The sequence below is a fragment of the Benincasa hispida genome, chromosome 7 (genome assembly GCF_027475165.1).
Source record: "Benincasa hispida cultivar pf3 chromosome 7, pf3_genome.v1.1, whole genome shotgun sequence".
NCBI lineage: Eukaryota > Viridiplantae > Streptophyta > Magnoliopsida > Cucurbitales > Cucurbitaceae > Benincasa > Benincasa hispida.
Window position 1 is genome coordinate 60274994 of NC_143484.1, and position 70244 is coordinate 60345237.

The 70244-nt window shown below is 34.9% G+C and overlaps 7 protein-coding genes and 1 pseudogene across 32 annotated transcripts in view; 5 read left to right on the forward strand and 3 right to left on the reverse strand.

Moving 5' to 3' along the window:
- The first annotated feature begins 12379 nt into the window (after positions 1-12379).
- On the forward strand, positions 12380-15194 carry LOC120080900 (pentatricopeptide repeat-containing protein At3g04130, mitochondrial). The gene is made up of 2 exons (XM_039035571.2): positions 12380-12586; positions 12710-15194. The coding sequence occupies exon 2, from the start codon at positions 12938-12940 to the stop codon at positions 14495-14497; it is 1560 nt and encodes a 519-aa protein (XP_038891499.1). The 5' UTR covers positions 12380-12586; positions 12710-12937; the 3' UTR covers positions 14498-15194.
- A 2224-nt stretch (positions 15195-17418) lies between these two features.
- LOC120081833 (Transmembrane amino acid transporter family protein) lies at positions 17419-21091 on the forward strand. Its single transcript, XM_039037007.2, has 6 exons — positions 17419-17738; positions 18270-19047; positions 19459-19564; positions 19661-19752; positions 19850-19918; positions 20679-21091. The coding sequence occupies exons 1-6, from the start codon at positions 17557-17559 to the stop codon at positions 20775-20777; spliced, it is 1326 nt and encodes a 441-aa protein (XP_038892935.1). The 5' UTR covers positions 17419-17556; the 3' UTR covers positions 20778-21091.
- Positions 21092-23078: 1987 nt separating this feature from the next.
- Positions 23079-24287, reverse strand: LOC120081814 (TLC domain-containing protein At5g14285 pseudogene; annotated as a pseudogene). Its single transcript, XR_016530557.1, has one exon. The product of XR_016530557.1 is annotated as a TLC domain-containing protein At5g14285 pseudogene (transcript).
- A 4794-nt stretch (positions 24288-29081) lies between these two features.
- On the forward strand, positions 29082-40918 carry LOC120082014 (DEAD/DEAH box RNA helicase family protein). 6 transcript variants are annotated; one of them, XR_016530418.1, is made up of 21 exons: positions 29083-30315; positions 30427-30480; positions 30693-30805; positions 30948-31160; positions 31270-31348; positions 31788-31841; positions 31928-32002; positions 32108-32161; positions 32652-32696; positions 32797-32891; positions 32976-33105; positions 36960-37058; positions 37338-37393; positions 37492-37594; positions 38129-38257; positions 38842-39014; positions 39262-39286; positions 39375-39490; positions 39981-40126; positions 40417-40592; positions 40688-40918. XR_016530418.1 is itself a non-coding variant. In XM_039037221.2 (19 exons), the coding sequence occupies exons 1-19, from the start codon at positions 29164-29166 to the stop codon at positions 40069-40071; spliced, it is 2856 nt and encodes a 951-aa protein (XP_038893149.1). In that variant the 5' UTR covers positions 29083-29163; the 3' UTR covers positions 40072-40918. The 6 variants fall into 6 exon arrangements, 2 of the variants coding, with proteins under 2 accessions (XP_038893150.1, XP_038893149.1); XR_016530419.1 differs by having other exon boundaries at positions 40417-40575; XR_005483021.2 differs by having other exon boundaries at positions 40417-40501.
- Positions 40919-43821: 2903 nt separating this feature from the next.
- On the forward strand, positions 43822-46739 carry LOC120080779 (Acid phosphatase/vanadium-dependent haloperoxidase-related protein). 2 transcript variants are annotated; one of them, XM_039035406.2, is made up of 5 exons: positions 43822-44288; positions 44957-45113; positions 45213-45263; positions 45440-45557; positions 46296-46739. In XM_039035406.2, exons 1-5 carry the CDS (start codon positions 44134-44136, stop codon positions 46385-46387), a joined length of 573 nt encoding a protein of 190 aa, XP_038891334.1. In that variant the 5' UTR covers positions 43822-44133; the 3' UTR covers positions 46388-46739. The 2 variants fall into 2 exon arrangements, with proteins under 2 accessions (XP_038891334.1, XP_038891333.1); XM_039035405.2 differs by having other exon boundaries at positions 45440-45532.
- A 4545-nt stretch (positions 46740-51284) lies between these two features.
- Positions 51285-57596, forward strand: LOC120081671 (cyclin-dependent kinase G-2-like). Of its 12 annotated transcripts, none has more exons than XR_016530630.1 (10): positions 51315-53573; positions 53767-53902; positions 54000-54088; positions 54270-54381; positions 54457-54563; positions 54657-54833; positions 54954-55032; positions 55214-55291; positions 56392-56470; positions 57328-57596. XR_016530630.1 is itself a non-coding variant. In XM_090315464.1 (6 exons), exons 1-6 carry the CDS (start codon positions 51847-51849, stop codon positions 54754-54756), a joined length of 2271 nt encoding a protein of 756 aa, XP_090171590.1. In that variant the 5' UTR covers positions 51285-51846; the 3' UTR covers positions 54757-55168. The 12 variants fall into 12 exon arrangements, 1 of the variants encoding a protein (XP_090171590.1); XR_016530629.1 differs by having other exon boundaries at positions 51321-53573; positions 54964-55032; XR_016530631.1 differs by lacking the exon at positions 57328-57596 and adding an exon at positions 56555-56669 and having other exon boundaries at positions 51321-53573; positions 54964-55032.
- Positions 57597-58789: 1193 nt separating this feature from the next.
- On the reverse strand, positions 58790-63716 carry LOX6 (PLAT/LH2 domain-containing lipoxygenase family protein). The gene is made up of 9 exons (XM_039036616.2): positions 63173-63716; positions 61964-62241; positions 61614-61851; positions 61153-61485; positions 60924-61009; positions 60724-60834; positions 60245-60546; positions 59840-60106; positions 58790-59689 (listed from the first exon to the last, which is right to left on the reverse strand). Exons 1-9 carry the CDS (start codon positions 63579-63581, stop codon positions 58930-58932), a joined length of 2784 nt encoding a protein of 927 aa, XP_038892544.1. The 5' UTR covers positions 63582-63716; the 3' UTR covers positions 58790-58929.
- Positions 63717-67185: 3469 nt separating this feature from the next.
- The window catches only part of URE (urease), a 9635-nt gene continuing 6576 nt past the window's right edge, over positions 67186-70244 (reverse strand). For 2 of the 8 annotated variants that reach the window (XR_016530707.1, XR_016530710.1), the window contains exons 16-19: positions 69740-69895; positions 68334-68626; positions 67974-68045; positions 67186-67895 (exon numbers count right to left, since the gene is read on the reverse strand). Coding sequence is in view for 1 of the 8 variants with exons in the window: in XM_039036137.2 (XP_038892065.1) it covers positions 67674-67895; positions 67974-68045; positions 68492-68626; positions 69740-69895 (585 nt within the window). In the remaining 7 variants the exon portion in view is untranslated. Of the gene's footprint in view, positions 67896-67973; positions 68046-68333; positions 68635-69739; positions 69896-70244 lie in introns of all 8 variants that reach the window. The other 6 variants (XR_005482796.2, XM_039036137.2, XR_016530709.1 and 3 more) reach the window with 5 other exon arrangements.

Consider the following 70244-nt stretch of genomic DNA (forward strand, 5'->3'; position numbering starts at 1 on the left):
ATATTCCCTTAATAGAAGCTTTGGAGCAAATGCCGAGCTATATGAAATTGCTCAAGGATATACTTGCTAACAAAAGGAAGATCGGGGAAAATGAAACAGTTGCATTAACATATGAGTGCAGTGCGCTGTTTCAATACAACATCCCCACCAAAATGAAAGATCCTGGGAGTTTCACATTGCCCTGCTCAATAGGGGGAAAGAATGTCAGAAATGCGCTATGTGATTTGGGGGCGAGTATAAACCTAATTCCCTTGTCGATCTTCAAGAAGTTAAATATCGACAATGCAAGACCAACCACAATTACATACAGTTAGTCGATATATCAATAACGCATCCCGAGGGCAAAATAGAGGATGTAGTCGTGCAAGTACATAAGTTTATCTTCCCTGCTGACTTTATCATATTAGATTATGAAGCTGACAAAGAGGTGTTTATCATCTTAGGTCGCCCATTTCTTGCAACAGGGCGGGCACCGATCGATGTACAGAAAAGAGAACTTACCATCAGGGTTGACGATCAGCAAGTGAAGTTCAACGTTCTCAATGCGTTGAAATACCCAAGTGATATGGAAAATTGTCAATATGTTGAGGAATTTCAGGAAGAACGTTGACACGAGCCCTTAGAAGAGTTGGAGGAAGAAGATTTTGGAATCGGCATAATATGGGAGGAGAATTACGCCACAATTCAAATTGAGTCAGATTTTGAGACGATCAAGATATCTGAATGAACAACGCAACACACTAAGCCATCCTTAGAAGAACCACCCATGTTAAAGTTGAAGTCGTTTCCTGTGCACCTCAAATATGCTTACTTAGGAGGCAACAGCACGTTACCGGTTATTATATATGCCTCGCTGAGTAAAGAGAAGAAGGATGCACTTATCTAAATCCTGAAAAATAACGCAAAAGCCTTGGGATGGACCTTGGCGGATATTCGGGGGATCAGTCATTCGTATTGTATGCACAAGATTCGTCTTCAAGAAGGAAAAACGGGATCTATAGAAAGAAAACGTCGTTTGAACCCTGCCATGAGGGAGGTTGTGAAGAAAGAAATAGTGAAGTGGTTGGATGCAGACGTCATTTACCCTATATCAGACAGCAACTGGGTGAGCCCAGTGCAATGCGTTCCAAAGAAAGAGGGAATGACAATCATCACCAACGACAAGAATGAATTAATTCCCACGAGGACAACTAGGCGTGGAGAATCTGTATGGATTACCGCACATTGAATTTGGCCACTAAAAAGGACAACTTTCCACTCCCGTTTATTGATCAGATGTTAGACCGACTTGCTGGGAATGAATTCTTTTGTTTTCTTGAAGGCTACTTAGGGTACAACCAAATTGCGATTACGTTGGAAGATCAAGATAAGACGACCTTCACGTGCCCATTTGGCACGTTTGCATTCCATCGCATGCCGTTTGGACTCTGTAATGCACTAGGTACTTTCCAACAATGTATGATGGCAATATTCTCAGGTTTCTTGGAGGAGTCAGTTGAGGTATTTATGGATGATTTTTCAGTTTTCAGCAATACTTATGACTCTTGTTTGTCTAATCTTGAGAAAGTCTTGAAGAGATGTGTGGAAACTAATCTTGTTCTAAACTGGGAGAAATGCCATTTTATGGTTGAAGAAGGAATTGTACTAGGTCACAAAATATCGAAGGCAGGATTGGAAGTTAATCAAGCAAAAATCGATGCAATTTCCAAGCTACCACCACCAGTAAATGTGAAAACGCTTAAGAGTTTTTTGGGACATGCGGGGTTTTTTGAGGATTTATCCGCAACTTTTCTAAGATCGTAAGACCCTTAACTGCGCTCCTTGAGGCTGACCGTGAATATGATTTTGATGATGCGTGCATTGAAGTATTCCACACACTGAAGAATGTGCTCATCACCGCACCCATTCTAATTACGCCGGATTGGACGAAACCATTTGCGTTGATGTGTGACGCTAGTGGATATGCAGTGGGCACAGTCTTGAGTCAATGCAAGGACAAGGTATTGTATCCTATCTATTATGCTAGCAAAACGTTGAATGATGCACAAGAGAATTATATAACCACGGAAAAAGAAATGCTCGCAGTAGTGTTCGCGTTGGAGAAATTTCGATAGTACTTAATTGGAACAAACGTTGTGGTGTATACTGATCATTCGGCGATCAAATATCTTATGACAAAGAAGGATGTGAAACCGAGACTGATACGGTGGGTGTTACTCCTGCAAGAATTTGACCTAGAAATTAAGGATCAGAAAGGCACCGAAAACCAAGTCGCTGATCATCTGGCAAGGTTAGAAAATTGCGAGGTTCAGGAGAAAGAAAAAGATATTGAAGAAAGGTTCCCTGATGAGTTGCTGATGTCGGTATGCATTAATGTTCTCTGGTATGCGGACATTGTAAACTTCATCGTTTGCAGACAAATACCAGAAGACTACACGTACCAATAGAAGAAAAAGCTGAGATATGACGTCAAGTTTTATTTCTGGGATGACCCCTTCTTGTATCGACTTGGACCTAATCATATTTTACGTCGATGAGTTCCTGAGCATGAAGTCAAGCACATTTTGGATCTTTTTCACGAGTCCCCTTATGGAGGACATTTTGGGGGGCAACAGACTGCCGCAAAAGTCCTACGGAGTGGCTATTTCTGGCCAACACTATTCAAGGACGCCCATGCCCATGCTGTGTAGTGCGATAGATGCCAGAGAACGGGGAACATGTCTAGAAGAAATGAAATGCCTTTGACGTCAATCTTGGAGATTGAATTATTTGATGTATAGGGAATTGACTTTATGGGCCCATTTCCGTCGTCAGAAGGTCATCAGTACATCCTGGTCGCAGTTGATTACGTATCGAAGTGGGTTGAGGCCATCGCATATGCTAAGAATGATGCAGCCACGGTGGCGAAGTTTCTCAAAAAGAATATCTTTGCCCAATATGGAACGCCTCGGGCTTTAATCAGCGATGAAGGCTCACATTTCATCAACCGCATAATCACCAACCTATTGACTAAATTTAACTTCAGCCATAGAGTTACAACTGCTTATCACCCACAAACTAATGGGCAGGCAGAGATTTCTAACAGAGAGATCAAAACTATCTTGGAGAAGGTAGTCAGTACCTCCAGGAATGATTGGTCACCGAAGCTCGACGAAGCACTGTGGTATATAGGACTGCCTTTAAAACTCCAATCAACATGTCCCCATATGCTCTGGTCTTCGGAAAAGATTGTCATCTGCCTCTCCAGTTGGAACACAAGGCAATATGGGCATGCAAGAAGCTGAACTTTGATCTAGCAAGTGCGAGAAAAGTTTGGAAGTTGCAATTGAACCAGCTGATCGAGTGGCGAATGAACGCCTACGAAAATGCCAAGCTTTATAAGGAGAAAACCAAAAAATGGTATGATGACCGCATAAACAATCAAAATTTTGTCGAAGGTCAACAGGTATTACTGTTTAACGGGCGTTTGCGATTGCTTCCAGGGAAGTTGAAGTCCCATTGGTCTGGACCATTTCACATCAAGACCATCTTTCCCCATGGCACAGTGGAACTAACAACTGAAGACGGGAGCAACGCATTTAAAGTCAATGGTCAACGAATTAAGCCCTACCTTGGGGGTGATGTGGATCGATGCATGGAGACCATCGACTTAGGCAAGAAGGACTAATCGCTTACGGGGGATGCTATTGTGGTAACTATGAAAAACTTCTTTCAATCAGCATCCCTATATCTATGTTTAATTGCTTTCTTTACAGCTTTCATTTACTGCTTTCTAAATTGCATTATTTACTGCTTAGTAGAATTAGCCTTTATGCTTTATGTATTTCCATGTCATGTTTAATTTCATTAATTTGTATGCATTAGTAGCGTTGTTCTTAAAATTTTTGTGAATGACTGAATAAAACAATGAACATCGTAAAGTCTTTTCGACTTGCGTTAGTGATGAATTAAAATAAATAAATAAAATTTGGTATGCAATGCGATGATGGGTGCATTTTGTGATAACAAGATACACTTTGTGTCCATTCCACCCAAATGCATTGCGTTGAGGGGTGTGTTGCACTCATATGTATTGTTAGCCCGTCCTTAGCGAAAATGCACTAGTTGAGGTAGTGTTGCGCTGGTAGAAGTACCGTGTGCCCATCCTCCAGAAATGCGTTGAGTTAAGTGGTGTGTTGCGATGATACATGTGTTGTTGCCCGTCCTCTACAAATATGCATTTGTGTTAATGGAAATGTGGTGTTAATTTTTAATCGTGCACTCGTCTGAATCAAATACAAAAGAAAACTTCATTCATTATTTTTCTTTGTAGAGAAGCTAATTCTTTGATTCTTTGTACATACAAAAAGAAAAAGAAAAAAAATTGTATTGCGTTATTTTTATTTCTTTGTATACTTAGTTAATTTTTAATACAACTGAGTATCAATTCTTTCCCTATGCCTTAGCCTCTTCTTTATCATCCTTTGTCATTATTTGCGATATTTTTTATCTTTTATTTTGCGTTATTCATTGCGCTGCCATGATGTATAATATGCATACACTTAGTAACATTTCCCACACTTTGTATTTTCTGGCTAATACTTAGTTAATTCGTGGCTATAGCACTATTTTACCTTTTATCCTTCCAAATTCTGCTCAAACCTTCTTTTCAAAATTTTGTCTAGTGTTTGTCTATTCTGTCCAAACAATGTAATGAGGACCTTGCGCATTTCTAAATTTGGGGGTGGGGAAGGTCTGAGCAGATGTGATCAAGTAGATACGGTCATTAAGAAAAATGTGTTCATTATCATTAAAAAAAATTAAAAAAAATAAAAAAAAAATTCATACAAGACTCCAATGTCAGTGCAAGGGAAATCCCAAAACAATCCCAACCTGATAAGAGTTAGTCGTGAAAGGAACCTGCTCGTAGTTGGATGTTCACATGACACCCGTGGGAGCAAGCTAAAACGAAGGTGGGTTTCCAAAAACGACGCAATATGAAAAGAGAAAAAAAATGAGAAGAAGAAAAATAGAAGAATATAAGAGACAACTCCTCTGATCAGCAAAAGTTATACTTAGCTGAAATTCAAGAGTTAAAGTTGAGATTGGCACACAACCGTAGTTGGATGTTCGCATGACACCCATAGGAACAAGTCAAAACGAAGAGTGTAACCATGATCAACAGTCTCTAATAAATGACGCAAATCTAACCACCGCATCCAGACACATCAAGTTGTTTTTGCAAGAAGAGATAAATATTCTTTTTAAAACTAGAAAAGCATTTTTTAGTAGAAATTTGTTGTATAGAAGAATAAAGTAAGGCTTTGTTATGAATTATCGAGGATAGAAGAAAATTGCGCTATTAAGTAATGTTGCCTAGGTGGAGCATTCGGAGCAACCAATCGATGCAAAATTTTAGGATAAGAATTAAACAATATTGCCTTAGTAGAATATATGCTTGAGGACAAGCATATATCTAAATTTGGGGGTGTGATAACTTGTAGAAATACAAATTATTTATACTGTTTTATTTAGATATTGCGGCTAAAAGAAAGAGAAGTTGCATCGATAGTATGGAAATTGGCTAAGAAATGCGAGAATTATAAATTATCGTCAATACACCCACTGACACCATTGCGATGATAGAAAAGAATGTTTCAAGTCTATTTTGCAGGAAATCAAGTCACCGCATGCATTCATGGCTTAAAGATAAACTGAACAACGCATCTACGTCGCATTGCACCCGTCAATCAATAATGAAGAGACGATCAACGCAATGATGGTGCATGCGATAATTGATCAAGAGCTTTGAGATCGACGCAATTCTAACCACATGCGATAATAAAAAACAACACCGCATACAGGCAAACAATCGAAGATGTAAAGAGCAACGCAATTGCGGAGGATTCGGACGCGTGTACAGCTTTCAATTGTGCATTTCTGACGGGATTGATTACGTAACAGAAGGAATATTCACTCCACCATTTCAGGAATTGCCTTAACAATAAAGTAGGGACCACACTGCAAAGAGTCAAAGCTTCGCCTATAAATAGCTTCTGCAATTCCATTGAAAGGGATACTGGATACGAGAGAATTGATACTTGTATATACTCGATACAAGGAGACGTGTATATACTGATCTGAGAGAGAGACTAGTTGAGCGACTAATCAAAGTAGATCCGGGATAATCAAGAGACAAGGCCGAGAGATGAGTCTCCGAGCAAAGAATCCTTTCAATCCCTGTCGTCGAAGCTCGATACGAAGGTCACTTCTACCAGACGAGCAAGCCTGAGAGGGAAGCTCTTCTCTTCATCTATTCCACACGCCGGCAAGCAAAACCTCCATCCAGATCTGTGTCAAAACGTTGATACTCCTCTGTATTTGTTTCTATCTCGTTTTCATCACTTGTACTCATCTTCTTTACTCTATCATTCACACCATGTATCAGATGCTTAATCTTAGTATTAATTGTTATGATCATTTCCATCATCATCTCTCTATCTATTTCCGTTCATCCATTATTCACTTTCTCCATGATGTTTTCTTCATTCCCTGTGTAATTAATAAGAATTAAGCAAGTAAATTAATTTGTGTTAAGGAAATAACTTTGTTTAGCTAAAGCATGCTAGATGGCATCTTCACCTGTGAGAGCAGAAGTGAAGATGTCATTCCGCCTATCGAGAGAGGGTTGGAAGAATGCGTTAACTAAAGCGAGAAGTACTTCCAGAGATGGAAGCAACCTTACGTTCATCACGTTCATCCCTGTTTCATCATAGAGATATGGGAACGCGGCCAATCACCGAGAGATGTACGACAAGGGAAAGCGGAACCTTAGTTACAGCTTTAACACAGTTAACAAACTTGCGATGTTTTTACTAATTATTCTTTCTATTTCTGATTCATACATAAAGACTTGCCATCGCATACCACGATCCTTTGTATAACTTCACAGTCAGTCTCTAACTCAGTATCATGTATCATGAATCTTGTATCTTGTATCATAATAGATTAGGACTTTACTTTTATCGTACTTTTATTTTATCAACGCAATTTAAATTCATATACAAACCAAATCTTTTATTAATTTTAAAACCGATCGCATATATCACGAAAGTAACACACGAAAACAAACCCTATGTTCGACCTCGGATTACTCTGAGAAACTTGCGTTGGAATTATACTTGGTTTCAGTGCAAGGAAACTTGTGACAACGTATTACTCCATAGCATACTACAAGCATATAGTTGACAACGCATATATTTAGAAGTAGTAATGCATAACACAGCATCCACATTCCATTTCCATCTTTACGTCATCAAGATTATGGCGACATGAGCTTGTTGTTCATTCATCCACATTAATATTTTTTCGCATGCTGTAAGTAAAAAAAACACGTTCCAGCGTTTACAGCTACTCCTACTCCTAACTAACAAATTACGCAGTGGAAGTATGACTGTGAGAGATAGAGACACGGCAACTGTTAACTCGTAGTAAGATGCATGGGAAAATAGATAAAATGGCGGGGATAACTTCACCGCATTAATAAGCTTGATCGCAAGGGTAACCCCAACCAACGCAACCTATGCGATTATGCTACACATACTTGACAAAGACGCATGCGATATATATACGATAGTGTCGAGAGGCCTTATGTCTAAGTCTCTATTCTTGCTCACGTGCTCTCACACATAAACAAGATGACTGCATACCATCATGTCCTACTTCTAGATGCATGCAATGTGATCACATACTTTCATATCCTATCTATAGGGTGCATACGCTGTGTAATAGCAAATAGAGTTTATCTCTAAGCCTCTATTCTTGCCTATGCGATCTAATCTGACTCTCTCAAGCCTAGATTTGGTTTTTAGACTACTCTCTCAAGTACGCCTAAATGATGAATGATGCGCTCATAAGACAAGGTAATTCATAAACATGACTGACATAAGATTATTCCTATCTCTAGGAACACTGCTTATTTTGCTTAATGCATTCCACCACTTACCCTCACGGGCAGTTAGCTACCGTTGATCAGCTCATAGACAAGCATTGCTACAACATCACATTAAGCAAATAGGATTTTCTCACAACACTCACGCGACGCACACCTATCGGTGGTTTGCTACATGCGTCATATGTCTATGTCGCATGGTTAAGTATGCGATACTCTAGAAATCTTACTTAGTCTTTGCAATGAAAGTAAAGGATGATAAGAAAATGAAGATGCAATCGAAGGAAGTAGAGAAATGCATTAATCAAAAAATGTATTAATCTCTTAAGCCACAATGTAATACAATATAGAGGTATAAGAGATATGGAGGGCCAGATGGGCAATGTCTTGCGTACATCAGATGTGTGTCAAGGCTGCCGGTGGGCCATGGATGGGTCGTGGAGTAGTCTCTCTCAAGATCTATCTCCGGTAAGGCTCCGGTCATCACTCGGAATGGTAAGAGGAATGAAGAACTCTCAAGAATATCTCCCCATGCTTTCATCTGGATCACAAGGATCAACCTTAAGGTAGAAAACCTTGGATGATCTGAAGTTGTGCTTCAAGGCTTCTATTTATAGAGTTTGATCGCCGACAGCATTAATGGTTCTTCTCTGAAATTTTGCAGCTAACAGCGTGATGGACCTACTCTGAATCTCTGCTGCTAATGGTGCGGTAGGTGAAATGTCAACATCGCCTTTTTTATACTCTCGAGGTATGCGTTCATGCTTAGGTTCCAGAGTATCATCGCATTCCACCACCCTTGTGGTCATCCCTATATTATGGTTATACTTTGTAGCTGCAACCTCTATGCGATGGACGCATGCGATTAATGGTCGTAACATCCATGCGTCGAACGTATGTGATTGCATAAGCGACGCCTCTGTGATGGAGAGATTCACCGCATTCGATTGATTCCTACGTTAGCTACAAAAATAGACAATTGGACACAAAGTAACGCATAATAGTAGGTTAGCCGAGATTCTTAATGTCGATCGACGCAAGCTCGTTTTCTCATGAATTCTTAGTACAATCACGTATATTTTACTTAACAACCCTCATAATTCTAAATAAAAGGCCTATAATGACGTACATTTTTGCCAGTCATCAGAACTCCTGCCTTTGAGGGCGATCCTTTGATTAGTATGGGTGAGAGTGGCTAGATTGCCAACTCAACATGCCTACCTTTTCGGGGACTTGTCTGATCTGGGAGCTGAGAACTCAATCCATAAGATGGAATTCACTCCTTTCCCGAAGTAGGGATAAGTAGAGAGATTGCTCCCTTAAGGGCTGATTCTAGGGCTTGAACATAGTGGCCACAACTTCTCTTTGGAAGAGAAGGCTCGGTCATAGTAGGACTATGACTTATATTCATTAGAGGGATCAGGGGTACTTAAGGAGACAGATGTAACTACAGGGACATAACGATTATTGGTCTAGCTGTACTTACGAGCGATCTGTGAAGGGTTGTCGCACTGCTGATTGGTTAAGATGGACACATAATATATCTGTGGTAAGGAGAGTTCAGTTGTTGATCTTTAGTGGAGTACCTGACAGTTAACGGATGGTGGATCCTTGACTAAAGAGTTTAGTCAGTTATTCACGTACCGTTGGAGCTTCGAGCTACAGGTCCATAAGGTCCCCTTGGTAGCTCAATGGATTCAGTTGAGGATCAGTTCTTGGTGTTGATTTGAAATGTTCAAATTAACAAGAGGTATTTTGATTATATATGATATAATCGGTTTGATGTATAAGATACATCTAGTGGAGGATTGATGTAAATGAGATTTACGTTAATTACCATGGAATAGAAAAAGAACTACGGTTTATATGTTTCATGAGATGAAATATTAAAACTATAGGTTATAAATACAGTACGATAAGTTGGTTATCATTTATATTTATAATAATATTAATTATTGGATAATTAATTCTTTTTCTTTAATAACCAAGTGAGTGGGTGGTTATTGGAATCATGGTAATCGTGAGTTTAAAAGGAAAATGGTTTTCATATTTTAAATAGAAGTTTTTACAAAAGATTGAAAAAGTTTTGAGTTTTCTCTCCACGCAAAAGAAACTCACGGGGTCGTCAAGTAAATACAGATTTACTAAACGATCGTGTAGTGGCAAGCTAAACGATCAAACAGTATTTACTAAATGATCGCATAGTTTTGCTAGACGATCGTTTGCCCTAAGTAAACGATCATGTAGAGTCCGTAGGTGATAGACTGAGCTAAACGATCGCTTAGCTTTATCTAAACGATTGGGCATCGACCTATACGATAGGTCTTCGCCATCTCCCACTTGCCAGTCGTGTACGTGATCGGTGTTTCCTCCTTCGTCTACCTCATACCAAGACCGAACAGAGCCCACCCTCTGGATTCTTACATCGAGAATACCAAGGTAGCCTTGTTGGTGGTGTCAGACTTAACTCGACATCGTCGAGGTTTACTGGAGACCGTTCGTGGTGTTGGAGTTCATGACCGAGGTGATCGTTGAGGACGAGTGCGAAGTGTTCGTGCTGCATTACGGTCATGTAGATCGAGCATTCGAGGTTACTGATTGTTCGAGCGATCGCGCAACGGAGCATGGAGACGCATCTTCATATGTGCTAGAGTTTGCTTTATGTGCATTGTAGTTTTTCATGTGGTACTCTCTCTGTATGAATTGTATAACCGCTTGTTTGAAGTCGACTGTAAATATATGTTCATTCATGATTGTGATTTGGAATTATATTTCTTCCGCTGCTCATGAAAATCTCATATCCGATTTCCTTCATGGGGAAGGAGTGAACTCCATCTTGTGAAGCTAAGTTCCCAGCTCCCAAATCAAACGAATCCCCAAAATGGTAGGTTTGAGTCAGCGTTCTGGCCACTCGTACCCATGCAAATCAAAGGACCACCCTCAATGGCAGTAGTTCCCAACTCACTTAGGATTGAGATCATGTTACCTATGGTCATCCTAGTGAAGTGAAGTCTCAGTCATGAACGGTGTTATATGACAAGACATTAACACTTCGAGGTCAAGTCTTATACAAACTCTTTGTATAGGATGCCCTTGTTCGCGTGTCCATTACACGAATGATCAGGATCAGACCATCTGTGACAAGTCACAACACTTGTGACCATTCCACAAAGCGGCATGCATCCGTAGCATTACCAGGATAAGGTTTCCCTCCTATATCCATATACTACAAACTATTTTGGTTGTCACTTAAGACATGATTCACTTGTATGTCACTACATACATGCTTAAGTTACATAAAAACAACCAGAGATATTAAGTTTATTGGTTTGTGGTAAAAACATCTAAATGTGCAAAGTCAAGTAGTGAAGTAAATATCATTTATATTATACATCACAAGTATTCGTACAAAGTTGTTTACAAACTACAGGACACGAGACTTTAGGGCACAAACCCCAATACTTATAACCCCTTTTAGATGGTATAGATATAGCAAAATGTCACGGTCTATCAATATCTATCAATGATAGACAGTAACATTTTGCTATATTTAAATTCTAGCACTTTTGTCATTTAAAACAATTACCTTTAATTTATCGAATAAATTTTAACAAGGTTGCATATTAAGTCGAGAGAGAGAGAGTTGAATTCAATGTTTTTTTTTCCTTTGATATACATGACGAGCTAGTTTACGCGCATCCTGACTCATTTTACCAGACAACTCGTTTGACCCTATAACATTTGGGTATCAAGGAAACCCTTAGGATATTAAATTCTAGGCAGGTGGCTACTATGGATCCCATGACCTCTTAGCTATTTATCAAGGTCATGTCCCTTATTTACCTCTAGGTCAACCCATAATGGTTAAGCTAAATTTAATGTTAGTTCAAAGTGAGTGAAGTACCGAGTTTTAATATTTCTTGAATGATATCTTTTTAAGTCAAAGGTATAATATCAACCATTTAACTATGGTCGTAAATGTTTAAATACTGGCGATGCTATGTTTGCTATGGAAGGTCATTTTCCTACAAAAAGGCCATTACCATGTTTGGAAGAATTTTCAGAGCTTTTGAAGCTAATATTTTTCCTCTTTGGTAGATTTCCTAATCATTTGAACCTCTTGGTTGGAGAAATTAATGTAGAAATGATGTTCAGACTTTCGTTGATCTTCGTAGTTCTATTTAAGATATCCTTTTGATAACTTGTAAGAGTAATCATGTAGCTTATGACTTAGCTTTCTATACTTGAAGATTTGGATATTCGTCAATCTAGCTTGAAGATCACCCCTTATGGGTGGAATCTACTCTTCTATTAACTTATTTTTTCTTTAAATTTTTCTCATGTTTCTTTCTTGTGGTATTTTTTTTAAGAAAAAAAAGTTCAAATAAAATAGGAAAATAAAAAAGTGAAAGGATGTTTGTCGTTGGGCTAGATTCGTACTTCGTGTGTCAAACGACATGTCGATTGAAAATAAGAAATAATAGACGCTTCGATCTTCATATCATTATTCCGGTGGTTTTTCATCATGATCGGAGTCGGTGCACAAAATTCTCTGAAAACCTACTTTGAACTCTCCTCCCTTGCCGTCGCCGACAACTCGCTTCGAAGACTCGAAGTTGTTTCTCTCGATTGGAAAAACCCTAGATTCTGAATTAGGTATTTTGAAATTCATTCTGATTGGCGAAAAGCTCGCACTTCTCCTCACTGGTACACTTGTTTTCTTTCTCTGTGGATTCGTAATTCGCTCTTTCATCGTTTCGATTTGACGAATAATTGCAGAAGAAGGGGAAGGAAGATAGATACCTGCATTACATTCATTGAAAGTTCGCCGATTTTGTTGTATCAATTGTGGCTATTGCTGATTTCAGACCCTAGGGCTTTTCTCTATTCAATCAGTCAAGAAGAAGATAAACATTTCCATTGTCAAGTTTTCTGTGTTGTATTAGTTGCGAAAGAATAAGAAGCCCAAAAAATTCTATTTTCGCTTTTCTTCAGTTAGTGTGCGTCATGTCCTTGCATATTCAGAAGAGTCTTAAGAGCATTTGCGGTGTTCTTGATCGTTGTAAATCATTTGCCTATTTTCATGTATCCTCTCAAAGCTCCTCACATGCCCTCTCCTCTGCAATTTCTTCGTCTCCGCTGGAACCTGCTATCTTTGTAGGAGCTAGAGATTTGCAGCAAAGAATTCCATCTGAATTTCAGACAAAGCCTTCTGATATTAACTCGATCATTGCTAGAGTTCAGGTGGGTAGCACCGAGGATGAGGTTTTGCAGTGTCTTTTGCACGATCCAGTGTGTAACAGCATACCGTTCTCCCATGAACTTGTTTACAAGTTGCTCCAACAATTCAAAGATGATTGGAAGTCTGCTTTGGGTGTTTTTAGATGGGCAAAATCACTCTCTGGATTTAAGCACACCCCAGACTTATGTGACATTATAATAGATACATTGGGGAAATCAAAGCAAATGGTTAAGATGAAACGCATGCTAGAAGAATTGAAGGAAGCTCGCCTTGTGACTCTTGATACTGTAGCTAAGGCTATGCGAAGGTTTGCTGGTGCTGGTGAATGGGAAGATGCGGTTAGGATATTTGATGATTTGGGAACTTTTGGGTTGGAGAAGAACACTGAATCTATGAATGTGTTGCTTGATACTCTGTGCAAAGAGGAGAAGGTTGAGCGAGCTCGACAGATATATTTGGAACTTAAATCGCATATTCCCCCGAATGCAAACACGTTTAACATGTTCATTCATGGTTGGTGTAAAGTTGATAGGGTTGAAGAGGCACATTGGACGTTAGAAGAGATGAAAGGCCATGGTTTTCGTCCTTGTGTTATTAGTTATTCAACGATTATTCGATTTTATTGTCGTCATTACAACTTTAGTAAGGTTTATGAGTTGCTTGATGAAATGGATGCTCAAGGATGCCCAGCAAATGTCATCACTTACACCACTATCATGGACTCACTAACAAAGTCGGAAGAATTCGAGGAAGCCTTGCAGATTGCTGAGAGAATGAAATCTGCTGGATGCGAACTTGATACACTTTTTTATAACTGTTTGATCCATACATTAGGGAGAGCAGGTAAAGTACGGGAAGTTATTCATGTATTCGAAGTAGAAATGCCAAGCAAGAGTGTTTTACCAAATACATCAACCTACAATTCTATTATTTCGATATACTGTCATCATGCGCAAGAACAAAAGGCTATGAAACTGCTTGAGGAGATGGAGAAATCGGGGCTTTGTAAACCTGATGTCCGCACATATCACCCGTTGCTTAAGTCCTGCTTTAGAACTGGAAAGATAGATTATGTTCTGAGCAAGTTATTGGAAGAGATGATATATAAACATCATCTAAGTCTTGATATATCAACCTATTCCCTTTTAATTCATGGCCTTTGTAGAGCAAATAGGTGTGAGTGGGCTTACCAGTTATTTGAGAAGATGATTGATCAAGATATAAAGCCAAGATACCTCACATGTCAACTTCTTTTGGATGAAGTTAAGCAGAAGAATATGAATGAAGTTGCTGATAGGATTAAAGATATCATGAAGAACTTGTGAGCTTCTGAATAACAAACCTTTGTGGTGTGAAAAAGCATGTCTACAGTTCTGGATTTGCGTACACGATCGTCGTGCTAAGTTGATTGTACGTGATGTGGTTGACTGTTGTCTTAATTTCAATTTGGTTGCTTGAGATGCCTCTCTTCGCACTTTATTCAGATCTGGAAGCACAATAAGTGTTGGTTTTGAGAGGATTGAATCTGAGTTACAAAATTGATTGACAAATGAAGTATGGAATAAGGATACCAATTGTTTGATAAGGAGGTTGCAAGTTTTCAGGTCTTTTCACTTGTAAAGTTGGACTAGTCTGTGCTTTGTAGTAACTGACATTTTCAGGAGTAAAAATGGTAGAATTCCTCACCTTTCAGATGCCAAATATTAACACTGTGGACACCCATGAGATGTGATATGTCAAAGAAACAGTGTGCAACAAGGTGAATTTTGAAGTTACATATCATCTCAGCAGTGCAGCTTCATTTGAAATTCCCATTGAGCAAGTCCCTTCCTTCTGAGAAATTTTTTAGGGGAAATTGCAAAGGTGAAAATCGAGCCCTCAAACTTATAAAGTATTAAAATTAGACCTTTAAACTTACTTAAGTGTAGAAATTGTAACAATTATATAAATTTAAAGGTTCAATATTTATCATTTGGGGATCCAATTTGGAAAAAAAATAATAGAGACATTAATTGCCAATAAGTCTGGAATGACTTGTCTGAAGAAAATTGTACTTGATGTTTCATATGATAGAAAAATGAACCACAAAAATATTTTTAATATTTGAATAATTTTCATTTGTAAAATGCACAAACCACCGACATAGTGATAATCCATCCAAACGTAAGTCAATGGATAAGTCACTTTCTACTTTAAAGGTCAATAGTATAATCTCCCCTCTACAAGGTCATAATGGTCATCAAAATTAATGTAAATCTTCATCTTTATTCTACACCATGATGTGACATCTCACACATATTATCGCAATGATCAGGTATTTTAATTTCATCGTTATCTATTTAAATTCGAGGAAAAATATCTTTTTTATCTCTAAGTTTTGAGTATTTGGTTCTAGAGTTTTAAAGTATTATACATTTGGTTTTTAAGTTATGAGTTTTTTTTTTCAATTTAGTTTCTAAATTTTAAAATGTTATAATTTTAATCTTGAGATTTGAATTTTGTTTCAATTTGATTCCTAGGTTTCAAGATTTTACATTTTTTACCTTAATTTTTCATCAATACTCACTTTCAATCATTGAAAATTTCTATTAATTAATTAAAATTAATTATGAAGCAAAATTGTAAATTTAGTTTTAAAAGTGATAAAAATAGTGAACCTTAATTAATTATAATTCCTTAAATGGTTTTTAATTTATTAACATAAATTAACATTAAAGATAGAGAATAAGTATTTAGCAAATAATCGAGGTCAAAAGTGTAAATCTTGCAATATAGAGACCAAATTGAAGCAAAATTCAAATGTCAAGAGTAAAATTATAACATTTTGAAATTCAAAGACTAAATTGAAACCAATCTCAAAACTTAAAGACCAAATGTGAAACATTTTGAAACCTTGATATTATTAGATGGAAACTAGACCCAAAACTTAGAGACCAAAAATATATTTTTTTTCCTAAATTCAAATACAAAGAATTGTGATCGTTACCACTTGAAGCATTCATTAGTAGATGATAGATAAAGTAAATTAACTTCTAATCTTGTTTGAATGCCACAAAAGAGGATTAATTCCATCAATAAAAGAGTTAGGCTTCTAAACCTATCATGTGACTAGAATATTTTTTCAAACTAACCCATAATTCTGAAACATACCATGTCAAAGCTTTTTTGGTCTATGTAATGTTTTCCCCTTCTTTTGAACCAAGGTTTGTGTAATGTTTTATGACATTGAACATAGCTTAAAAAAGAAGTAACTTATAGTTGGAATATAATTTGATCCAATAACCATCACAACAAAACTCTTAGGCGCTTTTTGGAACGCTTTATTGATTATTATAGTCTATATTTTGGTGCATACTATTTTAGTTTAAGTTACAAATGATGCGAGTAGATAGTTACAAAATATTAAATAATGTAGACATCAAGGATTTTCAAATAGTTTTATTGTAGTTAAATATGAGTTATAATAATAGGTAATTACAATGAGTAGCATTTTTAGAGTTAAAAAATTAACTGTATAGCAACCGTTTTAAAGACTTGCAAATAGAGCAAAATCTCTCCGTGATAAATACTATCGTTGATAGACTTCTACTAGCAATATAACCTACCATTAATAAACCTATAAGTTGGATCTAAATTTTGCTATATTTGCAACAAAAAAAAACTACATTATGCTACATCTACCATTAGTTTAGGTGTGATTGCTATATTTGCAACTATTCCTATAATAATTGCTCTGATTATTATAATGGGATGTCAAAATATGGAGTAGACTATAATAGTTCGCTCCTTTTAATACAAGTTGGAAATCCAAACACGTTTATACTATCATGACATAAGTATAACTCAACGAATATAAATTTGTACTGTCAATTTGAAGGTCTAAGATTCGTATGGAAGGGGAAAAAAAAACTCTTCGACTCTCCCACAACCATGGAAGGGAGTAATTGAGTGTTTTTGGTAAATCAAACAAAAATGAAGGACAGGGGGGCTGAATAGGGACCAAACATTGAGCGGTAAAGAGGGCAAAGAAGGTAAAAATGTGGTGAGCCATAGGTGTGCTGACAAAGACCACCTCAGAAATCGGATACTCCTAGATTAAAAATAAAAAATGGTAACATGAAAAACAAGGTAACAAAGTTACGACATACCATATACCCCTCATAAATAGGATGTTGACCATACAATTAACAACTCTCTAATTATAGATTGTGTGTCAAGATCCTTTAAATATGGGCATTTTCAAGTGAGGAAAAATAAAAGCTCATCATCGTTTTGTTGTGTGTTAGAACTACCTGTGTAAAGTCACATCAAATCCTAAACTAAATTGCTTTTCTTCTCGGTTTGGTTGTCGTTTTTTGTGTAAATTAAAATCAAGAAGATTCTTATGACTAAGCAAGATATGGCAGAGAACGGTGGTGCAGCTGCAAATCAAAAAGCCATTGATGATTGGCTTCCCATTACTTCTTCAAGAAATGCCAAATGGTGGTATTCTGCTTTTCATAATGTCACTGCCATGGTCGGTGCCGGCGTTCTTAGCCTTCCTTATGCCATGTCCGAGCTTGGATGGTATTTCTTTTTCCATCTCTCCAACTTTTTCATTATTTCATCTTTCATAAATCTTTCAAAATTACCTATACACTAGAGTTTTATTTGAATTTTGAAGGAAAGTCGGGACTTGAAATCTTGTGATGGTGAACCTATAACGAGTGGAAATTTAACTATAATGGGTGAAAATTTAAATTTTCATTCTAAGTCACTATCATATTATTTCAGATCTCAGTTAATTTCTGTTCCAAATTTTAATGGATTTCATTTTGAAATGCTTATGAAAAGTGAAAGGGTGATATTACAAGAATAAAGGGGTATTTTTTTAAACAAAAGAAAAAAACAAAGTTCAAGGACAATTTCTTATAAATTTGATTTAATCTATGCAGTGTTGTACTTGTGTTTTTATCACATGACAAACTTTTCTTTATATAGATTGTGTAATCTAGAATGAACTCATTCTAAGTTTTTTGAGTTTTTAGTGGTGACTTAGTTTGATATCATTTGTTGGGTGTCAAGTATTGATATAATTAAATTTATGGTAAACGACAGGGGACCTGGTTCGGTGATAATGATTCTATCATGGATCATTACGTTGTACACACTATGGCAAATGGTGGAGATGCACGAAATGGTGCCTGGAAAGAGGTTTGATAGGTACCATGAGCTAGGGCAACACGCCTTCGGCGAGAAGCTCGGCCTTTGGATCGTGGTTCCTCAACAACTAACCGTGGAAATTGGTGTCAACATTGTGTATATGGTCACAGGTGGCAAGTCGTTAAAGAAGTTCCACGAGACGGTGTGCCCCAACTGCTCTCAAATCAAAACCTCTTACTTCATTGTCATTTTCGCTTCCATCCATTTCGTCCTGTCTCACCTCCCCAACTTCAATTCCATCTCCGGCGTCTCTCTCGCGGCGGCCGTCATGTCTCTCAGCTACTCCACCATTGCTTGGGTTGCTTCCTTGGAGAAAGGGGTGCAGCCAAATGTGGACTATAGCTACAAGGCAACTAGCACATCAGATGGTATTTTCCACTTCTTGAGTGGATTGGGAGAAGTGGCATTTGCTTTTGCTGGTCATAATGTTGTTTTAGAGATCCAAGCTACCATTCCTTCCACTCCTGAAAAGCCTTCCAAAGGCCCTATGTGGAAAGGTGTCGTTTTGGCTTACTTGGTTGTGGCTTTATGTTACTTCCCTGTTGCAATGATTGGCTATTGGGTCTTTGGTAACACGGTTGAAGACAACATCCTAATTTCTCTCGAGAAACCTGCTTGGCTCATTGCTACTGCCAACATGTTCGTCGTCATCCATGTCATTGGCAGCTACCAGGTACTTTTCAAAAAATTATTCAATGAGACTATCACAACCTAATTACCTCTTAATAACACAATGGAAGAGTAGTACTTTTGCAATTTCCTTCTCCTATATTTAATCGCCATTGAGTTAATTTTTAGAGCAAATTACAAAAAACGACTCCTAAAATATGGTGGCGGTTGCAATTATACTCTCAAACTTTCAATTATAAAAATTGAGCACTCAAACTTATACAAGTGTTAAATTTGAACTCCCAAACTTATGTAATTGTATAAAACTTGATGGCTCATTTTTTATCCATCAGGGTCCAATTTCTACTATTACTATAAGTTTAGGGGTGTATGGTGTAATTGTAACTACCACCATATTTTAAAACCAAATTTTACATTTTTTCTTGAATGCTATTTCTTTTTTGTGTGTAAACAGATCTATGCTATGCCCGTGTTTGACATGATCGAGACTGTATTGGTGAAAAGGTTGAACTTCACTCCTTGTTTCCGACTTCGATTTATCACTCGAACTTTATATGTCGGTGAGTTGAAACGATTATTAAGATGTAACTATGTTAATTAAATGATATTTTCTGCTCATAATTTTGTATTGTGGTCTAATTCCTTTTGTGTTGCAGCCTTTACAATGCTTGTGGGAATAGCTGTGCCTTTCTTCGGTGGCCTTCTTGGGTTCTTTGGAGGCCTTGCTTTTGCTCCCACTACTTACTTCGTAAGCAATTATTATTGCTTTAATTAAATAAATCCACTCTCAAAATTATAACCTTAAACCAAATTAACTATTAAATTTTGATCTCTTTAATTTGCAGCTACCTTGCACCATGTGGTTGGCCATTTACAAGCCCAAAAGATTCGGCTTATCTTGGATCGCAAATTGGGTATTAATTTAATTTACATCTTATTACAAATTTCATCCATATAATTCGAAAAAAAAATTAGAATTTAATCTCTATAACTTGAAAAGTTAAGACTTAATATCTATGATTTGATATGAAAAAAAAAATGTTTGGCACGGTTGTAAATATAGTAATCATCCAAAATATTTGTAGATATTGAACAATACAAAAAAAATTCAAATATAACAAAATTTAGATTTAACTCTCATGGTCTATCTGTGATAGATTATATTGCTAATACAAGTCTATCAGGGACAAAGTCTATTACTAATAGGAATCTAGCACCGATCAATTTTGCTATATTTGCAAAATTCTTTTTAAAATGTTGCTATACATTTTATTATTAATCCCAAAATTACTACTCATTGCAATTACTAAAAAAAAATAGACTTCATAAATCGATTAAATTCTAACTTTCTTCAAATTATAGGGACGAAATATATACAGAACTTTAGCAAATCTATTATTGTTTTTATAATTCTTTTTAAGGCACTTTTCAAATATAGGAAAATGAACCAAAATATTTACAAATAATAGCAAAATATCATAGTCTATCTGTGATAGATTGCGATAGGCTACTATTTGTGTCTATCATGATACAAATAGATACAAATAGTAGTCTATCGCAACTAATCATAGAAAGACTATGATATTTTACTATTATGTATAAATATTTTAGCAGTTTTGTCATTTAAAATATTTTTTTTTCCATAATTTGAAGTGATTTGGTAATTTGTTTCAGATATGCATTGTGTTTGGGGTTCTGCTGATGGTACTGTCGCCAATCGGAGGGCTGAGAACGCTCATCCTTTCAGCCAATAATTACAAATTCTTCTCATAAGACAAACTGCAAGAAGTTGCAATATTTATCAAATTGCAACATATTTATATCACAGAAATTCCGTAGCCAAATTAAATAATGTGCTATTTTTTTTAGCCCAACAACTCTATTTTTATTTAATTTGATTTACTTTTATAAGGTGCCAAGAAAAGTAAGGACACTAGAAGGGGAAAAAAAAATTGTATTTTCTACCTGCACTTATTGGAAGCTTTTTATTTCAGTAGGTTGGAAAATACTATTAGGGTTATATTATGTCGGTTATTTGGTATTTAATTGTAACAAAATTATGTGCAATTTAATTCCTCTTTATTCAATAGTTTTCTCTAATGTTGGTTACATTTATTCTTTTGCTTCTTATATTATAAACTTATTTTATTTAGTTTCTAAATATTAGCTCTGCAAAGTTATTATTTTGCTATTAGAATTTAATTCAAGAATTAATGAAAAAGAAAATGAAGTCGGAAAAAACGTTTATGTATACCGCAAAATTTTGAGGTTTTATCGAATAAAATCTTTAACAATGAATTATATTATTTTTCAACTTAACATTTATGTAAGTGTATTAATTTACACACTCTTTCAACTTTTGTTTTAAAAAAATAATACTTAGGTAAGAATGGAAAACAATGAACAATCTTTTTAAATTTGTAAAATTAGCTATGGTTTTTTAAAATTTGCAAATATAGTAAAAAAAATTTAAGTTTATTTTTTTATTATTCCAATATGACATGGTATATTTGATACACTCCATTCACCCATGTCAAAATTTTAAAAATATAACATATTCATTAATATATTTTATAATTAGTACAATAGTTGACACAGGTAATGCAACTAAGGTATAATGTAAAAATTAGTTTTAAAAAAATATAACACTACTAGTGCTAAAACGTACATTAAAACATTCCAATCAAATTACGAAAAAAGGAAACAAAAATAATATTCAGCATAAATGATTTACTAGATATTTGGCAGTTATAATTGGCATACTCTTTGGTATTGGAAAAAAAGATTTTGCAAAATATTGAAGAGAAAATATTTGAGAAAATGTTTTGAAGAGACTTATTGCACAATAATTTGAAAACAAAGGACTTCATGAAAATATTTTGGAAAGAGCTTTCCCAAAAATATGTGGAGAGAAAAAAAAATAGAAAATATTTTTTGAAAGCTTTCAGAAGTAAAAATCAAAAGAATATTTGAAAATGAGTTTTTGAAAAGGAAAAAAAAAATTGAGAGGAAAAAATTTTGGATGTGAATTCAAGGAAAGAATAAAAAAAAACATTATGGATACATCATAGAAGTTAAAAGGAGAGAAAAGTTGAGAAGATATTTTGGAATGATTTGACACCAAAGAAAATAATATACCAAATTAAAAAAAAAAAAAAAAAAAAAAAAAAAAAAAAACCAAATGCATGAGAAAATTTGAACCGTCTCTAGTGGGATTGAAATAATAATAGAACACAACAAAATAAAACTAAAAGAAATAATGTCCCACAAGAATGACTGCACAATAGAAAAATAGGGTGAAAAAAAAAATCAAAAATAAAAAAAAAAGGAAAATCATGTATAGTAAAATTTTAATTTTCTTTGATAGAAGTCTATCGATGTTTTTTAATATGTTTTTTTATTATTTTTATAAATAATTTGATATTTTTATCTGTAGAAATTTTCTATAAAAATTAATTTGATAAATCATATTGTAAATCGAACCATACCAAAAGAAAATAAACTCCTCATTTAGTCCTCAAATATATGAATCTACTTTAAAAAAATATCAAATAATCATGTTGGAATTGTCATTGTACTAAACAACATAATAGGAAAGAACTAATTGTTATATTGGTTCGTATTTTCAAAATCAAACTATACCATAAACAATTCAAACCACTTATTATTATCCATATCCCAAGATCTCCTATTGCATCTAAAATATATTAACACGACATCACACTCATTTCAATGCATCTCTTCTATATCAAAGATTAAAAAATAATAATTTATTCGAAAAGTTTGACACATGTCAACTTGAGATTAACCACTTTGATGGTATATATAAATATGAGCATGAAATGCACCTAACATACTTTTTATGAAGAAACCAAAGAACCTAATGATTTTTAACTCAATAATCTTTTTGAAAATTTCGACATGTAAAAACTTATGATTGATCATTTGGATGAAATATATAAAGATGAGTCCAATATCCATTGAAATATTTTTATATTCAAGCGATTTTTTCATACTTTCTATGAAGAAACCAAAGAACCCAATGATTTCGAACCCAATAATCTTTTCAAGAAGTTCGACATAAAATAACTTGAGATTGATCATTTGGATGAAATATATAAAGATGAGCCCGACGTACACCTAAATATTTATGTATTCAAAGAGTTTTTCCATACTTCCTACACCGAAACCAAAAAACCCAATGATTTCCAATCCACGACATACTACCAAAAATAGCCATTCCAATTACACCCATCCATGAGATCCAAGCCCATTTAGGAATCAAATTTTCCCCCAAACTCCAAACATAAAATTCTCCCATCTTATACACAAACATCGGCGCTAGTCCCACTCTTAAAACGCTATAAAAGCTGAAGAAATACGGAGCCATAAGGTCTTGAAACTTAGCGGCCCTTTTATAACCCGCAAGAGTCCAAACATTCTGGCACCCACTGCTCAATTCCGCAAGCACTAAAAGCCCTAAAATCGGCACAGCGCCACAATGAACCAAGTAATTACATGTAACGAACACGTAAAGTACAGCCAAATGATGAAATATGAAGACGAAATCATCTGGAGAAAACAATATACAATGAAGAAGATCCAGCAAGAAATACGCTATGCTGTATTCGAGAACTAGGGCTTGGAATTTGGTATTGGGAGCGGCGAAATCGGCCATGTTTGGGGCTTGGAGAATTGCGATTACGGCCATTATGACGACGGGACTGCCGTGGGCGAGTGATATGAAGCAACTTGAAGCTTCTAGCCTCTGCTTCGGCCCCCAATTTCGAAGCAGAACCAAGTAAGCGAATGCATATACGAAGAGAAACATGAAGAAGAACAGAGGCAATGATGGGCTGATTTGGAGAAATTGAAACTCCATTAATGAGATAGTTCAATTGTTTGAAGAGGAAAGGAATTGGTATTGGGTTCTAATAGTTGGGTTTATGGTATTTCTTCGGATTAAAGTAATCTCTACATTGGGGTTTGGCAGGGGAGTAGTTTTATTAGGTGCAAATTTGTTGTTATTACCGAGTAATGTTTGGATTAGGGTTTGTATTATCAAGTCATATGGGGATTGGGATTAGGGTTTTTTTAGTATCGTGCACGATTAATTGTCTTAATTATGTGTATATGTGTTTGATTTGAATTTTTAAATTGGGTTTGATTGGTGGAGATTAGATAAGGAATAGAGATGTCTTTGGTGTGAAAATGTTATACTCAAATCTTTGGATGCCTAATATAATATGAAACTGAATAAGGGAAATTTTTTTTCCTTCCTTTTTTTTATATTATTCTTGTATTTTGACTTTAATTTATATATATATATTGAAACAAAATATCTCGTTTTATTACGCCACAGGAGCTATGGTAAAAGCATATATGATTTACATAAATTGGTTAACCACTCAAGGAAAGGAGAGAACCAATAAGAATTGTGCATCTCAAACCTAGCCATTTTGGTCAATTTATCGGTTAATCTATTACAACCACGAGGGCAAAAATTGAAAATACAAGACTCAATTGTTTTGGTAATTCGCTCTTTAACCCAACAACTTTCTCCACTGATAATATCAACATCTTCAAGAAGGATTTTAATCGCTTAGAAAAGAAGAAGGTCCATTTTTCAACGTAGTTCGTCGGTCAAACCAATGAGATTCTCCTCTCAAAGTAATAGAGAGATATTTTTCTAATTAGACTTTTTCTTCCGATTTTTTGTCTTGTCAGATAGAAAGGAAATGAGACCCTAAAGAGTCATTCTTTACCACCAACTATCAAATGTTTAATCTGGATCGAGGAAGTAAAACGAACACCTTCGAGGATGGCTCTCAGTTCCGGAAGATAATCGCCAAAAATTACTTTGATAGAGTTTGTTGCAACAACGATAAGGTGATCGTTTAAATCCCTTAATACAGTACCTATTCTAGTTATCTGGGAGTTTGAATTCCATGAAACATCGTATTTAATTTGATAAAATTTGTAGGAAGACAACTCCAACATTTTTTATGCAACTGCTTCGGGTTTGTCTGGTGCGCTTTCCGATCATTTCCTTTCCTTACAAAATCTTCAAAATATTGCTTATTCCACCGGCTCCACAAGGTAATATTCAAAACCGAAATTTCAAATTTAATGTTATTTTTGTCATTCTATATAGATCAGGACGTAATTGTTATAATACTTAATTCCTTCTCATAACAATTAAAACTTAAAGCCACCCATCTGTCCTTGAAACTATTGTTGAAATCTTATGTAACAAGAGGATTGTTCGAAATTAATGCTCATATTTCATGAGTTCTGTGACACCTAAATAGCAAATGATTTGTAGTCTCTAACGTCTCTTTACACAAGGGCATAATGGGTTTAGATTAACAACTCTTTTTCATGGATCGTGGTAAGAGGGAATTATATCATTTAGAGTTCTCCCATAGAAGAACTTTATCTTCCTTGGGACTTTAAGATCCCACAGTTTCTTCCACACTTGTTCCATGATATTAGTACTTGGAGAAGCTAAACTAATTTTGGAATTCATGTAAAGATTATCCTAACTCTTCCAAGGTAATCTTTTCTTTTCTACGGTTGAGCCCCACCAAAATCTGGCAAAGCCTATGACCGAGTTGAATGGCCGTTTCTTGAGACCACGGTGATTCGTCTGTTGGATTTTATGTCCTAAAACTCGTAGTTTGTAATATCATATTCTTGTTCAATAAAGCTGTTATTGAAAATCTTTAGTAAATTTAAATTCTATATTCATAAATCCAATAAACTAAGGTTTCGAGGCTATTAAGTTTAAGTTTGAACTTTATGTAGTGACATAAATGTGGATCAAGTTCAAATATATAGCCAAAATGGTCTATAGTATATGAATGAGGTTGGGCGCCTTATTCTGGGGACACTATGGATGCGGCCCATTTTATAGTTAGTACAAACGATGTGATCTTAAACCATTTATGTGGAGACATGAAAACGGGGGTATCCTATGTAAAGAGTTTACATAAGATTGAACCATGAAATAGTCACTTTTTACATTCTAAATGTCGTTTATGTATAAAACTGACTATTTCGTTAATTGATAACCTGGGTAATTTAATCTTGATCCTGAGCTGACTATGAACTCCTGTTCACTCGGAATTATCCTTAGATCTGCATAGGTGAGGGCAACTCATTATCACTGGCCCAATAAGCCTCCCATTTCAGGAGTAAGATCCGGTGGATAGCTGAGAACATAGGGTGCAAGACAGAATTCACTCCTACCCATTATAGGGATAATAGATAGGTTGTTTCCTTTAGTACTGAATCCAGGTCTTGAACAAGGGGCCCCACCCTCTCATTGGCCCAAGAGGACCTTAAACCAATTGTTCATTAGAGCATCAATGGAACTTAAGGAATAAGATGTAGTCTCGGGGTTAAAACGATTTTTATGACCCAGCTGAGATTACGAACAACCTGTGAAATATTAACTTACTAATCATGGTTATATCATATGGACACAAATATATCTATAGTGAGGGGAGTGCAACTATGGGACTATAGTGGAATGACCCGTGAGTTAACGAATGTTGATTAGCTCCATCTAAAGAGTTTAGCCAACTAATCTCGGATTGTTGGAACCCATGATCTATAGGTCCATTAGGTTCCCCTACTAGCTCATATGGAATAAACTTAGAACAGTATGATAGAATAATTCGAATTGTTCGAATTAGGTGAAGAGAGAGAAACCGACAAGTATATGTGATATAGTGGTCGATTTTTCAGTTTAGAGATATAGCTTTAATATTTAAATGTGATTTAAATGTCAAGAATATGAATACGTTCATATTCGGAAGCTCGGAAATAATGGAAATGGTCAAATATATAAAAAGTCAAAGAGTTGACTTTTGACTTTGAAAAAACAGACTTTGACCGATCTTATATTCAAATATGATTTGAATTTCGAGAAAATGAATGCGGATTCATGCTCGGGAGGTCAAAATTAGTCAACACGAAAAAAATCATAAAAAGTCAAGATGTTGACTTGTTGGTCAAAGTTTGACTTTGACCAAATGACTATTTTGCCCTTTGACTAAAGTTAGTGAGAAAATCCAAACTTTGGTTGGATAATTCCACTAACAAAATAGTGGGCTAGGTGTTGGCTTATAGTGGAGACATTAAGCCCACTTAGATAGTGGATTTTAGGTGTTGGATTTTTATGAAGTTGTTTCATGCAATTTTGCATTACCATTTTCTATAAATATGGACTTTTGAATTTAGATTAAAAACTTTTTGATATTTTGCAAAAATTAGTTTTTAAAAATTGGGCTGAAAGAAAAAACCAAAACCTAACCCAAATTTCATTCTTCTATTTCCATCGTTTTCTCTCTCTCGGGTTCTTCATCCACCAGGTCCCACAACCCGGTTCTGAGTCCAAAGGATAGTAAGTCAATTCTAGTAGTTGTCCGGTTCGTATTCAAGCGGAGATAGGAGAGTTTTGGGAGCTTCAAAGGTAATATTTCAAAATTACCCTAATTAATTTATTTAGGGTTGCATGTTTAATTTGTGCAATTAGAGTAAAATCGATTCTCATTTCCGCTGCGCATGCCTATTTTTTCATCATCGTCTTGGTTTTAATGTTAAATGCATTGACCAAGATATAAATATATATGCACACAATAAACATTTTTATGCTTTAAGTTTTGGGTTTAGTTTCTATATAGTTCATAAGATTGTTTGACCCACCAACTTATTGTAAACAACTCAATTTCAATAGTACATGCTATTGAATTTAAACATTTATCTAGTAACTCATCTTTGTATTCTTTTTATACTTTTCATATTTACTAAAAAATTTCACCTTTCACTCCATATGAGAAAATTTCTAATACGATGGTAGTATGAACAATTTTATTCATTTTTGCTATAAAGTAGCATGTAAGAATTATGGTGGGATTCATGAAATAAATGAATAAATTATTTAGTGACGTATGCCAAGTAATTCCACATTACTTTCTTAATCTACTTTTCACAATTATCAAGTAACTTAATTTTACAATTCTACACCATAAACACAAACTTACTAACTCTAACATATTAATCCCAGACTTATTCAATCCACTTAGTGTCCTAAATGCCCCCTAAGCTTTAAAACATTTCACATAAAGTTTTGGGCTTGATTTCAATTTAGTGTCTATATTTCATAATATTGAAATATTTTATTTGAATTTGATCTTTAGGTTTCAAGATTTACACTTGTAACCTAGATTTTTCACTAATTATTATTATTATTATTATTATTATCGTCTTTACTATTAATGTTTATTAATTAATTTGAAATAATTATAATTTATTAAGTTTTTCCATTTTTCATTACTATTTTAATTAAGTTGAAATAATTATAATTTATTAAGTCTTTCCATTTTTCCATCACTATTAAAATTAGAATTAAAAATTCACATCATAGTTTATTTTAAATTAACCAATAGCAATGACTCGAAATAAGTATTTGCTGAAAAATTAAGGTTAAAGGTGTAAATCAATATAGAGATCAAATTGAAACAAAATTCAAACCTCAAGAATAAAATTGAATGAAGATCAAAGATATTATTTTTAAGAAAATAGCGTTATTTTTTAATAGAAGACAAATGTAATGAGTTTTTTTTATACATATGATTTAGTGTAATTTGAATAGTAGTAAATTGGATGGGGTGATTTTATATAAGCGAGAGTGGAGAAAAAATGAAATTGCAATAGATATCATTCTTAGGCTTAATTAAATGTATAAAAACATACAACATAGTTTGTATGTGATTGTTATATTTGCAACCTATTTTTTATAGAAAAAAAAACAACAATATACTTAAAAGTTCCTAAGTTCATGCTCTCCCTTCCCTTACACATATAAAAAAATAAAATTTTAAAATCTAATTATCACCTAAGCTTTTAATTGGGTGAGGTGGGTTGCACCCAAGTTTTTTCTCTTTTTTTCCTTTTTTTTTTTTTTTGTTTGAAATCCCGACTATTGGGCTCCAAAGTAGAACCACGAAAAGGCGGCCCGGCCCAATGGAGAAGCGAATGGCATTTGGCGGGAAAACTGATACCGGCAAAATAGAAAACTTTCTTCACTTGTTCTGTTCTTCAGCTGCTGCTCTGAGCTCTCCCTCCAATTCTCCGACGCCACTACACAATAATGGATTCCGATTCAGACTCAGATTCAGATGCTTCTCACGTCTCCGCCACTCCTCCCAGAGCTTCAAACCCGCCGTCGTCTTCATTTACTCCCTTCACTTCATCCTCTAAACCTAATCGTAACTTCACCAAAGCCTCTTCACTCCCACGTACGGCCAGTTCGAAACCCCTAAAATCCTCCTCCAGAGTTGCTAAACCACCTCCATCACCTGATGCGAAGCCTTCCGAGAAAGAATCGTCTCCCGATTGGACTCCCCTTCCGACTCTGCCGTTTCAAATCCGACGGGCGTCTGATCAGAGTCGCGCAATTTCGTCCTCCGAATCATTGGAGATGCTTCCAGCTGGCTTCTTCTCAAAATCTCCTTCCTTCATGAAATTCCGTCGATCCAGTCTTAATTTTGAGACTTTCGAGGATAATCGGACTTTGTCGGAGCCGATTCAGCCGAACAATGCTGAAACTGAAATCGCTGGTTGTTCAACTGCTGGTTGGGGGATAAAAGATGAATTTATAAGTCCCCGGAATCCAGTGAAACCTGTTAGGAAACATCCTAACTTGATTGGAGCCCAAGTTTCTGTTCCGCCGATCAAAGTGCGCAAATGTGGAGGTGAAGGCAACTTTGTGAAACTTAACATGAATGGTAGGAAACGGAAATTTGTTAAGAAATTCACCCGGAGAAAGTATGGCGAGCGGAATAGTTACCGGCCCCATCGAAAGACTAAGACGAACCTAAAAACTGAAGATTGTGACGAGGCGGCTAGTTTCTGCGATGAGGATGGTTTGGTTACGGAAACAACGCAACATCCTCAGAAGCAGGGCAATGGAGGTGCGAAATTTGATCCGATTACCATTGAAGAGACTATATCCAATGTGCGAAATGATCCATCTGAGGATAACTTGGTGCAGTTGTTGAAGTTAGCTTATGGATACAATTCTTTCCAAGATGGGCAGTTAGAGGCGATCAAAATGGTGCTGGCCGGGAAATCAACGATGGTCGTTTTGCCCACCGGTGCTGGTAAATCAATTTGTTATCAAATACCGGCAATGATTCTACCTGGGATAACCGTTGTTGTTAGTCCTTTGGTGGCATTAATGATAGATCAGATAAAACAATTGCCACCTGTAATTCAGGGTGGCTTCTTATGCAGCAGTCAGGTAGTCCTTGCTCTATTTCTCTATCAACTTTTTAAACATTCTTTGCACTTGTATGATCACCAAGTGTTGAAGAACGAGCAACTTTACATGATCATTCTTTTGTATTTTTAGAGACCTGAAGAAGTAGCTGAAACAGTGAGGCTGCTCATCCAAGGGACGATGAAGGTACATGAATGGAAATACTCCTATCCTTTGCTCTCTCTGTTGCAGAGTGTTATCGTGATTTTTTCTTGCAACTCTTTTTGATCAATGTATTGAGTGACTATCTTGCAGTTAAATGTTACAAGTATTGTTCGGTTGCAAACAACTGCGACTTGATAATTTATAGTTGCATGACATCAGTCATCACATGGTTAAGTTCGTATATATATTTTCAGGTGCTCTTTGTTTCACCTGAAAGGTTTCAGAACACAGATTTTCTGTCAATATTCTCTAGCAGCTTAGTGGTATCGCTTCTTGTGGTGGATGAAGCTCACTGCATATCTGAATGGCAAGTCGATTCCCCATTTCACGTTTGTACTGAGACGAGCATCATTTTCTTAATCAGACACTTCACTCATGAGGACTCTGGCTTTCAGCATATGCATTGGCATAAATGAACTAATCTAACTTATTCAATTTGATATTACTAGGTCTCACAACTTTCGACCTTCATATATGAGGCTTAGAGCATCTTTACTTCGAGCTGAACTCAATGTTAACTGCATTCTTGCAATGACTGCAACGGCAACTACTTCAACTATGCAAGCAATTATGACTGCATTAGAAATTCCTCCAGACAATCTCATTCTAAGAACTACAGTAAGGACAAATCTACAATTGTCAGTATCAATGAGTACAAACAGGCAAGTGTAAAATTATAAGAATTGATTCATCTCCTTCACGATGCCGTTTCTCTTTATTGTATGGGTCCTTTTAATTAACTCTTTCAACTTTTCAATTTGATATATTAAGAGTAAAAGATCTACTGAGGCTAATCAAGTCTTCTCCCATAACTGAAGTTCAGAGCATTATTATCTACTGCAAGTTTCAGGTTTGTGCGTGTACTCAGTGTCTAAATGCTGAAATTTCTCTGTCAATTATATATTAATATGAGTACATAGAAGTTTGAATGCGACATAAGCTCACCTTCTTGCCTTTTTCTGTCAATAATATAATAATATATTAATATGAGTACATCTGTCTTTTGAGTGAGTGTGGAATGAAATGATCAAATCAAAATTCTTGTGGCTTTTTTTCCTGTTTATTTCATTTCCTGAATGAGCCAGTCTTTTTCAATCACTTTGAACTGTTTCATTGTGTGGTAGTGTCGAAAGTCCTCTTCCTACATAATTAAGTGTTTTTGAAGAGGAAAATGTAGTTTGTTCATCATTTTGCACAGTAACCCAACAGTGTTCTTCAATTTTAATTAATTCTGGATTGATTTTAAAGTTTTAGCTTGCCATGATTGCTTCTCTGCTTTAATGTTGCAGGCAGAAACTGATTTGGTAAGCAGATACTTGTGTGATAATGGCATCTCCGCAAAGGTCACTTCTGCAACTTAGCTAATTATGAATAGCAACTATTACGGGTATTTTAAAAGTAAATCTGATTAGTTGTTTACTATTGCCAGAGTTATCACAGTGGTCTTCTTGCTAAAGATCGCAAACGCATACAAGAGAATTTTTGTTCAAACAAGATTAGAGTGGTGAGATACCTTATTCTTCTATTATTTATGTGTGGACTGTATGTGTATATGAATGTTATGAATAATTGTTCTCTCTCAATACTTTGACTGCCACTTTTTCTAAAGGTTGTTGCAACTGTGGCTTTTGGCATGGGACTTGACAAGAGGGACGTTGGCGCTGTAAGGATTTAGAGAGCACTTTCTAATTGTTTTACTCCTTGTTATAATTGCATACAGTGTGAGGATATTCCAGATATATTGAAGTGGTTGACTAGCATTAAAATAGTAGTATGAACTTCTTGATGTATTCCATCCACTAATCTCTCTAAAGATGTTTCATGTCAGTGAATGTCAGAAATTAAAAAAAAAAAAAAAACGCAAGCTTCTCTTTTTTTTTAAAAAAAAAAAAATTAATATCGGTACTAAAAAGGAGTGAGTAAACTGATTTTGGAATCATCTGTATACATCAATTCCACAACTTTGTGCATGCAATGTAATAAACAATTAGCTGTGGAGGATTATAATAACTTGAAATCACATAGATGGACCCCATTGTACTCATGAGATAAATTTTCCAGACATCAAATTAGCTTTTATTGCTATTTGGAATATTTACACTGTATGAACAATCATATTTGAACAGTAAGAAAGTGTAAGTTAAATGTTTCAGGTAATCCACTATAGCATGCCGGAAAGCTTGGAAGAGTATGTTCAAGTAGGTAGTTTCTTCCAAGTAATTATTTATTTTCCAATATGACATGTATGTTATGAACATGGTATATGACATGTATGAAGTAATAGTACACTTCTTGCAGGAGATAGGGCGTGCTGGCCGGGATGGTAGATTATCCTACTGTCATCTATTTCTTGACAATGATACATATTTCAAGCTTCGAAGTCTTATGCACAGGTCATGTGATATAAATTGTTTCATTTGGTTAGTTATACAAGGACTAAATGACTTTGGAACTGATTTGAAATATTGCATGAACAGTGATGGAGTCGATGAATACAACATAAACAAATTCCTCAGTGAAGTATTCTCTAATAACAACAGTTCGTGTGAAAAAGTATATTCGATAGTCAAAGAACCTGCATCACGAAAATTTGATATGAAAGATGAGGTCGCTTCTTTTAACTATTTTGTAACTTTCTAATGTATTTACTAGCACTTTGAGGTGACAAACCTAACTATCATTAACACTATGGAATCTAGTCACAATTTTAAATGAATATGCATTGGCTGCACGTGTTAATTATTGAAATAAAGAAAGGAAGAGGAACAAGAATGCACGGTTTACGTGGAAAACACTAGACTAGGAAGTAAAAACCACGATAGAAGAAATATTATTGTTTCACACACTACAAAGCACCACAGACACAAATAAAATAAACCGAGGCAAACCCTATTACAGTTGAGAATTATAAAAAGACTAAAACGCCCTTAGGGCAAATACAACATTTTCAACACTCCCCCTCAAGTTGAGGCGTAGATGTCAATAAGACCCAACTTGCTAACACAAGTATCAAAGCTTTGTCTTGGTAATCCTTTGGTGAGAATGTTAGCACTTACCCCTAAACAAAAAGGTTTTTCATAAAGGTAGCTTGTCTATGCCTTTTGAAAACCTTACTCTTACTACTAATAATAATGAAGGGGCTTGACTGGAAGGAATGTAGGGAATAGAAATATTTCCACTATCCAGTTTTTCTTTAATGAAGTGTCTGTCAATCTCCACATGTTTAGTTCTATCATGTTGCACAGGGTTGTTGGCTATACTTATAGTTGCCTTGTTATCACAATAGAGTTTTATAGGAGCATCACTGTCTTGGTGAAGATCAGACAAAACTTTCTTCAACCATATCTCTTTGCATATTCCCAGACTCATAGTCCTATATTCCGCTTCCGCACTGCTTCTAGCAACTACACCTTGTTTCTTACTCCACCAAGTAACAAAATTACTCCATACAAAGGTACAATACCCTGAAGTTGACTTTCTATCTGTAACAGATCCTGCCCAATCTGAGTCAGTGTAAGCCTCAATGCATCTCCTGTCATGTTTCTTAAACATTAGGCCTTTTCCTGGAGTTGATCTCAAATACCTCAGAATTCAAGTAACAGCCTCCATATGTTTCTCGTAAGGAGCCTGCATAAACTGACTAACCATACTAACAACATAGGATATATTCGGTCTAGTATGAGATAAGTAAATCAGTTTTCCTACTAGACGCTGATACCTTTCTTAATTAACAAGAACTCCATCGATAGAATCTCCCAGCTTAGCATTGACTTCAACAAGGGTATCAACGGGTTTATATCCAGTCATTCCTGTCTCCCTTAACAAATCCAGAGTATATTTCCGTTGAGAAACAGATATTCCTTCTCTCGATCTCGCCACCTCCATTCCAAGAAAATATCTCAAACTCATCTGCCATTTTTCATTTTAGTTTGACAATCTCAGTAGCATCGTCTCCTAACAAAACAATATCATCAACATACACAATTAGAACAATCGTCTTTCTTGATGCAGAATTCTTTGTGAACAAGGTATGATCAGAGTACCTCTGAATGAAACCTTGGGACTTAACGAAGGTAGTGAACCTGTCAAACCAAGCTCTCGGAGACTGCTTTAAACCATATAGGGATTTTCTGAGTTTACAAACTCGACGATCAAATTGAGCTTCAAATCCAGGAGGAGAACTCATATAGACCTCTTCTTTTAATTCACCATTCAAGAATGCATTCTTCATATCAAGTTGATGGATGGGCCAATCTTTGTTAACGGTTACTGAGAGAAGAACTCGAATCGCATTCTTCACATCAGTTTTGCCACTGGAGTAAAGAGTCTTCTCCCTTCCAAACTCGCTCTTGAGGATCCCCAGGTTTTGGTTTTGGTATCTCACCAGTTAAATATCCAAACTTATGCCGCCCCTCGAGGACCATTTTAATAGACTGGAACTAGGAGAAATAGTTATGGCCATTCAGCTTCTCTCCTGTGATTATCCCTATAGAATTGCCCACAGATCTAGATAAAATATTCGTAGTAGGTAAATTAGGGAAAGCTATTACTGGATTTTCCGAATACAATGGTAAATTGGAAGAAAAGTCTGAGTTAACAGGATTTTTCTGAAGGTTTGTTGTGGTCCTAAGAATAGCCCCAAGAGCCGTAATCTGTTGTTGAAGACTTGTTAATTGTTGTTGGACTCCAAACGGAGATTGACCCATCAAGCCCGACCCACCATGACCAGTTGACCCATGTTGAGGAGGAATACACACGGTTGATGGAGAAGGTTTCTGCCCACAGGAAAAAGAAGAGGAAGCTTCACCCATATGGTTGACGGCTGAAGGTTGGAACATCGACTGGAATGGCGGCTGAAACGACAGTTAGAGCGGCGACTGGAATGGCTACAACTGAGGTTATGGCTGGGGCGCCGGCTGGTGGGAGATCGTGACCTGCTCGAATCGCAGCTGGGGCTTCGATCGACCTCGGAGATGACCCGGTTCAAGCAGCACCAGACGTGACTCGAAAACCCCAGCGACGATTGCGAAAGCCGCTGTTCTAAGTTCGATCGACTGCTGAACTCCTTGTGGCGTGGCTGGATCGGTCTCGATCGGCTGATGGACTCCCAGCGCCGGCTGTGCACTCCCCGAATTGAGAATTACTGTCGACAACTGCCTGAATAGCAACGGTGCTGATCGTTTCTTCTGTAGTTCCATCATCAACTAGGGTTGGTGACTGATTTTCTTCTATAGCGACTAGGGTTTCGTCACCATTCTTTGATACTATATTGAAATAAAGAAAGGAAGAGGAAGAAGAACGCACGGTTTACGTGGAAAACCCTAGACTAGGGAGAAAAAACCACGATAGAAGAGATTATTATTTCACACACTACAAAGCACCACAGACACAAATATAAATAGACCAAGGCAAATCTTAATACAGTAGAGAATTATAAAAAGATTAAAATGCCCTCAGGGCAAATACAACATTTTCAACATTAATAAATGAAAGATTAAGAAAGTTTAGCATCATTAAAATCTTTTGTAAGTGAGAAACTCCAAGGTCATGGGTTGAATCCATGGTGGCTACCTACCTAAGATTTAATATCCTACAAATTTCTTTGATACCCAGATGTTATAGAGTTAGACATGTTGTCTTATGAGATTAGTCAAGGTGCACGTAAGCTGGCTTGAATACTCACAAATTAATTTTTTTATTTTTATTTATTTATTTATTTTTTATTTTTTTAAAAAAAACTCCAATAATCTCTAAGGAAGGATTGACATCACTAAGACCTTTAGGCTGTGCTCTCCTCCTTTATTTTAATATATTTCGTCTTGTTTCTCATTAGAAAAAAAAAAATGTAACAGCACTAGTTACAATTTGGAGAAATATGCACTGGGAGAGAGAACACACACACGCATCAAGAAAGGGAGTAGAACCACATCCATTCTTTTGCGTGAAGGATTCAAACTCTCTAATCAATTCAGGGAACCAAAGCATATTGGAGAATGCCGGAAAGCAGCTACGTTCTAGAAGTAGATTCTTATATGTGACTGTGTGATTTAAGTCAAAGTTTTAGTTGGTGAGGAGAACATATGAACTTTTTAAAAGTCAGAAGCCGTCTCAACTTAAATCACTCTACTGTTCTCCCATTACCATGTATTTTTTTTTTTTCTAACTGTATTTACTTCTTGAAGTTCATAACTCCCAAACACTGTTCTTAGTAAATGAAAATGGAGACAGGTTGTTTAAATTAAGACCTTATGCAACTTTTTCATCCCTGCATAACCTTCCAGGCTTCCACATGTTCGTAGCCTTAGAAATCTATCAAGTAATATGATCATGGTGTAAAAATAAAAGCCAAGGAGATCCTTTTTCTGCTAGAAGTTTTTGACTGAATGGAACCTCCTTGCAAATTTATCCGAAATTATTTTTCTAGGCAAAGTTGCTTTCTCACTTGTTTTTATCTCTGACAGGTGATGATTACTATTCTAACATACTTGGAACTGGGGGAAACGCCATATTTGCGCCTACTTTCTCAGTTAAATGTGACGTGCACTTTGAATTTTCATAAGGTTGGTCTTCAATGATTTCTTTTAACTCTCACTTTCTGACTATGAAAATTCAATCGATATTTTGATTGCTTCGTGGAGATGGGCTACTATAGTTCTTACTGCTTTTAACTAAATTAATGGTGCACTCCAGAAATATGTTCAATATTTATGTAATCAGCATAATTGATCCATCTACTTGTACCATGCATTTGAAAAATGTATAATCCATGATATGTTGCAGTCAATATTTGGAAAAAGGGTCAGTGCTTAATCATTTTGCATATTCTGTGTTTGGTGCAGACTTCACCAGCGATGCTTGCTGACAAAGATATCATTGTGGCAGAAATTTTGAAGAAGTGAGTACCTAGTTTTGATCTTGACCAATCTAATACCATGCACCTTGGGAGAAAAAAAAATCTTTTCTGGATCAGGCTATTAAATTTGGGAACTTTAGGTCTGAAACTAAGCAAGGGCAGCATGTTTTTGACATGCTCACGGTGGTCAATAGTATTGGGATTTCAGCTACCAGTCTCTCAAATCATTTGCAAAATCTCAAGGTTCGGATGGTTATAAATGGAAAGCTCATCATTTCTTTAAATTTATTTTCTTGCCATTTTTACAAAATTTGGCCAGCGCACTGGAGTTGTATGTATCTTCAAACAGTTATTGCTTAGCTTTATTCCAATATGACGTTAACCTTGCATTTTAAAAATTAAATTACTCTGAACTACTCAATATACCGGTGTTTATCAATTGTGACCAATACATAAATATTCATTTTGAAGTATTGAAGATGAGTGGATGCATATTAAATAGGCCTGGTTTATTGTTTTCTTTTCTTCAATTTTATTAATATAGTTGCATGCATGATCATAATTTGGAAAGGTGTTGGACTAATTGTTCATTGATAGTCAATGGACGCAATATGTAGCATTGGTCTCTGTTATCCTTTAACTATGGAGATATGTCATGTGATTTAAAAATTTGTTGAAAGTTATGGCACGTGTTATAGTTTTTTGCGTTACAGTTTTGTCTTTATTGTCCTCCACTTCTTTTATGTAATAATTAGTTTCTTTTTTGTACTCTTTTAGTTGAAGGGAGAAGTAACATACGAGATGAAGGATCTGGCCTACTGTTATACAATTTTGAAAAACCCTGAAGATTTTTGTTCTCTGTCAGCGCATCTTAGAAAATGGTTGTCTGAGATCCAGACTAGTAAGGTGGTTGATTCTGACTTCATTATGCATTTGTTAATCTATTCATGTGTGACTATTCCAGAGGTCAAAAGCTGGCATCTGAAATCATGTTGTTCATGTTTCCATAGTCAGTATAGGAAGCACGAAGCAGAAAGCATGTACATAATACCATATTAGGTGGCCGTGATACCCCAACAAAAACTTGTATTTGTGTAGCCTTATCTTTTTCATTTATACTTATCCAAAAAAGTTCAAGTCACTTGCACCTATCTTTTATTCAAGTAACATATATAATACAACTATATAATGATTACGCTACAAAGTTTATATTAAAAGTCCAAAATGTTTGACGCATTTCATTGCATCTGTTGATCTGTATTTCTTCACTCAAAGCACCAAAATTTTTGTTAAGATGCATTGTTGTTACTTTCCATTCTCAACAACTTAGGGCCATAAAACTGCTGTTTAGGCTACGTAACATGCAACCAAGCCTATCTACTCTGTGAGTGTCCACTCATAGATTGACATTCTTGCCATCTGGGTTGATGTTATATACTTTCTTTAAATCAAGCCGGCATGGCGACGTGTGTCACGGGTGAGGTTTTCAGGTTAGGAAACTGGATGCCATGTTTGATGCGGTGACTTCTGCTATGAATTTGTGTGGAAAGAAGACTCAAGGCTGCTGTAACTTCGAGCAGACACCATTTTTAGAAGAAAAGATTTGTTCTTATTTTCAGGAGGGTGATACTTGTGATATTCCAAATAAAATGAACCAGAGCAGGTATATACAAGCACTATTTCTGATTATACAATCATAAGAAGTGAAAAGAGACTTGAATATGTAGCCCCCTTCCCTGTAAATAGTTATACAAAATTTGACCGCTGGATTATTTGTGCAGTAGTAGTGATACTAACAACATAATTATTTAGTTAAGTTATATAATTTTTTTTAATATTTAAATGTTAATTTCGTTCTTGTCCATTTCTCGGTATGTAATCATGCTTACATCAATATTATTAATGTGCAGCCCATTCCTCCGAGCAGATATAAAAGTAAGTGCAATGCAGATGCTTAACGAGTTCATTTTAAACAGGTTCCTACTCGGTTGTTTGGGGAGGCTCTTACCTTTTGCTGTAACAGGTCTTTCTGCAGAGCAACTCACAGGCTAAATTCACTCCTAGAGCCGTTGCAAGGATTATGCATGGCATTGGAAGCCCAGCTTATCCTTCCACAATTTGGTCAAGAACTCATTTTTGGTACTCTAATTTCTCTAAGTTTTAATCGAATTCTTTTACCTTGACCATCATGGGTTGACCCAGTGATAAATAGGAAGACATGATCTTGATAGAAGACTAAAAGATCATAGATTCAATTCAATTTATATAGTCACTTGCTTAGAATTTAATATCATACGTTTCCTTGACACTCAAATATTGTAGAGTCAAGTGGGTATCGTGAGATTAGTTGAGGTGCGTGTATGCTGATCCAGATACTCATAGATTTCCAACAAGAAAAAAAAATCAAATTCTTGTACATTATTTCATTTTCTTCCGACTGAAAGACAACACCAGTCATCATTAGCAAATACTTAGCTGATGAACCAATTTTACATCAGTTAACTGTGTTAAATTTGGGTTCATCTAAACTCGTAGGAAGAAAGAAAGTGTCGCTGTAATTAGACATTGAAAATAAATTTTTGCTAGAAAGATAAGCAACCAATCTGACTTTAAGCATTTGGGATGGCAGGGGTAGGTATACGCATATCAATTTCCAGGCAGTAATGGAAGCAGCGATGATTGAGCTCGTGAACATTGTCGGAAAGGACACTGCATCCTAGCTATTTATGATATTGAAATACCTTGAATCTGTTATCTGGTACTTGGAACGACCTAGTAAGTGAAATTCGTATTTGACATTATTTAATTATTTATGGTTATTTACGGTTATAGCCCTAGGATTTAGAAAAGTGTATAATATCAATTCTCTAACCTTAGAGGTGCTATTTGTTATGTAATTTTGTATTCTCTCTCTGCTCCGTGGATGTAGCTAATATACTATTAGTGAATCACGTAAATCTGTGTGTCGATTATCTATTCTTTTTACGTTTTCTGTAATCTTTAATTATCGATTTCGTAACTTGTGTACAAATGAACCTGTTTCAAAACTGTTCTTGAGCATCTAGATCCAAATGCTATGGGGTTGCTGATTCAAAATTTCGTCATCGGTCTACCATTGCCATAATTGACCTGCAACTTGTGGTTAACAAGGTAGCAAACAAATGATTCATTTCATTTTGCTCTCCACTGAGCCTAATTGTTATTAATACGACGACTTTTAGAAGGTAGAACAACGGAGTCAGTGAGTTACTGATCAGAGACCTTTTATATATCTTTGTCTATCAACATTTGTTGCAATCTCTGTTCTATCACTTATGAATTAATTGGTCTTTGCAGGAGAACGAACATATTCATGTACAAGAGATGGACGTGGAGCATGGTTGTTCTTTTGTATATTCAATACGAGGGAATAAAAGTTGGACATATTCACAATTTCACATAGTGAAGTTTTGTTTTTTTGTTTTTTTTTTGTTTTTTTTTTTTTGAAACATTTGAGAAAATGCAATTAAAAAAATGTTCTGTTAACTCCTACAGAACGATGAGAGAAATCATCTTTTTAGTATTCAATTTTTTTTTTTATTTATTCTTTTTGAGTTGGTAGGATATTCGAACTTTTTGATCTTTTAATTGAGAATACATACTTTAATCTTTGGTCGAGAGTACATACTTTCGATTCTATATCTTTAGAATATTACATAACACAGAACAAAGAGAATTTGAATCAATAAAATGTAAATATATCTTAACGAAGAAATATATATTTTCATCTCTAGATTTAAAAATGTTACAATTTTACCATTAAATTATAAATTTAGTTTTTGTTGATCATAAATAGATGTCCTCTGAGTTTTTTAAATCGTTAAGTTTTTTTTTTTTTTTTTTTTTTTTTTTTTAATGTTGTTAAGGTTTTCTTCTCTTTAGAATTTCGTTGTCGAAAAAATTTAAGGTTTATCCATCTCTATTGTGTAAGTCAACTAATGAGGCCTGAGGGCATGAAACCTTCGAGAATATACAATAAAAAGAAATGTTTCGTCGACTCCTAAGGTCTTCTATTGTTATTATCATTTTTCAATTTTGTGGAGACATTAACTCCCAAGATTTGTTAGAATTCTTTTTTTAGTAAATAATTTATTATTATTATTTTAAGCTCAGTGATATTGAGTTAGAGGATTCGAACTTCTAGTCTTTTGATAGAGAGTACATATTTTGTCATGTTTATCAATTCGTAAAAAAATTGGTGTAATCGTAATGAGATTTTATTGACAGATCAATTGTAATTAGCTATAATCGCAAACGTAATTTGATTGTTTTTTATCACGTTTACTTATAATTATGGATCTATCACATTTACTGTTACTGTTATCGATTAGAGTTAAATTGTAACGATAATGGTAAATGTGATAAATTCATAATTCTCATATTGTAACAATAACGGTTACGGTAACGATAACGGTAACGATATTGGTGAAAATTTTAAATGCAATCAGATTAAGTACCCTTCTGCTCGTTAAACAGTTTGTATTTTTTTATTACAAATTTGGGAGTGAGTCTCAAATGTCAATACAAGTACATAATATAAGTAGACAACATCAAACATAATTAAATGGGAGTCACGTTTCAAATTACCATCGATTTATTACATTTTTCTGATGTAAATGTTGTCTTACATAGTTTTGTTATGCTCATATTGGAGTATAAGATTTTTTTTTTTTTTTAGCCGAACCAATTTGGATGAGTAACAAGTTTTCACTCTTCTTTAAGATTAGATATATTGTTTGACCTTTGGAGATAAATCTATTGGTAGAATATACATAACACAAAAGAAGAGAATTTGAATTTACAAAAAGTAAATATTTCATAATGAAAAATTACTTATTTTTGGTTCTGAAATTGGAATATAGGTTTCAAAATGTTATAATTTTACTGTTAAATTTTGATTTTAGTTTTCATTTAATTTTAGTCCACATGTTTTAATGTTTTACACTTCTACCTATTGAATTTTCGCTAGTATTGCTCACTTTAGTCTTTGCTGTTAACTTCCAATTAATTAATTTAAAATAATTGTGAAGAGAAAATTTTAAAATAATTTCAATAGTGGTGAAAAATTAGTGAAAAGTCATTAATTTTAATTTTTAAAATTTATAGACATTACATTTAGGACAGAAAGTGATTAGTTAGTGAAAAACAAGGTAAGCTAAAAATGTAGATCTCATTTGGTAACCATTTGGTTTTTTATTTTTTTATTTTTAAAAATTAAACCTATACATACTACTTCCACATCTTTCTTTGTTATTTACTCTTTTACCAATGATTTGAAAAAGCAAACCAAAATTTGAAAACGAAAAGAAAAGCTTTTGAAAACTTGATTTTGTTTTTGGAATTTGGCTAAGAATTCAACCATTGTACTTAAGAAATATGTAAATGAGAAATTTGGAGGAAATAGGCTTAATTTAAAAAATTAAAAACAAAAAACGAAATGGTTACCAAGAGAGCATTGTATTTTGAAATCTAAAGATAAAATGAAAAATAAATCCAAATCCTAGGGACCGAAAATATACTTTTCCCTATATTTAATTGTTAAAATATGTTTTATGTTCTTGAGGTGTTTGAGATTTTTGAGATTTTTGTTTTTAATTCAATAACATCTAAAGTAACGAGATTCAAACCTTTAATTTCTGGATCAAATGGTCTTTGAGTAATTGAACTATACTCACTTGTGAAAAATATATTAAAACATCAAACAATCATAATTTAAGATATAATTTAATAGTAAGATTAAAGCAATTGTTTCTTATAAAAGAAATGAGATTAAGGGGTTAATTTACAAATTTAGTTCACAATGAAGTGAGTGTCCTTTAGTGTATAGGTATGATTTCGACAATTTATATATGAAAAATTATTTTAAATGACAAAACTGCTGAAAATATTTATAAATATAGCAAAATGTCACATCATTTTTTATATATATAAATATTTTGGTTATTTTTTCTATATTTGAAAACAATCCATATATGTTTTACTTTTAACGAACAATCACGTCATTTATTCTACAAATATTCATAAATTTATATTTTGTTTTTTTATCTCCAAATAGCTACAACTATCGGGATCAAACAAGGTTAAGAAGCTATTGCATTAATTAGAACCTTTTAATTTTTTTAATAATATATAAATAAATAAAAAGAAAAATAATTTTCAATGATAAAATTGTTGAAAATATTTATAAATAAATAAAATATCACCGTCTATCTATGATAGACTGTGATATATTATTATTTGTGATAGACACATATAGTAATTTATCGTAATCTATTGTAGTTTATCGTAAACAATAAAATTTTGTCATATTTATAAATAGTTTGGTTCATTTTTACTGTATTTAAAAAGAATCTTTAACAAAATTTTACATTTGGTTTAAGGGGAGGAAAAAAAAATAAAAACAATAAAAATAATAAAAAAGGGGCATATTCGAGGAAACGGCATATTCAGTATTTCGAGTATTGAGAGATATTGGGGAACCAATTGGGAATGGTAAAGAGAGAAGAAAGAAAGGAAAACCGTTGGTTGAATAATAAGAACATAGAAGAAGTCTCCAAATCGAAGCTGCCCCATCGCTTCTTCTTGCCTCCTTTCTTTCAACTAACCACTTCTCTGCATAACAACAAAAACCCAAATCCCAAATTCTCTTCTTTCTTCTCTTTCCTTTCTCCAATTCAAGAATTCGAATTTCCCCTTCAAAATTGCGAACAATCTCAACTCCCCCAGCCCGATCCAGTCGAGGAATGGATGATGCGACGGCTTCATCAGGGTCGTTGATCAATGGACCTCCTTCCCGATCACCCTCTTCCTTTTCTTCCACCATTTTTACTAATTACCCTCTCATTTCTTCTCTCCTCGCCTTCGCTATTGCCCAGTCCATCAAGTTCTTCACCTCCTGGTATGAGCTCCGATCCGATCCAACTCCACTGGTTTGACTCTGTTTGTTGCGTTTAGGCATTATTATGCAAACCCCATATGCCGTTTTCGTGAATCTTGCTTTCTCTTTTGTTCAATCTTGAGAATATAGATTGCTTATTTGTTTCTGGGTCGTTCTGTATTATTTGTTTTAGGTTTTCTTTTAATTTTCATAGCCCATTTACTTATGAGTCATTTGTGTGTACTGTTTCTGCATCTACTATCAGATTCTGGGAAGTGTTACCTGAAAATCCGTCACTACCCATGTGATCTGTTCTCCCTCCAACGCCCTAATCAGTCTTTTAAAAAGCCCCCTGTGTGCCCTCAGGCGTGCCTCAGGGCCTTGGGGCTTTTTCATTATTTTAAATGTTATTGTAATTAGGGGTCTTTACATTTATTTTTCACTTCAACTATGCTTTCTCTTCTTTAATTAGTACTTTTATATATAATGCACCTCATTTAAAAAAGAAATGTTGCATTTCTTCTTGCGCCTTGTGGACTATTGCATTTATACTTAAATTGGTTTGTTTACAGCTTTATCAATAAGCACTTTAATAAGGATTTTGTGTTTCTTTTTTCCTTCTGTGGTGGTGGTGGGGGCAGTGTTGAAGAAATCAATGTATTGTGTTTTTACGACTTGTGACATTTCAGGTATAAGGAAAGACGATGGGATTTTAAGAAACTAGTTGGATCTGGTGGAATGCCTTCATCTCATTCCTCCGCTGTTTCTGCTCTTGCTATAGCCATTGGGCTCCAAGAAGGATTTGGAGCATCAGTCTTTGCTGTTGCATTGATCTTAGCATGTGTTGTATGGTTTCCCTTTCCATTTGATGGCTACCATTATGATTTGAGTTGTAAATTTCCTGGAACGATTTTAAGATGTTGAACACAAAAAATTTGGTGACAGGTAATGTATGATGCAACTGGTGTGAGATTACAAGCTGGACGCCAAGCAGAGGTTATATAATTCTTTGTTTCACAACACCCTCCAAGAAAAAAAACAAAAACAAAAAACCCTCTTCCTCCTTTTCCTTTTCTACTCCTTAATTGCTTTTATTTGGACATTGTTGTTATATCTTAAAGCTTAAATTTTCTTTCATTGTTTAATATACTCTTACTAGTTTGATTTTTTAGGTTTTAAATCAAATTGTTTATGAGCTTCCTGCTGAACATCCTTTGGCTGAGAGCAGACCATTGCGAGAACTTCTTGGCCACACCCCTCCCCAGGTTTCCATTAAGATGACATTCTACAGTAGTTGATTTTTGTCTATGAAATTGACATGTTAATATAATATCATATCGAATAGGCTGTATAGGTTATGATTAAATCTGGGTCTTTGCACAGTTCATTAAATTGACTTGTATTTATTTCCTTGGTGCCTTCAACTGGTAAGAATCAACTTTGAGATAAAATGGGAGATTGTTATTTTACTGCAAATTCAGCCTTCCATGACCTTCATATGCATGTCGAAGATTAGTAAATCAACTTTGAGATATACACGGTAGAGTACTATTGTTAGTGGCAGAATGACCTTGCTACCATAATCCACTGAGATTCAGCCCTTTCGTCGCTCTAATTCAATAATGATAATAATAATAATAAATCAACTTTGAGAAAAAATGGGAGATTGTTATTTTTACTATTACTTTTGGTATAATGTGGAACTGGAGATAAAATGGGAGATTGTTATTTTTACAATTACACATGGATTGCCCTTTGACTAGCTGGTTTCATGAATGTATTTAGCAATGTCTTGGCACTTTCTAGTTTTTTGTTGAGAAGGTTTGATGAGCACCTAAGACACTTAAGAGATGTGCATTTATATCTTTTTTTATGTTGACTACAATAGAAGCCAGGATTCCAAAAATTTTCCCCCTTGAATCACCTTGGAAGTATATTTTGAGAATAGCTTATTCTGGATTCACTTTGATTGAAAAAAGATTTGAGGCAATTCTGTCTAACGTGAGTCTACATTTTATTTGATTACAGGTTATAGCTGGAGGTTTGCTTGGTATTATCACCTCTTCTATTGGCCAGTTGATGATCATATTGACAAGGTCTTGAACATTGTGCTGAAGTAGATCAAGCAGGTAACGCAGTTGTTAGCCCTGATCTTGTCATTGATGAAGGCTACTTGGTGAAAACTTCACTATCAAATTATTCTTGTGAATATGGTCTGCACATAACCTTTGATTAATGAGATATTTCAGAACCCTTGTTTGATTGATTGCTGTATTTAGTGCAATAGGACCACCAAGCTGCAGCTAACACTTGCAGTAAATCAGAAAACAAACATATAGCTCTTGGCACCTACGTTTTTAGATAGCTCTAATAGCACTTGCTACAAGTCCATTTTGGTTCATGTAGTTTCCCTATTTCGTGGTTACTATTCTTAACTAATTCTGGATAAAAGGGTGAAGAAAAATTCATTTCTGTGCCCGTCATTCATTACTCCCTTCTCAATCTCATTTCTCAGTTCCCACAATAAACATATAGGTGACTATATTATATTACTTTTTTTAGGGATGAGAAGTACACTATTTATAACTAGCTTTTTTCTGTGTTAATGATCGTATCTTATTACACTTCATTAGGATTTCAACCTCTATACTATATGAAATTTCAGAAACGATAGTGTTAAAAAAACATCATCATAGACATTCTATAGCATTTCTGAAATGTTATCATAGGCGATGATGTTATTGAAACTTCTCAATCTTTTATAATGTTTTTTGAGTGTTATTAAAAGTCTCTTTCGATTGCATAAATTTGATGTATGAAAAGTTTTCATAGCGTTTGCAAAAACGTTATGGTTTATCTTTCATAGTGTTTTTTATATTAGAAAAAAATGCTATCAAAATTATTGATTTTATAGCATTTTTGTACACATTGTAGTAGGTCATGTAATTGAAAGTTCATGATTTTTCCTAGTGTTATCCTAGATGATTCCACTTTCAATTGCATTGTTTTAAACTTTTCACATTGTTAACCATGTTTCATAATTTTTTTTTTTTATAGCACTATGCATTTAAACATTTTACAGCATTGAGAAAAATACAATATAAATTGTACTTTAAAAAACATTTGTAGCTCTTTTCTTATAGTATATATAAGTCTATTGAAGTCGCTTGCCCATAATTACATGAGTACAACAAAAAATGTAGTTTTCATTAAGATGGACATGAAATCTTCAAATTTCTAAAAGACCAAATAATTAATCTCATAAATTACACGCACAATTAATTTAATTATATGATGAAAAGTGCACGAGACTAATTACATCCTTTCATAATTTGGTAGCTCATGTGTCATCATTTCATTTGCCTAAAAAGAAATAAAAACAAAGCATTTTTTTTATGAAACTATCATGGTTTAACTCTAATAATACATCAACCAATAAACCAAATTAATATGTTAATTCATATAAAGTACTTCAACCAACTTTGAAATTAAATTTGCTTACATATTTTGATTTATTGACCAAGTAATTTTAGTACATAACGCGTCATTAATGACAATCGTGTTAGATGTAGGCCTCAATAAAATGAATAAGGATTTCTTACTATATCAACCCACACATGTACTATATTTGGACCAAGACGGATGTGATAGATAAATATTTTTAGACCATTTGAAGACCATCTTCTTTCGTCAATTACATCTCCAAAATCGACCCAATCTAGCAGTATGCACTTTTGGAGAGTATTGATTACAAAACTCTTTTCTAATATATAAACAAAATATCAAACAATTTGCCTTTTCGTTGATAAAATGTAATAATTTGAATGTATGTGACTTTTTTAAGTCCAACAAGTACAATTAATGACTGGACATGGTTGTTCAAAAAGAGATAGTTACGTTTCAATTGGTACATCTATTTTGTATGTGGGTACAATTTAATATTTATATATAAAAAAGTAAAATATGTCAACACATACATGATTCCATCTAAAAAAAAATTGTAAATGGAATGTCATGAACTTTAAAAAGCTACCAAAAGTGCCTAGGCAAAGAAAAAAAATTAGAAAACATCGGCTAAATTGCTTGGGTTGGTTGATTATGTTGAATGAGAAATTTTGGACCAATCATAAGTCGCCGTATCATTTATCAAATTAATTATGAAATTGCAAAAGATCAAATTTCAGAGTAATTAAAAGCTGACATGCATCCCAAACTGAAATTAAATACATAAGTTGGTAAATCTCGATGCAACGTTTTTATTGTGACCATTGAATTGAATAAGATAATTTGGCTCGATTTGGTATTAATATTTGGGCTCTAGTCTAATTGAGCCAACAAATAGGTTTGGCCCAAATGCCAACTAAATCCCATAATTCAATTAGTTGTGCCTAAGGGTCAGGTCCATGAAGCAACTAAGCTCAAATCCGGAAAACTCACATGAGAACTCTATTCTTTGAAAATACAAACATTATTCAAAGACTTCAGCTTCGAGAACATTCACACGTTTCACTTCTTCAAATTAAGTGTAAGCATTCAACCGAGAGAATCAGATAATCAAATATTAGAGATCGAACCGCATCCACGTAAAATCAACATAAACTCAACTTCGACTCTACGAAACAAGGTTCTCCAAAAACCTCGCGTGAATAGATTCATTGATGTATTTTTACATATTTTTCTCCACCATTTACCTTTTAATGTTTGGTTTCATTTTTACCTAATTGTTTATTACTCGTAAAATATAATACATTCATTTTGTTATAAAATTTGGTGATGATATTATATACTGAGTCATTTTTGTTGCATTCTTTAAAAGGATTTTCAAGTTATATGCAATTAGAATTGTTGTTAAGATATCCTCGAAGTATTTAGAGGAAGAAAGTATTAAAGAAAAAAATTAAAAGAGTAACGAAAAATCTAACTAAAAATATGAATAAATTTTATGCGACCCAAAATTTATGAGAAAAACGGAAGATAAATATATATAGGATCTATTAGATTTTAAAGTGATTTTAATAATTTATTTTACTACTTTTAAAAGTTTATGATGATAAGAGCTAAATTTAAATATTATTTATTTACTAGTATATAAAACTTTGTATAAAATTAAATACCATATATTTTTTAATATGATTAATTATTATATTTAAACTTTAGATTAAAACTTTTAACACTTTACGTAGTAACACGTATTTATCCTGATATAAATAATAAAAAAAAATTACGGCTCCATTTGATTTTTAATTTTTTATTTTTGAAAATGAAGTCTATAGATATTATTCCTACCTCCAAATTTCTTGTTATCTTCTTTTTACTGATGGTTTAAAAGCCCAAGGCAAATTTTGGAAAAAAAAAAAAACAGCTTTTTTAAACTTGTTTTTGATTTTGAAATTTTGCTGAGATTTTAACCATTGTTTGAGAAAATAGACTTAATTTTTCAAAAACAAACGAAAAAAAATTTGTTACCAAACAAGATTTAAATTATAAAAAATGTCCTTTAGCTTTATAACCTATGTAAAAAATAACCTTGAATTTTCAAAAGTTTCGAGAATACCTTCAAACTTTTAATAGGAGTTCAAGAATACTCTTACCATTAGTTTTGGATTGAAACTATTAATGTTGTTTCAAAGATACCGTTGAACTATTAAAAGTTTCAAAATTACCATTAAACTTTTAAAAAAAAAAACACTCTAACCATTAGTATATGAATAGAAATGGTTAATACCTCGTTACAAAAATAATTCTAAACTTTTAAAATTGCACAAGCATCCTTACCTTACAAAAACAAAAGTTAAAAATGGTATTACTGTCCATCACCTAGCTCTTCAATTTCCTCTACCTCCCTAACTTCAATATATGTATGACCCAACACTTCTCTATTTTTCCTCTTTGTTCCCTCATTTCTTACTCTTACTCCTTGTTTGTTAACAATGTGACCTTTGTCTATCTACGAAATCTAAAAACTACCCACTTTGGTTAAGGTATATATATCATACCAAGAAGAAAAAAAATTACGAAACCACAAGTGATCTTAGGACTTGAATATTTTAACAATGTTGTACATTTGTAGTTGAGTGTCATCCTTTTTATATCTGGTTGTATTGTCATTTTGGTGAGTTTTAAGGGGATATCTTGATTTGGGATTTTGTGAGATTTTATGTTTTACTCCGAGTTTTTGTTTATATTTTACTAATGAGAAAAACAAGAGCATCTATATAAAAAATGAAAATATTTATATAATTTATTTTAAAATTGGTTATTTCCCACTCAATGTAACTTCAAATAAATTGATCCCAAGGCTAGGAGTATGGACATTTTTAAACTTCTTTTTTTAAATGTTAAGAATATTAATTCAACTTTTAAAAGTTTAAAGATATTTTTAAAACGAGGTATTAATTGTTTTTATTCATATATAAAGATATTTTTATTTTATTTTTTTAAATTTTTAAAGTTTAGGCATGTTGTAGAAAATTTTGAAAGTATAAAGAATAAAATCCTAACAAATTACATCCAAAATTAACCAAAAATACATTTTAGAACTTTGTTTCTTTTGGAAAATTTAATGAAATTATAGAAACTTTTGAAATATTTACAAATAATAGCAAAATATCACCGTCTAACAATAGACACACAAAAATGAAAACGTGGTCTTATTCAAAATCCCCTCTCTCCCACTTTTCTCTCTCACTTCACACTTTGGAGTACATCATTCTTATGGAGAGAGATGCTTTCACATCTTCTTAACACGAAATGGAAAATAGTTGGAGAAAGGAAAGGTTCCTTTTATTAGGGTATCCCGGGAACAGATTTAGTGGAAACAGGATGGGGCCTTAGTTTAGAGGATTAGAGTACATGGCTATGAATCACGATGTCGGGGGTTCGAATCCCTCATCGTCCATAATGGCAAAAAGAGGGATTTTTTCTATAGGATAAAAAAATCATGATCGAGATAGTGGACCAAAACTATAGAACTTGTGTATGGGTGTTTTGTACATCATCTTTGGATATTTATATATTATAATTTAGCGTAAATAAATAAATAGAAGTACGAAATGTGAACCAGACCGTCCATGTGGTACGTGTAATTTGTATACTCGGAATCACAAGCTTCCTTATTCTGTTAATGTGACTCCGTGGTCGTTTCGTCTTCGATTGACTAGGGTTCTCTCTACGCGTCTATCTAGGACTCCGCTCGCTTGCGGGACTTCTCTTCGATTCATACCGTTCCTCATTCAATACTACTTTCCAGATTACAAGTCGAGGTTCGGATTCAATTTATTCAATACCCCCTAGGTCAATTTTTAGTTCGCGCATTCGATTTGAAGGGTATATTTCTCAACCTCTAATCGCTTTTCGACTTTTCGTTTATATTACGAGATTCGTTCAAAATTTGACCAGTCTTTTGTGGGGTTTTACTTCCTTTTTTGTGTTCACTTCGCGATTCCTGTCGCGATCTGAAAATTTTTGGATTTAGGGTTTCGACTCAGTGTTTTTTTGGCGATTTCTGGGTATTCTTATTGTAAAAATTGGGGATTTTGGGTTTTCTTTGGGAATTATTGGGGTAGGGTTTGGTATTTCCATGGCAGCGGGGAGAATGGGGGGTTATCGCGACTATGATATGAAGGACCGGGATTCCAGTTTTGATGCTTCGGGAGTAACTGCGAAAGAAGGATATGAACGGGGGCGGAGCGGTAACCGTGAAAGCAATAAGAATCGAGGTCGGGATGTTAGAGACAGAATTAGGGTCCGGCAAAAGGATATCAAGGAGAGGGAAGCGGGTAATGGTAGTCTACGATCTTCTAGTAGAAGTGATTCTGGAAGCAGTGGTGGTATTGCTTCTCACGGATTGAAACAGAAGGTTTTGCTCGTCAGGACAATGGATAGGGAGCCGGGTGAGCTATCTAGTGAGAGTGGATCTGATGATGCCACCGAGTCCAGATTACGATTTAAAAATAGTGAGTCGGCAAAGGTGGTGGAGAATGGTATCCGTTCTCCACCAGAGAAGAAGAGGAAGTTCTCACCAATAGTTTGGGACAGAGACGATAAAGAAGAGACTACTTCCACAAAAAATAAGGTCGCCAAGGCTGTGACAGCTTCATCCGCGCCGTTACCAAAGGAGCAGAAGCAATCTCCTAATGCAACGTTGGATACTCTTGATGCCATGCCTGCAGCACCTGGTAGAAGTAAGGATCCCGAGTACTTGCAACCTTCCTCTCTTGTTGAGCCTTCTGTTGGGGGCCTTGGCTCAGATGAATTCTCCGCAAGTGGTTCACCAATATTGCCATCTTCTACTTTGCTTAGGAAACCATGGCATAATGATCTTGAAGCAGAAAATTTTGGGGATGATGATTACGCTCCCACAAGAAACATTTCATCCTCTAGATGGGCTGCTGGAAATAACACTCCTGGTGATGAAGGTGAAATTTTAGATGAGGAAATGCCTAAAAGGCGGAAGACAACACCAATTTCGGAGTCCTTGGAGGCCATCAAAGTACAAAGAAAATCATTAACTCCAGAGATTGGGGAGATAATGAGACAAGGCTCTGAAGCAGGGACAAGGTCATCTGAATCGACAGAACATGGTGATCGGTCTCGATCTTCTAGTGCGAATCATTACCTTGGTAACGATTTTGAGAAGGAGGAAGGCATGGATCTTGGTGATGAAATTCGTAGAATGGATACTAGCAGTAGCCGGTTGGATACTGATTCTGAGGATGAGACGGAATCTCCCGAGGAAGCAGAGCCTAGTGGCCCTCCTCCCCAACGAAGTGTAAATATGCTTCAGGGCTGTAGAAGTGTTGATGAATTTGAAAGATTGAACAAGATTGATGAAGGAACTTATGGTGTTGTATATAGAGCCAAAGACAAGAAGTCGGGGGAAATTGTTGCATTGAAGAAGGTAAAAATGGAAAAGGAACGAGAAGGTTTTCCCATGACTTCTTTGAGAGAAATAAACATTCTTCTGTCTTTTCATCACCCTTCCATTGTTGATGTAAAAGAAGTGGTGGTGGGCAGCAGTCTTGATAGCATTTTTATGGTAATGGAGTATATGGAGCATGATCTAAAAGCACTCATGGAGACAATAAAGCAGCCATTTAGTCAAAGTGAAGTCAAATGTCTGATGCTTCAGTTACTGGAGGGTGTTAAATACCTTCACGATAATTGGGTGCTCCATAGGGATTTAAAAACATCAAATATACTTATGAATAACCAAGGAGAGTTGAAGATTTGTGATTTTGGACTAGCTCGGCAATATGGGAGCCCCTTGAAAACTTATACACATATGGTTGTTACTCTTTGGTACAGGTTAGTTGCATTTTTCTTACATTCATGGTCATCTCTAATATCCACTTTCCTATGCTCATTTATAGGTGGAGGCATTAATTTAGCCGAGTATGTTTTGGAGATGCATGCCATGATCAATGATCATGGTGAAAATGGTAAACAATAAAATGTTTTATGTCTTTGTTTTCTAAACTTTGTTCATGCATATTGTCAGGGCACCTGAACTCCTATTGGGAACAAGAAAGTATTCAACAGCAATTGACATGTGGTCCTTGGGTTGTATTATGGCTGAATTATTGTCAAAACAACCACTGTTTAATGGAAAAACTGAAGTTGATCAACTTGACAAGGTAAAAATAAATATTATTATTTTTTTAGTGAATGCATATTCTAGTTATTTGCAGTATAATTGCTTGCATGCTTATGCCCTTACCTTTAACCTTGCAGATATTCCGAACTCTAGGCACACCCAATGAAACGATTTGGCCTGGGTTTTCCAAGCTTCCAGGAGTAAGGGTCAACTTTGTTAAGCACCAGTAAGTATTGTTGATGTTACTAAATCTGTTTTTATCTATCACATTTTTCTTATTTTTTTCCCACTGTTTTCCCAGGCTTCCAGCTATGGGTGATTCTGGTCTGGCTATCTGGCCTCATTTGGTGACCTTCCAGTTACTTTTCTTTCATAGCTCATTTTAACTAGGGACATGTTCCTTTCAGGTACAACTTATTGCGTAAGAAATTCCCAGCGACATCATTTACCGGTTCGCCAGTTCTTTCTGATTCAGGATTTGATTTGTTGAACAAACTTCTGACTTACGATCCTGAGAAGGTAATTATCTGATCAGCTCCGCTTGATTTCCTCATCCACTTTTGTCACTTACCAAGATTTGTTGTCTTAATGCAGAGAATTACAGCTGAGGCCGCTCTTAATCATGAATGGTTCTCAGAAGTTCCTCTTCCAAAGTCGAAAGAGTTCATGCCTACTTTTCCTGCTCAGCATGCTCAGGACAGGTATGACAATTGTTAGACTTCTGAGTTTGTGGTTGAACTCCTTAGTAAACTTAATCTAAATGATATTCATGGCATTTTATGACATCTGTGTAGGCGTTTACGGAGAGTAATGAAGAGTCCAGACCCCTTAGAAGAGCAACGCAGAAAGGAGTTGCAGCAAGGGGAATTGGGAACATCTGGCTTGTTTGGCTAAGAGAACGGATCTGGTAATTTGGCTGAGGCTGCTTGAAGTTATTTTTCTAATAACTCTGACTATCGGACCTGATTGAGGTGAGGGAAGAAGGCTGTGAATCTTGTTTGACAGATGATTGCTAGTGCTATTTTAGCAGGGCATTCACGGTTATTTGGTTCAAGATATGTATTTTTTTTTTTTTGATTCTGTCAAGAAAGTCTATTGCAGCTTGACGTCAATTCTTCTCCTCTGGTCACCGTATAGAAAATGCTTCACTGACACGACTTGCATGGCAAGGTGTGGAACATTGTTGTTTTCTTGAAAAAATCAGATTCAGCAGAAACTAATTGTGTAACATATTCCTATTGAAAATTAGGCTGTTGGCCATAAATTTTATTTATAACATTAGATTACCATGGATTTACTGCCTAAATTGTTCCAATATATCTCCTTTTAATATTTGAATTGTGTTTGCAAGAGATGGTTGGTGGGAAGGGGAGGGCGGTCTTTGCTTCTCGTTGGTGAAGAATTTGACAGTTACCTTAGTTTTTCAAAGGTAATTAATTAACTGCAAAAGCCTTTCAGGATCAGGATTACGTTTTGAAGCTTTCTGTATCAGTATCTTGTTGTGTGCATGTTTTTGGAAAATTCATCTCGAAGTGTTGGTCATTTTAAATACAGTGCTTAGCCTAAACAATTGGGGATCTGCCAAGTAGGCCTTTCTATGTAAGCCCGGTTTAGTTTACTCTTCTCCCTCTTTTATTTTCATCTTGTCCAAAGTCATTTTAAATACAGTGCTTAGTCTAAGCAATTGGGGATCTGCCAAGTAGGCCTTTCTTTGTAAGCCTGGTTTAGTTTACTCTTCTCCCTCTTTTATTTTCACCTTGTCCAAAGTTCTATTAGATGGAAGATCATTTTCCTTGGACGTTGATTTTCGTGCCAAACTTTTATCTGGGTTCTATAGCTGGACTGTTGATAGTTCTAGAAGAAATTGCTAAAGGGTGCCATCGTTTTTTTTGGGGGGGGATTTTCTGTTAATATAGTTAGTGCTTGGTTATTGGTGATTTAAGTGACTTTTTTCTTTGACATGTTCAAGTTCCAACCACTGCTGGTGCTGATGGATTCTTATTTCAATGCTAAAAATTTAAGCCATTGAAGATTGTGTTATCTGTGGCACCAAGTTTCCATCATGTTCCTGCCACCAAATTGTCGACCTAAAGCTGCCAGACGTTATCACTGAAATCCTTAACAATTAGCTTTTTGAAAAATAAAAATAAATGACAAGAGAACTTTTATGCAACCAAAAAGCCTGTATGCGGTATGGGGTATTTCATCTGTAAATGCAGGAACAAGAGTAGCATTTTGTGGTTTTCTATATAATCTCACTGAAATAGTATTTTTTTTTTTTTTTGCATCTTGATGTAATTATTTGGTTGTTGGTGCACATGGGTACAACGAACTTCAAGTTTTCTGTTCTTTTGGCTGTTGAAATAATTAGTATTTATTGCTTTAGTTTGCTGTTCAGAAGTATCATAACTCTTCAAAGGAATGTGTAAAAAATGGATTGACTTTTGTCACTCATTACTCTCTTTTAATCAGTGTAGAAGATTCAATCTTTTGTCAGTCCCCGTGATTTTTCTGCAAATGTCACTGCAGTATCAAAGCTAGCAGGTTGAGGAGCTTGCCTGCATTTCTCTGGAAGTTATTAACTTAGTTGTTGATTCACACACTCGAGGTACTACTATATATGCAAACTTTGTTTTTGTTTGCATTTATTTGAAGTTCCTAAATATTTGCTCAACGGCTTTCTTCTTTGAAGTGCTGTTAGGAAGAGGTTATTTTGCTCTGTTATACAGAAAAGTATGGTTAACCAGACATTAAGCTGACTGTTCTGTTTAAGTTTACTATCAAGCTTGGCGAAGATTGAGTGAGAATCTTCTAACCCTTAGCTGGTAGCGTTAACCATTCCATGCAATTGGTCTCTTTTTTTGAAAATGTATTTTGCGTTCTTTCAACCTAAAGAATGATGGATTTCTTAGAAGCATGTTAACTATAGCCATCTAACTTGACATGGTATCCATGATGTGGTTTGTGGTCGCTGCATCAGTATTGCAATTTGCCATGGTGTTCTGCCTTTTAACTACGTTGGTTTTGTCAACAATTTTAGTATGTGTACAGCATTTAAATGTTGGTTGTTTTCTAAGCATATATTTGAGAACTGTACAGAAGTTCAAATCATTATATTGGGTTGGACCTCATGGGTTGAAAATTGGATTTAGACTTGCTCGAACCAAAGTTTTGGCTTTACAGACCCGTCTCTGGTGTGGTGTAAGAAAGAAATGAACTTACTGTCTAGTGATGTAAATGTAATTTGCTTGTTATGGTAAATTGATCGTTGATCTGATGCTATAGATGAAGGCATTAGTAATGGTTTGTAGCGTAGTTTTTAGTAAAATCTTTGACTATGTCCAGTTTTGTGTGTTTAAGCGTTGTCTTGTTTCTTTTATCCAATCTGACATGTATTCTTGCTGTAAGTTCTCTATTCATTATTTTCACTTTCCTAGTTCTAACACACTTTTTTTCACCGTAAAGTCCAACACGAAGGCGCTGTTAGGTCTTGGTCTTGGTGAATAATCCGTCGAACCAATCTCGAAACCATGTGTCCGGGTTAAAAAAATGCACTTCCGTTAACAATGGAAGAGGTTTTGTGAATGCTGGATTATGGTATCTTATTTGATTCGCATCATTTTACATCTATATTAGTTCAGAAAGTTTGATGTACTAATAAGTTCATGAGTGACATTAATTGGAAATGCAAATGGTTTCTTCTTTTAGCAAAATATAATGGGTGGTTGTCTCAACGAGCCACTGGCCTTGTTTCCCAAGTGTTTGAACGCATCTATCTCACGTTCTGCAAAACCTTTTCGGGTGTTTTATAGTTGTAGTTTTTAAGAGTTCAGAATGGATGATGTTTCCTAAAATGTGGATATCATAATGATGATATTAAAAAGGATTGAAATGTATAGATCTCAAGAATAGAGTCAAAGGTCATTATTGAAGTGTTAAGTTTTGGTGTGTTGTGGGTATAGACAGTACCTAAACAGAATTATGAATGTGTGCATTTTTATTACTCACGAACAAAGAGATCCTTTCTAAAACCTTATGGTAGATGTTGCCCCCCCCCCCCCCCCCCCCCCCCCCCCCTTTTGCCTTTTCTTTTTTTAATCAGTGAATAAATGACACTCGACCGATGGTTTCAAAGTTTGTAATTTACAATGGATTGTAATTTAACTACTTTGTTGAACAACCCCGAGAGATTGAAATGAATTAGACGATTTAAGTGAAGAAAAAGATGAGGTGGTAAATCAATTGCAAAAAATTAATTTTGATATTTAGAATATATATTATTTATTATTTTCAATTCTCAAATACATTTAAAAATGTGCACAAAAGTAATTCATGTCATGGGTGAACAACAATTTTTGATAACTTTTGATAAATGTGAATTAAAGGAATATATAATATAATCTTTTATAATTTACTTTAGAAAAATCTATTCAAACTTTCAATTTTGGCTACAATAATTCATGTCGTGGGTGAACAACCTAAAAAGTTCCAAGGGGGAAAAACTCTTTTATTTAGAAAGTCTATTTCCACTAAAAATTCAAGAGAATAATTATTTTAAAGCTCAACAATATGCGGGATTCAAATTTTGACAACATAATTTTTGTATGTTTTCTAAATAGGTTTATAGGGAATCAATTTATAATTTATTCTGGATTTTACTTCATCAGAGAGAAAAAAAGGAACCCATTCTTCTATTCTTCAAATCCTTCTCTTCTAGAAGTACAAACTTCAAACTTATCAATCTGAGTCGTATAGTCAGGATTTTTGTCCAACTTCTATCGCTAGTACATACCCGCGCTATCGTCGCAATTACGATTACAGGTGTACTCAAATGAATGACCTTAAAATGGGTTCTGTTTATGAGACTCCTTGTCTTACCAATTCACCTCCCACCTGAAAATTTCAAAACAAAATAAACACATTTATCTTAGTCAAAAAGGGTTTGATGGGGTGTAAATCCTCTTATTTTAATGATGGTTATTCTCAATCTACAAATTTAGAACGAAACAGCTCTCTCGCTCTAAATTCCAAGCACCAGGAGTAGCATCATAAATCTTTATAATCATGTTAGATAGATATGCTGTTGGGGATTCCACGACCAGTTACCCCTGGACCAGATGTGGGGAGAAGTAGCTCATATGGAGGAACACCTGCACCACTTCTATTTTTAAGATGGTCATCTTTGTTTCTACTGTTTATAATCTCTTCTATCTCCTCTAATCTTGATGAAAACTTGTTAAATAACTCCAACACCGTTCTATTGTCGATCCAGTGGCGGTGTAATTGGTTCACTTGGCCTAAGTACTCCTCATCCGGTGAGTGAGTTGACAATGTGTCTTGAACTGCCATTACTTTTGTTGCTTGAAGTTGTGTTGGCAAAGAAGATAAGAAAGTGCGTTGAGGGTTGGCAATGAAATTTTCATAATCATGATCACCCTCTTGTGGTATGAGCTTTCGCATTAGCGTCGGACGATTTGGCACATAACTTCCAAAAGGGTACTGTCCAAAGTTGATTGCAGCATGTTGTCCAGATGCCACCCAAATCATTGTTGTGAGTATGCTAGATAGGTCCTCTTTAGTATCGAGTTTAGGCCACCAAGGTTCATTTCGCTTTTCGGGATGACCTTTGTTCTTAATCTCACTCCACCAAGCTTGGAGTTCAACGTCGTTTGTGAGGGAATTTGGCTCCGAGTAGAAGTGTTCGACATAGGATTCTACCCATTCTTTTATGGCTGACCATATAAGGAGACCATCTGCTGCATATGGGTAGTCTTCAATCACAAGTCTCACACCATTTGGCATTGCAGGATCCTCCACTGCCATACCCCTAAAAGTTTTAAGGCCATCTTAAATTATTCAGTGGCTACAAACCATTTAAAAAATAACGAAGACATAATGACAGCCTCAAAATCTAGCCTATTGAGTTTTGTTGGGACTTGGGATTAAGTGAAGATTAATGGTTGTATATAGCCTTTACCTTCGAAGAAGATCTTTCGGTAATGCTTCCATGTCAAATCGCCACAAGCTTTTGTATGCTGCAGAGCTTAACTCCATGGAATACTTACCCCCAAGGAAACTAGCCTCAATAATTCCCCCACCATTTATAAGATTTTGACGAGCCAGTGCATTGATTTCCAGTGTGTAGCGCATATGAGGATGAAGCAGCTTGTAAATAGGGTGCATGGAACTGAGTTGCCTATGAGTTGCAATTATATAAGGTTCCATAGATGCGTGAGTCCTTAACCTGGATGATGAAGATCACAAACTCATTAAAATACTATACACTTCTCCTGCAATGTCACTCGTGAAGTTCGTAATCAGTACAAGTTGCAATATACAATTCGTACGTAGATAGTGAAAAACAACTGCATCTTTCTTATACCAATGATTTACAAGTTGGTGGATTCCGGCGTCAACAGAGCACACATGAGCTTTTGCTAGCTTCCAAATCCAATAGGTTGTAGCATCATGGCCATGAGTATACACATGTTTGTTGGTTTTTGAAGATGGTGTTGGAGGTAGTGAAAGCTCAATAGCTATAGGCCTCAAACTACCAGTCTGAGAATAGAAGAACACTGTTCTAGAGGCATAGACTTTTCTCCCTGGCAATGCATTGATCTTCTTGATAAATGGCAAAAGTATGTCGTGGTAATCAAGTATAAACAATCTCTTTTCTTCAATGGCCTGTATTAAAGAATAGAGTAAACTTTCAATTATGAAAGGAAAGCTGTTTATCAAATGTTGTAGGGTGAGACGGTTGTCCCATGAGATTGGTCAAGGTGCACGTAAGCTGGTCCAGATACTTACGGATAGCCAAAAAAAAAAATAATAATAAAATAAAAAAAATGCAGATGCTAATACCTGTTCTATACTCATGCCGTTGTAAATCTCCTTCTCTATCAATTCTTTTGTAATGGCTGATTCTGGAGGCCCATAAACATTAGGGTCAAGTTTGCTGCGAATTGGAAATTCCTAAGATGCACACTTCAAAATTAATAACAACTTAAAATAGTCGTTTTTCTACCCAAAATCAACAGAAATTCGGAAAATGTCATTCATACCCTCAAACACTCGATATTTACTGGGTTGACACCAGCCAGAGTCTGTCGTGCAAATTCGTGGTCCCTTAGCCAAGAAAATCTATCACCTGCAAGTTGAAAGCCGCAAGAAAACTTGAGGTGTGCTTTTGCATCTTTAGATGATAAATCGAAAGAAGCTGAAAAATCAAATTGGACAGCTTCACTAATTTCGTGATCGTCGACAAAACATATACGAGAAAATCGAGTGTACTTTTTATCACAGCTGGAATCTCATACTTCAACAATGTCTGACCAGCATTAACAACTTGCTTCATAATATTGCCAAGAAAAAACTTTTGAGAGTACTCTTGGTGGTTTTCATCGTTCAAGACAACGCCATCAATATACAGCTTATCAATTTCTGAAAAACACTTGAAGGGTATGTCTGATTTTGATAGTGTAGCTGCAATAGAAGGTATGAGATTATGGACTAGAGCCTTTAACCTCCCGGCAGAGAATGTATTTTGCTTTATCTCCTCAAAAGTTTCATCCCGAGGAACATAAACTGGGTGTGGCTTTTCAATTCTACTTTCAGTAAGCGGATCTATTCCAATGCCAATTCAAGAAAAAACAAAAACATTTGCATTTCACAGTTAGAAACAGAAGATTCCAAACCTCAGAACAGATTTGTATTGTATCTCCATAAACTAAAAAACATCCAGTCAAGCATACCTGAGACACTTGGAGGCCGACCAGTTCTACAACGTCGAGGATAAGGACTATCTTCAACACCCAGTACAGGCCTAGCAAGATCTTTGCTCTTATCAGGATTACCCAAATCGTTGTAAACATCATAGTCATAAATTCTATCGTACGGCTTCCTTTCACCTTTTCCATTGCCCCGAATGCTTGTCAAGTCTTTACTGCGAAGATCTACAAGGCCCGGCGGCGTTTGTGATGGCAAGTAAGCCTGTCAAATAGCCGTATGATTCAATTTGCGGCGCTTGAAAAACACATTTCAAAACTAAACAAAACGAAAAGTAAAAAGGAACCAATAATCGAAACAAAAACTAGGGTTGTACGTGATTTTTGAAGATAATTCTACTATCTGAATTATCCTTTCTTGAATGAATCCAGGTATTCGCTGGAAAGAAAATAGGACCATCATCAAAACCATGAACGATAACTTCCAAGAGATAGAACTCTTTTCCATGAAGATTGGTGATAAGAACAGCCCCAGGACTGCCAAAGTCTCGCGGCACAGTGAAATTGGCAGCGTATTCCAAAGCGTGAACGCCGTTGTGAGGTTTCGGCAACCATCCTCTCACACAAGATTCTATACTTCTTCCCGAATTGGTTTCTGCAAGATATAAAATCAATCAGAAAGAGAAAGTTTTGAGGAAACTGGGTCGATCAAGTTCATATATGATAATCCAAATCAAAGACAAACGTCACGGAAAGATCGAATGGAAGGAGTTCAAAGAAGCTTGTCGAGGATACAAAAATGGCGCCATAAATCGAAAACAGTTTAAATAGTTTTCATCTCGGTATATTCATAAAAAGTTAATTTTCTTTTCATCTGTTTTGCTTTGCTCCAACATTTGCTCGGTATAAAGTTGTCTTTAAAAAAAAAAAAATTGAAAATTTAACTTTGGCCCTTTCCATCAACTTTTTTTTCTGCATAGTTTTAAATCAAAATATTATATTTCATGCATATGACTTTAAAAGATAAAATATAGGTGTTAAATTGTAATTTTGATCCTTATAGTTTGGGGAAAAAAATTATAATTTAATTTCTATAATTTGATAAAATTAATCGCTCTACTTTGGTAATATCTTTCAAAATAGTTCCACATGACTATTTACGAAGGTGGACTAAGTTCTAATTATAAAACATAAATAATTAAATTCTAATTTTCTTCTAGAGACCAAATTTAACCTTAAAATAAAAAAAAATATACATCGTTAAGAAATTAAACGACAGAAAACAAAAATTACAGAAAAATAAAAATAAAAATCACGTAGTATGGATCAAAATATTCTCCATTGGGGGATATATTTTTCTAACAGAATATTATGGATCAAAATATTAATGAAGTTATAAGTTCATTACATACAATGTTAGCTGTGATCTTGAAATAATTCACATATTTATGAACAATGTTAGCCATAACAGATTCATTTTTAAATTCTTTTAAAAATAAATCCTAAAAGCCAGAGAAAATCAATTAAAGAAAATACAAAATCAATTAAAGAAAATACTGAATAGTTGATTCATGACGAGCACAAACCAGGATCGATTTCTTCACTAATGAGACGAATCGATATCCCATGGCCAATCCCATTGATAAAATACTCCCACTGATCCTCGATCTTCTCTGTCAACTTCTCCTTCATCTTCTTCCTGATCTTAATCGTCGCCCTAACATCGATTCCACCAGAAGAAGAAGAAGTAGAAATCGTAGACTTATTACCGCTTCTTTTTTCCGACGGAGAAGCAGCAGTCTCTACAGTCTTCTTCTGACTGCTTATCACCGTCCGATTCGATCCATTCCCGCCGACCAAAGATCCACATCGCAAAACCCTAGCTTTCCGGACCCGGACCTTGCTCCCGGCGCCGGAGATCGTGAAAAATCGCGAACCGGATGACTCAAAGAGTTTCTGTAAGTTCAAATGATTGCTCGGCGAGACTGTAAACATTTTAAGTTTACGAGGAGATTCAGAGACGGAATCACGGCGGAGAAGGCGACGGCGTGATCTCGACTGGCGAGGAAGATGGAGGTAGAGAATGGGAGTGGTGAGATCAGTGCAACACCGAAGATAAATGTATTGTCGTTGACGCCTAGTTTTGTAATGTGAGCCTTCTGTAGTACCTGTCAGTGTCGCCCGAGGTAGCGCGTGAGATCACGGTCAAATAATTAGGAGAATTGAACCAATAGAATGGTGTTATTTGAAGCGCGTGTTCTCACGATGGAGATATGAAAGTGAAGTTATTTTTGTGCTGTAATTTTAAAACACAATACTGAGCGTGCGCAATTTGCGTGCCAACGAACAATTAGAATCGAGTGGGTTTGTTTTGAAATGTCAATTGTGCTTTCCAATTTTTAGTTTTCTTTTTCTTTATTTTTCGAAAAGGAAATTTCAGTCGAATCATTTTATTTTTTATTTTTTTATTTTAAAAAAATAAGCTTATGAATATTACTTTTAGCTTCAATTTTTTTTTTATTTGTTATCTGTTTTTTATCAATAGTTCGAAAAACCAAACCAAATTTGAGAAGCTTTCGAAAAATTGTTTTTGTTATAGGAATTTGGCTAAAAATTTAAAGATACAAATAAGACAAAAACAAAAAAAACCAAATTGTTATCAATCGGGATCTTATTATTTATTTAAATTTGCATCGATTTTAATTAATTATATCTAATTATAAGCTAAATAGTATTGCACATATTTCCATGCATTCCTTCAATTACTAGAGAACAAAACACAAGAAAATGTTTTATCTAAAAAAAATGCCACATGACAACTTTTGATTGGACACATAGGTGAGATACATCTAAGTATTTTTCATTAATTATTATGATAAGATTATGATTTATTCCATATTTACCACACCATAATGAAAATTGGTGTAGTAAAAATGGGATTCCACGATAGATGAATTGTAATGGGCCAGATTCACAAACTTAATTAGATTGTTTTTTTATTACGTTTACTTAAAATTATGAATCTGTCGCATTTATTGTTATTGTTGTCATTCCCATTTAGGGGTCCAATGGTAATAGTAATAATAATAGTAAATGTGACAAATTTATATCTCTCATATCGTAACAATATATTAACAACAACAATAATGATAAAGTAAGTTCGAAACGTAAACATATTCATCATCCTTTGCTCGTCAATCAATTTGTGCATTTTTATTATATATTGTAGGGATGGTCATTCAAACTGAAAAAATCGAACCAAACTGAATCGAAAACTAGTGAAATCGAAAGATGCGGTTTGGTTCGGTTTGAAAAAATTTTGAAACCGAATTAATTTGGTTCGGTTCGGTTCGATTTCAATTTCGAAAACCGATTTTGAAACCGAACCGAACCATTTTTAACTAATATATATAAAGAGTAAAACTGAATTTAAAACCGAATAGTTTTTTAATTAAAAAAAATATAACATAGATTTTTTAAAAATACCAAAATTGAATTTGAAACCAAACCGAGCCGCATATATGTGGTTCAGTTCGGTTCGATTTGACCACGAAACCGAATAGAACCGAACTTTTTCTTCCCCTAATATATTGGATAGTAGATTTCACGTGTCAGTACAAGTATGAAACACAAGGTAAATAACAACAAAGATAATTTATTGGACTCACTTTTTAGATTACCATTCATTTATTACTTTTCTTGTGATGTAAACATGACCTTAGATATATTGTTATATGTTAAATTAATAAGTTTAATCTATAATCCTTGTCTACAATGTTTGTATACTTCAAAAACTGTATAACATTTAATTTTCAATTTTGTGTTTATAAGATCTTAAGCTTTGAAAATTTCATATAATCCCTAAATTTTTAATTTTGTGTGTAACAGGTTCAATTTTATGTTTTAAATTTTTTTATTTTGTCTTCCACTACATTTAAAATTTTTTTTTTTTAAATAAAAAAAATGTTAACTGATATATTGATATAAAAATTGACATTTAAAGGACTAAGACCATACAGGCAATAAATGACATAATAAATACTTTCAATTATTATTATTTTTCTTGTCTGAGAATACTGTAACTTGCTGTGTGAGAATTCTTATGACTGCACTTTAGTTATTTCAATTATGTTGGATATTTGTTTGTTTTTTTTGGAGGATGCTTTTATTTAGTTGAACGTGGCCATTTTGTTGCTAAACTCGAGCGTATTTTATTTGCATTGTTTAATGATTAAGTTCAAGTATTTTCGTGATTAAATTCGTCATTATTTAGATTTTATTTTGACAATACGTGAAATTGGAGATCAAACCTCTGATTCTAAGATCGATAATACATAGTTGATGCCAATTGAGCTGTACTCATTTTAATGTCACGATTTAGATGTTTAGCCAATTTTATCCAATTTATTAATCGGTACATAAGCAAATATCAAATCTAGTTTTAAGGACTATAAAATTACAATACTTATATAGCTTAGTTCAAAACTTAATTCACTTGTTTAAGACATGCCCTCAACTAAGAGAGCAAAAGTTTAAATAATTCGCCTCCAAATGTTGTGTTGAACTTTTTATTAAATAAAAAAAATTCAAGTCCTCCATACGATTTTGTACCCATGCATAAATTTATTAAAATGCATGAATTAATGTAATATCAGAGAACAATGTTGAAATCAAAATGGAAGATAGTATTTTAAAAAAAAAAATTAATATGAGTAATTTTTCATTTTCTTTTCTACGATTTTTCTCGAAGAATTGAGTGATAATGTTTGCTAGCTAAAGAAGAATAATTTTATCTAATCAATTTAAAATATAATAAAATAACAATAAAGATTAAATTACCAACAAATGGTCTCAAATTTTTAATAATAATTTCGGATTTAAATTGATAGAACTCGACTCTTCAATCATTCCACCACAATAGCATTTGGCCATGCAGAGTCTGAACCTATAGGGTTGGCAAAAATCCCTGTCGAGTCGGGTCCCTGTCCCGATTGGGTAAGAAATCCTCAGTTTGATCGGAGATAGGATCGAATTGAGGATTATAATCGAATCTCCAATTGAGAACGGGATGAGTCCCTCCCTGTCCCCGCGAGGATGGATCCCCGTGGGACCCATTTCTCCAGCGAGGAATCCCCGTCCCTATCTCCGCCTTCAATTGGCGGGGGTGGAGGAAATACCCATGCGGGGATGGGGATGGGGATGGGGATGAAGGGTCCCCATCCCGCTCCGATCCCGTTGTCAATCCTACGAGTCTACTCTCATCCCCTAGGAACAATAATCGATCTAATATTTAATAAAGAAATAAATGCTGAATGCCCAGACATAGAAATCATAGAAGTTTGCAGCTGCTATCACATCTACCCTAAATTTAGGGTGTATTGTCTCATTGTACATCATGTCCTGCATTAAAACCATCAAACTTTGACCATAATGTGAAAGCAGGTACTTTCTGTAGTGGAATAAATATTCACAAACAACCAAGGAGAAATTTGGCCTCTGCTTGAATTAACAAAAAAAAAAAAAAAAAAAAAAAAAAGAGTCAAATTTACCATATAACAAATTTTGATTGGTCAATTTGATGGGATGCACAAAGATAGGATTTATATAACATTACGTTCATTGATGGTCAAAATTGCAACTAAAAAGAAGAAAAAAGTCATATTAAAGAGTCAACTTCTTCACCTTAAATTACACAAACGTTGAACTCATGACCCAAGCGCCTACCAAATATTAATCTCATTCTCAAATACAACAGTATGTTATTCTTATCAAGAAAATGGAGCCAGGATGTTATTTTGGTAGGTGTGAAGTAAAATCAAACCTGATTGTGCATTGTAGACAAAACTGTCGACATTTTGTGACAAATGTCAAAACGAACATTGGTAAAGAAGTCTCGGCATTGCCGATCGTCGACCTCATGCAATGCTTCCACTCAACCTGCTTTCAAATGTAATGTTATTTAAAAACAGGAGAATAGAGGTAAGGAACTGAAACCATTGGCCTCCCTCCTTGTCACTTATTCTAAAAGTATCACCAACTTGAAAATTAGAAGTAGGAAAGTTAAGACAATGGAGAATTAAGGCGAGTCTAGAATAGGAAGTAATTTTGAGAAAGTGGAACAGAAGTCGCTGGCTGGCAGGTAAGAACTTCACCATCGGCTTTCACTGTGTATGTTTCGGGATCTACTTCGATGAGTGGAAGGGCATCATTCCACTTCATGTCAAGTTTAGTGAGCTTCCTAATGTTGCCTACAGCTTCAACTCTCTTTTTGAGTCCGTACATGGCTTTAACTCCGGCGTTAACAGCTGCCTGTGTGAGACAAAGTAACAGTTCAGATTAGAATAAATTCGCTACTACAAAACAGGAGAAAGAGAGTATGAGAAGTGCCTTGCTGACAAAGGCAATTGAGTTGGCACTTCCAGCCTTTCCAAAAGATCCAAACATTGGCCTCATCAGTACCTGAAAAAAGCAATTAAACCATCCATTATAGAAAACACGAAAGGCTAAAAAAGCTCGCCAAAACGAACAGAATTTATCATCTCATTAATCTCACTTTTTCCAGAGTGCCTAAGGTGAATTTGATAAGAGATTGCAAAAGGAAATTTTATAATTTTTCTGGTTGTCCAGTAAAAAATTTTCTTCAACTAATAGAATATCATTCTTGTGGACTTTCAAAAAGACTAGAAATTGAAATGGAACTCGCAAGGACTTGGTTACTGAAATAATGTTGTGGAATAAATTAAATACCAGTGCAAAAATGATAAAGTGCCTTCAACTGCAATTTGCAGCCAAATGGTCAGGATCCTTACTTAACAGTTCAACCCAAACGCTGACTTTCCTTACTATCATGTTTTTGTTCTGTCACACAATCCAATCGTTGTCTCAAGTAATCCAATTGAAATTACCGGTTCAGGAGTAGGTATGCTTGCATTTGGATCACCCATGTTTGCCCATGCAATTATACCACCTTTAATCACCATTTCTGGTTTTGCCCCAAAAAAAGCTGGCTTCCAGAGAACAAGATCAGCCAACTTCCCTACCTGTGGTACTGACAAGATAAATAAGGCCATCCGAAAATTTAATTATTGTCAAAACTTGATGAATGGTGAAACCCAATATGAAAGATTTAACAGGCTAATGAATCTAAATTAGTATTATTTATTTTTATATGTGGAAAAGGTTCAAAGCAGAACAGTCCTTAAAGGAAAAATTGCGAGTCTCAGTGAAATAAACCATTCAATACAGATAAAAATAATGACATCATGAACCACGAGATAAAGAACAAAATAGAGACGTGTAGAATTTGTTGTGTTGGCCTGAGGTCACCTCACCTGTACATTAGTGATTTTTCAAACATGGGACGATATAATTTAAATCAGGAATAAAATTTGTTGATACCAAATGTCAACCGTTGTTGTGCCGTGGAAATGTCCACTATCTTGAAAGTAAAATTCGATGCAACCTTGGTATTAAATTGCATATGTCAGTAGCTCCCTAAGGTTAACAGAACCTCCCAACTCAAGTGAGGACTCACCGGAGAAAGGAATGGAGTCGTCGAAAATTATGCTCAGTATAGTATGGAAGACCGTGAAGAAAATAGCCAGCAGTAGAAGGAAAAATCAATGCTCACTGTTTATGAAGAAGATGGAGAGCGGCTAGGGCACCCAAGGGATGAAAAACGGGCAAAAATATTTAATTAGATCCAATAATTTAATAGAAATGTTTTAATTAAAAAGGTAAAATTCAAATGGAGGGGTAATAAAAAGTTCATTCGAACCCAAAGCCGCCTGAACGGTGGCATGCATGTTGAGAAAGATCCAACTTCCACCACAATCACAATTTGGAAACTCCTCTTGAATGCCTTGATATTTATACCCTCTTTGGCAATGTTTAATTTTCCAATGTGGGACAAAATTCCTCCTTTCCCACTTGACTTTTGCTATAGACCTTGGCCCAATGTCATTCCCAACAAAATTTTCGATGTACAAGTTATAAACATGTTGGAAGCATTTTACATGTACAAACCAAACTGGCTAAACCATGCTAACTTTCAGCACAAAATTAATTTCTCATCTGCAGGTGTCGTTGATATTAATGGTAATGTAGCTCATCATGTAAACTCTTATGAACTAAAAGAGTAAAAAAGATCATACCTCTACTGAACCAACATACTGAGAAAACCCGTTTGCTATGGCTGGATTTATGGTATATTTGGATATGTATCGCTTGATCCGCAAGTTATCATTGTCTGATGGAGGTGGTCTTGCCAACTTCATTTTGTGTGCAGTTTGCCACGTTCTTGAAATAACCTGCACACACCGTACATAAAATGAATTAAATTGTGGATTAGAACATTTCATTCTTCATTTAGGAATTTCGATACAAATTATTGAACTAAAAAAAGGAAAAAAAAAAATCATATTTAGTGAATCATTTGCAATCCTTCAGATTAATGCTCTCCTATAAAGCTAACAACTATTACCATGAGTTGACAATATGATTACCATGTCTATGAGGGCTTCTCTGTGCTAACATGTTACTCAGTTTCAAATTTCATATTTCTTATTTAGGATTAATAAATACTCAGCTGCTTGACAGTAAAAATCCAGTAACCTAACTCTCCCGTCCTAACAAAAATAAATCATCATTGATGAGATC

Coding starts and splice junctions, on each gene's coding strand:
- LOC120080900 (XM_039035571.2), top strand. CDS start 12,938: ATGTCCTTGCATATTCAGAAGAGTCTTAAGAGCATTTGCGGTGTTCTT.
- LOC120081833 (XM_039037007.2), top strand. CDS start 17,557: ATGACTAAGCAAGATATGGCAGAGAACGGTGGTGCAGCTGCAAATCAA. Junction 17,739..18,269: donor GCCATGTCCGAGCTTGGATG/GTATTTCTTTTT, acceptor GGTAAACGACAG/GGGACCTGGTTCGGTGATAA. Junction 19,565..19,660: donor CACTCGAACTTTATATGTCG/GTGAGTTGAAAC, acceptor TTTGTGTTGCAG/CCTTTACAATGCTTGTGGGA.
- LOC120082014 (XM_039037221.2), top strand. CDS start 29,164: ATGGATTCCGATTCAGACTCAGATTCAGATGCTTCTCACGTCTCCGCC. Junction 30,481..30,692: donor TCATCCAAGGGACGATGAAG/GTACATGAATGG, acceptor ATATATTTTCAG/GTGCTCTTTGTTTCACCTGA. Junction 39,015..39,261: donor AATAAAATGAACCAGAGCAG/GTATATACAAGC, acceptor ATTAATGTGCAG/CCCATTCCTCCGAGCAGATA.
- LOC120080779 (XM_039035406.2), top strand. CDS start 44,134: ATGGATGATGCGACGGCTTCATCAGGGTCGTTGATCAATGGACCTCCT. Junction 45,264..45,439: donor AAGCTGGACGCCAAGCAGAG/GTTATATAATTC, acceptor TTGATTTTTTAG/GTTTTAAATCAAATTGTTTA. Junction 45,558..46,295: donor CATTAAGATGACATTCTACA/GTAGTTGATTTT, acceptor ATTTGATTACAG/GTTATAGCTGGAGGTTTGCT.
- LOC120081671 (XM_090315464.1), top strand. CDS start 51,847: ATGGCAGCGGGGAGAATGGGGGGTTATCGCGACTATGATATGAAGGAC. Junction 53,574..53,766: donor GTTGTTACTCTTTGGTACAG/GTTAGTTGCATT, acceptor GCATATTGTCAG/GGCACCTGAACTCCTATTGG. Junction 54,564..54,656: donor GCTCAGCATGCTCAGGACAG/GTATGACAATTG, acceptor ACATCTGTGTAG/GCGTTTACGGAGAGTAATGA.
- LOX6 (XM_039036616.2), bottom strand. CDS start 63,581: ATGTTTACAGTCTCGCCGAGCAATCATTTGAACTTACAGAAACTCTTT. Junction 62,242..63,172: donor TAGTGAAGAAATCGATCCTG/GTTTGTGCTCGT, acceptor TATATCTTGCAG/AAACCAATTCGGGAAGAAGT. Junction 60,107..60,244: donor CACCAACTTGTAAATCATTG/GTATAAGAAAGA, acceptor TTCATCATCCAG/GTTAAGGACTCACGCATCTA.